The sequence below is a fragment of the Lutjanus erythropterus genome, chromosome 24 (genome assembly GCF_056507025.1).
Source record: "Lutjanus erythropterus isolate fLutEry1 chromosome 24, fLutEry1.hap2, whole genome shotgun sequence".
In the NCBI taxonomy this organism is placed as follows: domain Eukaryota; kingdom Metazoa; phylum Chordata; class Actinopteri; order Lutjaniformes; family Lutjanidae; genus Lutjanus; species Lutjanus erythropterus.
This window is the reverse complement of record NC_139340.1, coordinates 18118899-18179846: the sequence shown is the minus strand read 5'-3', so window position 1 is coordinate 18179846 and position 60948 is coordinate 18118899. Positions and strand designations below refer to the sequence as shown.

Below are 60948 nucleotides of genomic sequence, written 5' to 3'. Positions count from 1 at the left end.
CGTTAGTCAGAAACATTAGCCTTCCTCCCTCATCTTATAAAAGGTTTTCATTTTTTTCTTGGTTGCAGAATACGGGACGATTTGTCCGTTTTTATACACAAACATGAACTCAATTATCTCAGTAATTATTCTTGAAAAACAGTAAATGTGAAGCGTTTATGAAACGCAGTTGTAGTTACGGATTATGACCACAAGAGGGCACAATAGATACATCACGTGTGAGGAAATGACCGTGTCTAGAAGAGAACCCTTAATTGTGCTTCTCTCGCGAGATTTGTACGCCTTTTGTATTTATTGTGTATCTATATTTTAAAATGGTACGACACCATGTTTAGTATTAAGTAAGTATTAATATCTATAGTGATAGAAAACATCCGATTCTGATGAAGTTCACAGACAGAGATTAAACGACTATTCTCGCGAGATCTTATGCGGGTCTGGGGTTCCCTCTTTGACGCGACCTCTAGAAACGCTCTAAAAGGGTCGTGTCTCTTTTGTAAATCCAGGGTTTCCTTTCACAGAATCAATCGATCGACACAATGAAATGTAAAGTTTGACAAAATCTGCTACACTCACACATCCGGTGAAGACTTTAGAAAATAAAAGTTTTTCAGAATAGGGAAAAGAATACATTTTATTAATTAAATGAATGCTCTCGTTTTTCATCCAATTATTAAACTTGTGTAGTGGCGTTTAATTTATGGTTATTTATATTTACTGAAGTGAAACTTAGTGTTTAACATATTTTAAATAAAAACATGGACTCTATTCCGGTCTTTCTAAAAAAAAAAATTACCTGTATTTCTTGTAAACTCAGAAAAATTCAGTTATTAAATTATCATTACGTTTTTTTCATTGTTGATTAACCTGTTGAGCATTTTCCTATTTAATTCATTAGTTCTTTGATTGATAAAATGTGAGAAAATAGTTTAAAATAATGTCACATTACATTCCCAAAGCTCAAGGTGACGTCTTCAAGTTTATTGTTTTGTTCAAAACTCAGATATATTCAGTTCAGTTTTTCAGTCAGAGGAGTAAAGAAACTAGGAAATATTCACATTTGAGACACTAAAATAAAAAAAAGACTAAAGATGATACATTAACAATCAAAATAGTTGATCATTAATTTAATAGTTGACATTTAATCAATTAATCATTGCAGCTCTAATTTTGTATATTTAATTTTATCATAATCCAGATGTTGTGGATCAAACCTTAAAGAAATTCAAACATTAAAGTAGAATTATCAAGTTTTCTATGAAGAAAAAGGCTTTAAAACTCTTGATTCTTACATTTACAGTTTTAATTCATGTCTGAGCAGAAAAACTCACACGAAACAAAACAAATTAAAATTAACTTGTTTTCAGCATCATGATTGTTGTAATTATGAACACATGTGGGATGTAAGTGAACTGTTTATTATTCGTTTGCTTCAGTTCTCCTGATGAAAACAACCTGTGAAGATCAGCTGACCGATCAGAGACACGACAACGTCTGAATGTTTCAGTCTAACAGGAGCATCAGAGAAAATCTGTAACGGTGATGAAGGTTCACTGTAAGTCGACAATAAATCTCAAACTGATTAATGAGGTAAAGACAAAGAAATCAATAACTGCAGGGAACAACAACAACAACAACAACAACAACAACAACAAACACACTGCAGACAGTTTATGACTTCCTGTATTAGAGCATTTTATATTATTTAAAACATGACTGGAGGCAGACTTTAAAATCTTATTTACATTTTTATCATTCTGTTGATATTATTTCCTGTTATCTCACTGTATCAAACATGATTTCCTCCTGAATGTACTTTATTACATCATAACACAGAGAGATGATGATAATCATTCTTCTCTGATCTGAACTAAACATGAAGACCAGAATAAAGTTTTCACAAAATACAAAAATATGGTTCTAACAAAAGTACAGAAAGACAGAGACCGACTCATGATACTGATACAGTTACAGCCTCTGTTTGTTTTCACACAATAAACAATAAATCAATAAATCAATAATGTAGTCACGATCCCAGCAGAACAATCAAAGGTATAAAAACAGAATTATTACAGGTTGTTGATTATAAATATGAGCAACATAAAGAAAAACTCCTGATGTCCAGATGATTATTATCAGCCTCCATATAAACTGTGTGAACACCTTGTTCATCCTGACATCACTATGATGTCATCAGACTGTAAACCTCTGACCACAGACAGCATTAATACCTCATATTTCCATGTAACGATCATTAGACATAAACAGTTGATGAACTCACTGACGACTGTTTCACCATATTTCAAACTTGTTGTGTTTGTCGAAGGGTTTTCTGTCCTTGATGTTGTTCCTGAAGAGTCTGGACGGCAGAGAGAGCGAACATCACTCATCACACACAATCACACGTCTAACAGCATTAACTTCACTCATCATCAATGATTTCTCTGAGTACAAACCACTGATTACTGTCTGCTCACCTCACAGTGTCGATGGAGGAGTCGATGGAAACCAGCTGGAGTAACAAACCAGCTGAAGCATCAGAGATCTGATTGTGACTCAGACTGTAACACAAACACACAACAGAGACACAAAGGTACATTTATTACTGCATGTTATCATGTGTTCAGTGTATCAGTGTCTGTCTGTCTGTCTGTCTGTCTGTCTGTCTGTCTGTCTGACTGTGGGACACTCACTCCAGGACTTGGACTTTGTGCAGATGTTGGATGAGTGTGAGCAGCAGCTGGTCAGTGAGCTCACAGTGACTGAGGTCCAGTTCTGTCAGTCCTTCAGAGAAGTCCAGCATCAGGGCCAAACCTCCACAGGCCTTCTGATCCAGTGTTGTGTGACTCAGGTCCAGTTCTCCTCCCAGGGCTCTGCACAGGGACGTTGCCCGGATCATTGTGTCCTGCTCACTGTTCATACGGACCAGGGACAGCAGCTGGAGGAGGACAGCTTTACTGCTTCTAAACAGGAGAATCAGAGAAAAGATCAGACTGTCATGATTCATAAAGATGAATGTGAACAAGCTTCTTCTCTGGTTTAGGACATTTTGTGGTCTTTCCCACCTGAGCTGGACTCTGTGTAGGACAGGAAACAGCAGGTCCAGTCCGCTGTCCTTCACCTCACAGTCCCTCAGGTCGATCTGTGTGTCCTGTCTGCTGCGTCTCAGGATGATGGAGACGGCCCTGCAGTCATCAGCAGTCAGACTGAGCGTCTCACTCTGACCCTCCTGTGGCATCTCCACACAGGAGGAGCAGGACAGATCCAGTCTGTGCTGCAGAGTCCTGAGCAGGTGGACTGCTGCCCCCTGCAGGGGGTCAGACGCAGCACAGCAGTGGACGAACCTCAGCAGCAGATTCCTGTCAACACTGGGAGCAAAATTCATCCCAGAATAAAGAATTGAATGAATAACAACAGAAATATCCCAAACAAAATACAACATAAATTAATTAAAGGATAATTATGCTTCTATGTTTTTATTATCACCGATATTTTAAGGGTCATGTTCAGTTTGATCTCCACATGAAGTGGTTTAGATCATCTGATCATTTTGTTTCTGACAGATGCAACAGTGATACAGGAGCAGCAGTGATACAGGAGCAGCAGTGATACAGGAGCAGCAGTGATACAGGAGCAGTGATACAGGAGCAGTGATACAGGAGCAGTGATACAGGAGCAGTGATACAGGAGCAGCAGTGATACAGGAGCAGTGATACAGGAGCAGCAGTGATACAGGAGCAGTGATACAGGAGCAGTGATACAGGAGCAGCAGTGATACAGGAGCAGCAGTGATACAGGAGCAGTGATACAGGAGCAGTGATACAGGAGCAGTGATACAGGAGCAGTGATACAGGAGCAGCAGTGATACAGGAGCAGTGATACAGGAGCAGCAGTGATACAGGAGCAGTGATACAGGAGCAGTGATGTCTGACCTGAGTTGAGAAACTCTGTCCAGTGTAAAGAGGATGGACTTTATTGTCTCTGTTGTTATGGACGTCCACATGAGGTTCAGTTTAACTCTGTCACCGTGTTTGAGGATGAAGAGCAGAGCAGCACAGTCCACAGAGTCCAAGTCTCTGCAGGTGAGGCTGATCACATGACCCAGTGACCTCAGTAAACTGGGTATACTGGGACCAGCATGAGCTTTATAGATCTCTCTGATGGCCGTCAACACAAAACTGGAACAGGATCTGAAAAAATAAAATGTGTTTATCAGTGAAATAATTAAACTGCTGTGAAACAAAAGCCACAACACACACACACACACACACACACACACACACACACACACACACACACACACACACACACACACACACACACACACACACACATAATTAAACATGGATTTCTGTCACTGGTAAAATGTTAAAAAACACAAACTGATCACCTTTTAAATAAAATCCTGTCCAGAAAAGGAAGCAGACGTGTGAAGCTCTCATGTAAGAAGCGGTTCTTCTTCAGGTTCACAGTGAAGGTCTGAGCTGACGACTGCTGCAGCAGATAGTGAAGAAGCTCCCAGTTCAGACAGCAGGAGCTCAGGTCTCCACCAACCTTACTGAAGAAGGACCTGGTCAAGTCCTCGTCCTGGATTTCATGGAGGAGGAAGAAGAGCTGCTGGGAGGTGTCCTCACTCAGTCTGCAGATAAAGATTTATAATTATAATATATATATTTTCATTCTTGATTTTCCTTCATTAGTATGTGTTTCTGAGGAAAGACTTTTACTTGATAGTTAGACGACCATCATGAAGCAGCAGTGGAATGAGACTCTGAGCAGAGACACAGAACTCAGTCAGGTTTAACCGTCTGACTGTCCAGGATCTCAGCAGAGACGCCAAACTACTGACAACCCTCAACAATACTCTCTGTGATGGTTTGGATGTTGGAGGGCTGACAGAAAGCTCCTCAACAGCCAACAGAGAGGCTGCTCTCCCTCTTCTCACCCACTGAGACAGGAGCAGGGTCACGTCAGTGGAAAGCCTGAAGACCAAAGAGAGAAGAAAGAGGAGTCATGAGATGATTGATGTTCACTGCTAACTGGACATTTAAACTAAAGAACAAAGTAATAACAGAAATATGAACCTCAGACTGTGGAGCTGTGCTGTAGGTTTTAAGAGGACAGAGGCTCCTCTGACAGACATCTTTCTGGGTGTGAGGATGAGATCCACATCAGAGCCACACAGTCTGAGAACTGTCCCCACAGACCTGCAGGTTCTCCTGGGTAACTTTCCTGTTAACTGCAGGTTGAACCCCAGGAGCTGCAGCAGAGAAGCCAACTGCTGAGCCTCCTCTCTGGATCTGACAGACATGACTGAACACACAGTCTGGAAGAAGTCTGGATCGCAACTGAAACACAAAATGAAGGATGAAGAGTGAAAACAGCAAAGACAAAGTGCAAGAAATACTGCATGACAAACCATCTTCTGTACAATCTCATATCAAGGATTAAAATTAGAGAAAAATGAAGGAAGTCATAGAATATGAATCAAATATACAGTATTTGTCTGACTTACCTGAGCTGTGAGATATAAGGCAGACACTGTAGGAAACTCCTCACTTCACTCTCTTCATGTGAGCAGCCTGTCAGCTTCACTTGTTTCTTCTCTGATTGGAGTTTCAGCACTTCCAGGAGGATGGAGCTCTTTCTCTCTGAGAGGTTTATGAACCAGACTGAAGGAACTGACTGGAAAACTGACTGTAATGATGGAAGGACACTCAGACCTGTTTTAGTCTCATAGTCCTTCATGTGGGAGAACAGATCCAGCAGGAGGTCAGACTGATATTTGTGACCATTAGCATAGTGGTTAATATTACTTAAAGGGAATGTTTCATATGTGCACACAGATGTTAACAGCTGCAGTATCTTCTCTCCTGTCTGCTGTTCTCTCTCTGCTGCTGCACAGAACAGATTCAACAAGAACTTTGCTCCACCTTTAATCCACCGAGAGAAACTGTAACAAGAATGAAACATTTTGTTATGATTTGATGTCAGCAGCAGAAAAAGAGCCATGCATTACTGAGATGGAGTTTATCTGCTAAAAGCCTACAAAGATCCTGATAATGAGAATAATACAGTCAAATCCATCAACCTAAAATACAAGTAACAATACTTTGAACAGGGTCACACATGGATTTCAGAAGACTTTTACTAAATGAACTTGTTCACAAAATGTTGGAGGAAGCAGTGAAGTCAGGCTACAAAGGTGTATCCTCACCTCTGTATTAAAGACACTACGTTATATTGGAATATGACTCCTGAAGCAACAGGGATTTGGTGCAGTTATCAGCCACTTGGGGCAGAGCTGTTTTACAGGCTGTGACGTGGAGACGTAGAGGAAGCTCTGTGTAGGAGTGTGTGTTCAGCATGACATACTTCTTGTCTTACTTTCAGTGACACTGCTCTGTCCTTCACTCTCTCACACAGTGGGAAACATTTTGGCTGCTCTGGCTGCTCATTTTAACACCATTAAAAACACTAAGTTTAGATTTAGAAAGTCTGACTTTTAGATTTTAGAAAACACAACAGGGACAGTAGTCTGGAAACAAAGATTTTTCCATACTCTCTTTTCTTTATTTATTTTTACTGGAAATGATTAAAATCAAATTCCATAATTTTTCATGCTGCATAAGAACCCTGTCTATCTTTTAATACAGTAAACTACTAATTGTAATATAACAATAATTAAAATAACTAATATTTGTGGTGCACATTTCTGACTGTGTGTTCAAGGACCTCTGTGATGAACACTTCTTGAAAAACTTTTGTCTCAACATGATGGATCAGACTCAAGGTCAGATCTTAAATGACTGTTTGTTCATTCAGTCACTGTTCAGTCACATGAGTCCACAAACCTGTTGACCTGAATGTTAGATATTCACTGGCCTCACAAAAGCCTCCATGATAAATCCAACTTAGAATAATATGATTGGACTGTGAGGAATAAAACAGCATGTCATCTATAAAACTACACTGTGATCTAACGTTTATGTGACTCATCAATTCAACACATGACCTTCACCTTCAAACAACTAACTACTAACTTCATTTTTATCAACATTATGTTTGTAAATGACAGTCCATCAACTTTCTTCATGTTTCTGAGCTGGATGTTTTTGACAAACCTCTTCTGAATGAAGCCACACAGCATCATTAAATATACAGTATTTGTCTGACTTACCTGAGCTGTGAGATATAAGGCAGACACTGTAGGAAACTCCTCACTTCACTCTCTTCATGTGAGCAGCCTGTCAGCTTCACTTGTTTCTTCTCTGATAGGAGTTTCAGCACTTCCAGGAGGATGGAGCTCTTTCTCTTTGAGAGGTTTATGAACCAGACTGAAGGAACTGACTGGAAAACTGACTGTAATGATGGAGGGACACTCAGACCTGTTTTAGTCTCATAGTCCTTCATGTGGGAGAACAGATCCAGCAGGATGTTACACTGATATATGTGATCATCATCATCATCATCATCCATGTCATTCAAAGGGAATGTTTCATATGTGCACACAGATGTTAACAGCTGCAGTATCTTCTCTCCTGTCTGCTGTTCTCTCTCTGCTGCTGCACAGAACAGATTCAACAAGAACTTTGCTCCACCTTTAATCTGCTGAGAGAAACTGTAACAAGAATGAAACATTTTGTTATGATATGATGTCAGCAGCAGAAAAAGAGCCATGCATTACTGAGATGGAGTTTATCTGCTAAAAGCCTACAAAGATCCTGATAATGAGAATAATACAGTCAAATCCATCAACCTAAAATACAAGTAACAATACTTTGAACAGGGTCACACATGGATTTTAGAAGACTTTTACTAAATGAACTTGTTCACAAAATGTTGGAGGAAGCAGTGAAGTCAGGCTACAAAGGTGTATCCTCACCTCTGTATTAAAGACACTACGTTATATTGGAATATGACTCCTGAAGCAACAGGGATTTGGTGCAGTTATCAGCCACTTGGGGCAGAGCTGTTTTACAGGCTGTGACGTGGAGACGTAGAGGAAGCTCTGTGTAGGAGTGTGTGTTCAGCATGACATACTTCTTGTCTTACTTTCAGTGACACTGCTCTGTCCTTCACTCTCTCACACAGTGGGAAACATTTTGGCTGCTCTGGCTGCTCATTTTAACACCATTAAAAACACTAAGTTTAAATTTAGAAAGTCTGAGTTTTAGATTTTAGAAAACAGAACAAGGACAGTAGTCTGGAAACATAAAGATTTTTTCCATACTCTCTTTTCTTTATTTCCTTTTCCTGGAAATGACTTAAATCAAATTCCATAATTTTCCATGCTGCATAAGAACCCTGTTTATATTTAAATACAGTAAACTACTAATTGTAATATAATAATTAAAATAACTGATATTTTTTGTGCACATTTCTGACTGTGTGCTCAAGGACCTCTGTGATGAAGTCTTTTTGAAAAACCTAGTTGTTTTCCTGCTGTTTTATAAGATGATTGACAGCTGACTCCTCACTCCTCTTAACTGGCCTCTCGGGGCCACAAGTCATCAACAACTGCTTCACTTTCACATCTTGTTTCACTGAGTAACAACGTATGTGGGGCTCATGTTCATGTTGGCAGATTGTTTTCTTGGTCTTTTCACTTTGAAATCACCACTTTACATCAGCAGTTTTTCAGCTGTGGTTGGTTCAAAACATTCAATCATGTCATCAAGCTGCAGAAACGTCTTTGTCACTTAACTTAAGACTCATGGTGGTGATACACTGAGTAACTTTAGTCTCAACATGATGGATCAGACTCAAGGTCAGATCTTAAATGACTGTTTGTTCATTCAGTCACTGTTCAGTCACATGAGTCCACAAACCTGTTGACCTGAATGTTAGATATTCACTGGCCTCACAAAAGCCTCCATGATAAATCCAACTTAGAATAATATGATTGGACTGTGAGGAATAAAACAGCATGTCATCTATAAAACTACACTGTGATCTAACGTTTATGTGACTCATCAATTCAACACATGACCTTCACCTTCAAACAACTAACTACTAACTTCATTTTTATCAACATTATGTTTGTAAATGACAGTCCATCAACTTTCTTCATGTTTCTGAGCTGGATGTTTTTGACAAACCTCTTCTGAATGAAGCCACACAGCATCATTAAATATACAGTATTTGTCTGACTTACCTGAGCTGTGAGATATAAGGCAGACACTGTAGGAAACTCCTCACTTCACTCTTTTTATGTGAGCAGCCTGTCAGCTTCACTTGTTTCTTCTCTGATTGGAGTTTCAGCACTTCCAGGAGGATGGAGCTCTTTCTCTTTGAGAGGTTTATGAACCAGACTGAAGGAACTGACCGGAAAACTGACTGTAATGATGGAAGGACACTCAGACCTGTTTCAGTCTCATAGTCCTTGATTTGGGAGCACAGATCCAGCAGGAAATCACACTGATATGTTTGATAGTCTTCATCATCATCATCCATGTTATTAAAAGGCAATGTGTACACAGATGTTAACAGCTGCAGTATCTTCTCTCCTGTCTGCTGTTCTCTCTCTGCTGCTGCACAGAACAGATTCCCCAAGAACTTTTCTTCACCTTTAATCCACCAAGAGAAACTGTAACAAGAATGAAACATTTTGTTATGATATGATGTCAGCAGCAGAAAAAGAGCCATGCATTACTGAGATGGAGTTTATCTGCTAAAAGCCTACAAAGATCCTGATAATGAGAATAATACAGTCAAATCCATCAACCTAAAATACAAGTAACAATACTTTGAACAGGGTCACACATGGATTTTAGAAGACTTTTACTAAATGAACTTGTTCACAAAATGTTGGAGGAAGCAGTGAAGTCAGGCTACAAAGGTGTATCCTCACCTCTGTATTAAAGACACTACGTTATATTGGAATATGACTCCTGAAGCAACAGGGATTTGGTGCAGTTATCAGCCACTTGGGGCAGAGCTGTTTTACAGGCTGTGACGTGGAGACGTAGAGGAAGCTCTGTGTAGGAGTGTGTGTTCAGCATGACATACTTCTTGTCTTACTTTCAGTGACACTGCTCTGTCCTTCACTCTCTCACACAGTGGGAAACATTTTGGCTGCTCTGGCTGCTCATTTTAACACCATTAAAAACACTCAGTTTATATTTAGAAAGTCTGAATTTTGGATTTTAGAAAACACAACAGGGACAGTAGTCTGGAAACACAAAGATTTTAACATACTCTCTTTTCATTTCCTTTTACTGGAAATGACTAAAATCAAATTCTGTATTTTTCATGCTGCATAAGAACCCTGTCTATCTTTTAATACAGTAAACTACTAACTATAATAAAATAATAGTAATAATAACTAATATTTGTGGTGCACATTTCTGACTGTGTGTTCAAGGACCTCTGTGATGAACAGTTTTTGAAAAACTTTTGTCTCAACATGATGGATCAGACTCAAGGTCAGATCTTAAATGACTGTTTGTTCATTCAGTCACTGTTCAGTCACATGAGTCCACAAACCTGTTGACCTGAATGTTAGATATTCACTGGCCTCACAAAAGCCTCCATGATAAATCCAACTTAGAATAATATGATTGGACTGTGTGGAATAAAACAGCATGTCATCTATAAAACTACACTGTGATCTAACGTTTATGTGACTCATCAATTCAACACATGACCTTCACCTTCAAACAACTAACTACTAACTTCATTTTTATCAACATTATGTTTGTAAATGACAGTCCATCAACTTTCTTCATGTTTCTGAGCTGGATGTTTTTGACAAACCTCTTCTGAATGAAGCCACACAGCATCATTAAATATACAGTATTTGTCTGACTTACCTGAGCTGTGAGATATAAGGCAGACACTGTAGGAAACTCCTCACTTCACTCTTTTTATGTGACCAGCCTGTCAGCTCCACTTGTTTCTTCTCTGATTGGAGTTTCAGCACTTCCAGGAGGATGGAGCTCTTTCTCTCTGAGAGGTTTATGGACCAGACTGAAGGAACTGACTGGAAAACTGACTGTAATGATGGAAGGACACTCAGACCTGTTTTAGTCTCATAGTCCTTCATGTGGGAGAACAGATCCAGCAGGAAATCACACTGATATTTGTGATCATCATCATACTGGTTTATATGACTTAAAGGGAATATTTCATATGTGCACACAGATGTTAACAGCTGCAGTATCTTCTCTCCTGTCTGCTGTTCTCTCTCTGCTGCTGCAAAGAACAGATTCAACAAGAACTTTGCTCCACCTTCAATCCGCTGAGAGAAACTGTAACAAGAATGAAACATTTTGTTATGATATGATGTCAGCAGCAGAAAAAGAGCCATGCATTACTGAGATGGAGTTTATCTGCTAAAAGCCTACAAAGATCCTGATAATGAGAATAATACAGTCAAATCCATCAACCTAAAATACAAGTAACAATACTTTGAACAGGGTCACACATGGATTTTAGAAGACTTTTACTAAATGAACTTGTTCACAAAATGTTGGAGGAAGCAGTGAAGTCAGGCTACAAAGGTGTATCCTCACCTCTGTATTAAAGACACTACGTTATATTGGAATATGACTCCTGAAGCAACAGGGATTTGGTGCAGTTATCAGCCACTTGGGGCAGAGCTGTTTTACAGGCTGTGACGTGGAGACGTAGAGGAAGCTCTGTGTAGGAGTGTGTGTTCAGCATGACATACTTCTTGTCTTACTTTCAGTGACACTCCTCTGTCCTTCACTCTCTCACACAGTGGGAAACATTTTGGCTGCTCTGGCTGCTCATTTTAACACCATTAAAAACACTAAGTTTATATTTAGAAAGTCTGAGTTTTAGATTTTAGAAAACACAACAGGGACAGTAGTCTGGAAACACAAATATTTTAACATTCTCTCTTTTCATTTCCTTTTACTGGAAATGATTAAAATCAAATTCCATATTTTTTCATGCTGCATAAGAACCCTGTCTATCTTTTAATACAGTAAACTACTAATTGTAATATAACAATAATTAAAATAACTAATATTTGTGTCGACATTTCTGACTGTGTGCTCAAGGACCTCAGTGATGAACACTTCTTGAAAAACTTTAGTCTCAACATGATGGATCAGACTCAAGGTCAGATCTTAAATGACTGTTTGTTCATTCAGTCACTGCTCAGTCACATGAGTCCACAAACCTGTTGACCTGAATGTTAGATATTCACTGGCCTCACAAAAGCCTCCATGATAAATCCAACTTAGAATAATATGATTGGACTGTGTGGAATAAAACAGCATGTCATCTATAAAACTACACTGTGATCTAACGTTTATGTGACTCATCAATTCAACACATGACCTTCACCTTCAAACAACTAACTACTAACTTCATTTTTATCAACATTATGTTTGTAAATGACAGTCCATCAACTTTCTTCATGTTTCTGAGCTGGATGTTTTTGACAAACCTCTTCTGAATGAAGCCACACAGCATCATTAAATATACAGTATTTGTCTGACTTACCTGAGCTGTGAGATATAAGGCAGACACTGTAGGAAACTCCTCACTTCACTCTTTTTATGTGACCAGCCTGTCAGCTCCACTTGTTTCTTCTCTGATTGGAGTTTCAGCACTTCCAGGAGGATGGAGCTCTTTCTCTCTGAGAGGTTTATGAACCAGACTGAAGGAGCTGACTGGAAAACTGACTGTAATGATGGAGGGACACTCAGACCTGTTTTAGTCTCATAGTCCTTCATGTGGGAGAACAGATCCAGCAGGAAATCACACTGATATTTGTGATCATTATCATACTGGTTTATATGACTTAAAGGGAATATTTCATATGTGCACACAGATGTTAACAGCTGCAGTATCTTCTCTCCTGTCTGCTGTTCTCTCTCTGCTGCTGCACAGAACAGATTCAACAAGAACTTTGCTCCACCTTTAATCCGCCGAGAGAAACTGTAACAAGAATGAAACATTTTGTTATGATATGATGTCAGCAGCAGAAAAAGAGCCATGCATTACTGAGATGGAGTTTATCTGCTAAAAGCCTACAAAGATCCTGATAATGAGAATAATACAGTCAAATCCATCAACCTAAAATACAAGTAACAATACTTTGAACAGGGTCACACGTGGATTTTAGAAGACTTTTACTAAATGAACTTGTTCACAAAATGTTGGAGGAAGCAGTGAAGTCAGGCTACAAAGGTGTATCCTCACCTCTGTATTAAAGACACTACGTTATATTGGAATATGACTCCTGAAGCAACAGGGATTTGGTGCAGTTATCAGCCACTTGGGGCAGAGCTGTTTTACAGGCTGTGACGTGGAGACGTAGAGGAAGCTCTGTGTAGGAGTGTGTGTTCAGCATGACATACTTCTTGTCTTACTTTCAGTGACACTGCTCTGTCCTTCACTCTCTCACACAGTGAGAAACATTTTGGCTGCTCTGGCTGCTCATTTTAACACCATTAAAAACACTCAGTTTAGATTTAGAAAGTCTGAGTTTTAGATTTTAGAAAACACAACAGGGACAGTAGTCTGGAAACACAAATATTTTAACATTCTCTCTTTTCATTTCCTTTTAATGAATGAATGAATGAATGAATGAATGAATGAATGAATGAATGAATGAATGAAACCTTTATTGATCCCACAACGGGGAAATTCCATTCGGTTACAACCCGTCCCAGAGGACACAAAAGCACAAAAGACAATACAAATAACTGACATGGGAGGACAGGGACAGGAGGACCACGATGCAGCCAGCCCTGAGCGGCGCCTCGCTTACTTAGATGAAAAACAAATGAAAAACAGGAGGGGAGGAAGAGGGAAAAAAAGGCAGATCCCAGACTATGTACCTGATGAGGGGGGACACAGTGTGGGATTTGGAAAAAAACACCTCAGCACAAAGCAACAGTTAAGACATTATACAAAACTTGAACACCTGCACATGTGGGTGGGGGGAGGAAGTGTGTGTGTGTGTGTGGGGGGGGGGGGGGTCACAGCGCAGTCGCCCAGGGGAGGGCTGCAGCTCCTACACAGGGCGCTGCCCTCAACCTTCGACTACTACGCCGCACGGGGGAGGGAGGGGGTGAGGGGCCAAAGAGGGCGTTGAGTCCAGGGTAAGGGTGAATGTCCCAGAAGGAGGTGGGGGTCGGAGCATCTTGTCTGCAGTAACATCCAGGAGAGTAGAGAGATAAGCGTCCTTGAGAAGGCCGTTTATGTCTGGGAGCCAATGGAGATAACAGATTGTTTTGGGACGGGCAGACGCTGGAATTTTTCTGTCTGCCCTTGAGTCTCTCTGGGTCTCCCGGTGGCTTGCTTCAATATGTCCGAATTAGTGGCCACATTCAGCCGAGCCGAGCTGACACCTTCTCCAAGTTGGTACCCATCTGGCGAAGGAGCTCAGGAATCGCATCCAGTTTGCGATTGAGCTCACAAATCGCTTGAGTCTGAGTGCTGGTAGCCCTGCACATTCCCTCATTCAAGGCGAGCAGCTTGTCAATTGCCGCCAGCGTCTTCCTTTTTTTGTAATAGATCAGGGAGCCGCCAAGACCAATCAGCAGAAAGCCTGAAATCATAAATCCAATTATGTATGCGTCCTCAACATCCTCAACGGAAAGGACCGACAGACACACGATCCTCCACTTCCCCCAGGAGTCCAACGTGTAACCAGCTGCGAACGTTCCGTCGGGGCAGGCGGGTTCTCCTTTACCCATCTTCATTGTGGAGAAAATTTGGTCAATTGCATTGAGAGACCAGCTGACCAGATCCATCATTTTGGGTTTAGAGGAAAATGCAGAGAGAGGCTCCGAGATAGTTTAGACAAAGACAGCACAGGACAGAGGGCATAGCAGGGCAGATAAGGGCAGGGAGGGAGCAAGAGAAAAAGCGTCCGCCTTCTTCGAGTGCCAGAGTATTTACTGGAAATGATTAAAATCAAATTCCATAATTTTTCATGCTGCATTAGAACTCTGTCTATCTTTTAATACAGTAAACTACTAATTGTAATATAACAATAATTAAAATAACTAATATTTGTGGTGCACATTTCTGACTGTGTGTTCAAGGACCTCTGTGATGAACACTTCTTGAAAAACTTTAGTCTCAACATGATGGATCAGACTCAAGGTCAGATCTTAAATGACTGTTTGTTCATTCAGTCACTGTTCAGTCACATGAGTCCACAAACCTGTTGACCTGAATGTTAGATATTCACTGGCCTCACAAAAGCCTCCATGATAAATCCAACTTAGAATAATATGATTGGACTGTGTGGAATAAAACAGCATGTCATCTATAAAACTACACTGTGATCTAACGTTTCTGTGACTCATCAATTCAACACATGACCTTCACCTTCAAACAACTAACTACTAACTTCATTTTTATCAACATTATGTTTGTAAATGACAGTCCATCAACTTTCTTCATGTTTCTGAGCTGGATGTTTTTGACAAACCTCTTCTGAATGAAGCCACACAGCATCATTAAATATACAGTATTTGTCTGACTTACCTGAGCTGTGAGATATAAGGCAGACACTGTAGGAAACTCCTCACTTCACTCTCTTCATGTGAGCAGCCTGTCAGCTCCACTTGTTTCTTCTCTGATTGGAGTTTCAGCACTTCCAGGAGGATGGAGCTCTTTCTCTCTGAGAGGTTTATGAACCAGACTGAAGGAACTGACTGGAAAACTGACTGTAATGATGGAGGGACACTCAGACCTGTTTCAGGATCATGAGAGTACAGATCCATCAGGAAATCACACCATTTCTCTTTAAGAGGCTGTGTTTCATATGTGCACACTGATGTTAACAGCTGCAGTATCTTCTCTCCTGTCTGCTGTTCTCTCTCTGCTGCTGCACAGAACAGATTCCCCAAGAACTTGATTTCGTCTTTAGCCTCTGACCAATCTGCACAAAAACTGAAATACAAAGAAGGAAAAAATTTCATGCTGATTTGATCTCAACTGCAGCAATACAACCACACCTGACTGCAGTTTGTCCATGTCTGTCCAGTATAAAATAAAATTGAGTTTAAAATGCTTCTTTGTTCAGAGCAGCTGAACATCATTTTATATTTTTACTGACTCACAACACAAACACTAATACTGTGTCTAAAATCACTATATATTTGCTTTCAAGTGCTTATGTGCAGTATTTGTACGTTTCTGTACAAGTTTAAAGTTTAAAATATATTCACAATAAATATAATAGAAAATATAATAAATATAATAGTGGATCAACAAAATCTAGGGACCACATGATGTACAATAGTTGCTAAAAATTCCATCATCCAATGCTCAATCTTGTTTCTCAGGTGACAAATATTTAAATTTCAGTTATGCTACACTACATCTGTGTGTGTTAACACTAAATGATGATGATTCACAGGAGTCTGACAGTTGGTAGATTTTTCATCATGTTCAGTAAAGTTCAGCCCAGTCATCAGTAAAAATGGAAGCTTGTTTTTGTTTAGGTGTTGTTGTCTGATTTCATTCTTCTCATGCAGGCAGATAACTGTGACATATTTCCACACTGCTGAAGTTAAATATTTTAAATAAAAAAGCTGTGTACTTTCACACTCTTCTCTCTTCTTTACTGGTTCAAGCAGACAGTGACCATTAAGAAAAGTTTGTTTAAATGCCAGTTATGACAAGACTGTCTTAAAACACAACAGGTCACTCCTTAGCAAGCCCTGAAAGTCCTTGACAAGGAATCACAACATTATCATCATTGTGATACACTTGTTAAATATAAAATGCAAAGCTTTGACAACTTAATTTTGTATTCCAATGTCCATTTAGTGCATAAGATGATCCATAATGCTGCTCCTCAACAACTGAAGAGCTTTATTCATCTTTGCTCTGAGCACATGAGCAGAGCTCCAAGCAGAGATGTAGCGTCCCTAAACAAGGCTCCGACTTTGCACAATCTGCTTTTTCTGTTAAAGCCATTTAAGAATAAAATAATCTCCTAGCCCATCTGAAACTTTGCACAGACTTTGACATTCTCATCTGTGATAAAAAAAAATCTTGTCAGCTTAAGTTTGACATATTAACAAGTGTTTTAAACATATATGAATACATGAATACATATACGTAATATTTTAAAGTTTACATTCTGTTTTGTGTTTGTTCTATGAAATGTGTTATTGTATGTGTATGGAGATGATAGGTTTGTTCTGTGTTTTGTTTCCTTTCACCTGCCCGGACCTACAGATGGAAATGATCTAGAGAGCTAAATCTAGTACAAGCATCCTTTCTCTTCTTGAGACTAATGTACTTTGTACATGGTCCCTGATACAAATACACTGAATAAACTACACTAAAAAACTATACTGTAATTCATATTTGAATTCAGTGGACTAAAAACATGAATGACTGGTTTGTTGCATGGTGTACTGGAGTCAGTGAATGAAAATACTGCCCCTTTAGATTTACTGAATCAAGAATTCATTTTGAACCATGACACCAAAAATTTAACTGTATCATTTTAATACTGTAACTGGTCGTGATGAAACTACTTTAGTTAATATACTGTTGGCCTGTTTAATCTTGAAAGGGGCTAATATTTTATAAACTAATCGTATGTGTATAAAAACTACAAATATTGTCCAATGAAATGTGGAAGAATTGAAATATAAATATTACAAGACAGTATAAGATGTTACTTCAGTACTTGAGTAAATGCACTTACAGAAGTTACTTGCCACCACTGGCAATTAAGTCTAACTGAAGATTTGTTTTGCTGCAGTGAAAACCAACTGTTATTAAACAGACTGTTTATCAGACACTGCATCAGCAGTGGCCTCTTTTACTTTTGATGACCACTTCCTGTCCACACAGTCTGATCACAGTAAGTCCTACTGGGACTTCAACTAACTTCAGAAAAATGAGAGAAATGTGGATTAAGTCATGAGATGGAAAATACAATACTGACGACACAGAAATACCAAAGGACTATTTAAATTAGTACAGCTACGTTACAATTTATACATCATAAAACATTTGCATAACTTTTTGGACACAGCTGTTCATGTGAAGACTTGGATCATGTGAAGTACAATTCATTTACCTGAGCTGTGAGATATAAGGCAGACACTGTAGGAAACTCCTCACTTCACTCTCTTCATGTGAGCAGCCTGTCAGCTTCACTTGTTTCTTCTCTGATTGGAGTTTCAGCACTTCCAGGAGGATGGAGCTCTTTCTCTTTGAGAGGTCTATGGACCAGACTGAAGGAGCTGACTGGAAAACTGACTGTAATGATGGAAGGACACTCAGGCCTGTTTCAGGATCATAGTTCTTCATGTGGGAGAACAGATCCAGCAGAAAATGACACTGATAATTGTGGTAATGATCATCATAGATGTCATTCAAAGGGAATGTTTCATATGTGCACACTGATGTTAACAGCTGCAGTATCTTCTCTCCTGTCTGTTGTTCTCTCTCTGCTGCTGCACAGAACAGATTTCCAAAGAACTTGATTTCTTCTGTAAGATCTAACCAAAAACTGAAATAAAAAGGAGGAAATTAGGAATGATTTGATCTCAGTGCATAAATACAACACACCACTGACACACTCTGTCTTGTACATTCTTGTCTTTTAGAAAACCAAAATTTAAAATGCTTCTTTCAGAAGAGCAACTAAACATAATTTTTGATATCTTACTGATTCACAACATGAACAATAATCCTGTGTCTGAAATAACGGCATATTTCTTTCCTAGTACCTGTTTTAATTTTATGCAAAATTACTACAGATGTGTAAATTAATGTTATGCAACACTTCATCTGTTGACACTAAATGATGATTCTCAGGTATCTGAAATCTGAGTTTGTTGATCACTGTACAGTTTGTAGAGTTTCCATCACAGTCAGTAAAGTTCAGTCATCAGTTATAAAGGAAGCTTGTTTTGTTCATTTATGTGTTGTTGACTTGATTTCATTATTCTCATACAGACAGAAGACTGTGACACGTTTCTACTTATTTCGAAGTTTAATATTTCAGTTTTTAAAAGTTGTGAACTCCCACAGTTTTTTCTTCTTTATAAGTTTGGTCAGACAGTGACTAGGCTTGAGCAGTATCCATTTTTTCATATATCCATAACCTACTGATATTTTACCGGGATATACGATATTATGACAGTATTTGTGTAAAACTTGTGTAAAACTGCTCAACTACACTGTATTCCACTGTACTTAATACTCCACAGCGTAGGCAGGCATGGTATTCACCGTCACTCTCTGTCTCTATAGACAGTAATTAGTTTGCCATCGCCCTCTGTAATGCTTGCTAAAGTTACACACTAACGACAAAATGCTACTCTGACCAGTCAGTAGTCTGCAGTGTACTGCAGAAGTGAGCTTACCTTTATCATCTAGACTAAATCCTAGATAATCCAAAACAGGGGCAGATGCATTTTTCTTCTATTTAGCTAATTAGTCCTGTAACTGTATCCCCAAGACACCACGTATCCTCTTCTCACGAAAGCCAGGTTTGTCTGCTTACTGGCGCTGCTGTGCAGAGACTGACCCCTGGTGATGTAAGCTGCAAACTAACATACAGCAACTCCCCATCAGTTTAATAGTAAGAGGAACGTTTGTATTTTTAACAGTAAATCAGACCATTGGGATTTCTTAATACCCTGGTATACCTTAATACCATTAGGCCCAATCCTAACATTGACATTCATTAAGAAAAGTTAGTTTAACTGTCAGCTATGTTTTATATTGCAATACAGTGGACTGAAAACATGAGTGAGTGGTGCTGTACTAGAGTTAGAGCATGAAAATACTGCTCCTTTCTAGTTATTAAATTAAGAAGTCCTATGAGCTGAACTGATAAACTAGATAAAGCTAGTGACTGCTGTATAACTGCAGCTGACAACTTGGGAAAGACCATGTGACAGTGTGGAAAGACAGCTGGCAGGAGGGAAAGACCCCACTGGACTAGCTATTCATGCCAGCAGGCTCCTTCACTTCGATAGGTGTATAGGAATCACCCCTCATGGCTATGAAAACCCAAGAAAGAAAATACCCCACATCTGTCAAGACCAGCAGCAAAGATGAGTGGTCAACAGTCAATACTGAACTGAAGAGGGTTCTAGATGGGCTTTGGGGGTCAGCAGAGAAGAAGGTAGAAACATTGAGTGGCCTCATCTACAGTTGCAGGGTACGAAGTTTTGATACAACAGAACCAGGAAAGAAAACAGCAGCACCCTCTCACAAGTCTAGAAGGCAACATGAAAATGAGCAAGAAGGTCCTTGAAGAAACAGTGGAAAAAGGCATCACAGGAATAGAAAGTGGGCATCAACCTCCTACAACAGGACTTGAAAGATCGCCTTGCATCAATGCGAAGGGCAGAAAATCTGACATCTTTTCATGAGGATCCCTTTAGATTTGTGAAAGGACTATTCACAAAAGAAATGTCTGGATCACTTAAAATGTCAAGACAGGAGACAGGAAGTAGGACTAATGGTTGACTGCACCATCTCCCTTCTGGCCTTCAGCATGGCAATGAAACATCCAAGCATCCAAATGGTGGTTAGGAGGAGAATGCCTGAAATCTAGAAAACAACTGCCTCCCATTCATTCTTACATGACTTGACCACCCTGACGTCTAGTGTTATATGTACGAGGTGACTACTGGAAACGCTTCAATCAAACATTGAATCTAATGAGGATTAAACCCAGCAAATCCAGAAGCATATCCATTGTCAAAGGAAAATTCAAAGACCAGAGATTCCACATAGATAACAAATCCATTCCAACTGCCTGTCAAGAGTTGGGGCGGTGGTACAAAGGCAAGCCTCAAAGAATCAAATCAGAACGTCTAAATAAGGGAAGAAACCAGCAAAGGCCTGGTCACTATAAACAAGACCCCAGCCCTGGCAAGCTAAAACTGTGGTGCCTACAGTTTGGGCTGATTCCATCACTGATGTGGGCTCTGACAGTCTATGGGCTTCCTGCCACCAAAGTTGAGAGGATGAAGAGAACAATCAGCTCTTACGTCTCAGCAATATCTGCTTGTATGGGAATGGTGCATTAGCACTGCCTGTCTCTTGCCTCACGGAAAAATACAAGTGCACTAAGGTGAGGCTAGACATGATTCTGACAGAGTTATGAGATGATGTGATACGAGCAACAGCTGCCAGGCTAACAACTCAGAAGAAGTGGACCCCATCTGAGACTGTAGAGAAAGGAAAATCTGCTCTCAAGCAAAAGAGACATTGTAGGTCAGGCGCAACATACAAGAAGAGGCAATGCAAAGCACAAAAGCAAATTCACAGGCCAAACAGGGCCAAAGGACAACATGGGAAAACCTGGGTGTTTGAGGGCGTTCCCTACGGCAAGCTACAAGATCACTGCCAGAGACAGAAGAATATAGCAGCAACTGGCTTTGCCTGAAGAGGAAGGAACCAACCTGGGCCCCATTTCCCCAAGCCACTGTAGCGCTATGTGCATCGTAAGTTGTATGTTTAAGATACAACTTACGACGCACGTAGCGCTACGAAGGCTCTGGGAAACGGGGCCCTGGGCTGTAAGGTGACAAGCAAACTCAAGAAAGTGGAGGAGGGTGCACCTGGGATACCAGGTAGTGCAACTGAGCCCTCTGGAGGTGTGTACTTGATGGGCTTACACCCCTTATGAAGCTCAGCGTAAGTTCAATCAGGAAGACCTTCTATTACACTGCCTTCATTCACAACTTTCCTTTACTCCAGCTCTCTCCTCCTATTCCCTCTAATCAGCTGCTTGTGGGCGTTCACCTCCATCTTTACTATCCAATCAGATTTTGCCACGGTCGCGATAGCCAGTCAATTTGCTGCCGCCAAAACTTTAAATCGCCTCTGTCTTTGCTCCATCAGTTGTCATTCAGTCAATCGTGCGACCCTCCTCCACCCCTCTCTTCTCCAGTCATTGGACCCAGGTAGCCACAAGATGTTCACCTCGATCCTCCCTGACGCCCTCTCCTCCAGCCTTCAGGTCCAGGCAGCAGGAGTCCAGAGCCACTTCACCTCACCAGTCTCTGCTTTGCACCTCATCACCACCACCACCAGTGTCTAGACCCCAGGGGGGTTCTCTTCTCTACAGCTTCATCACCCCCATTTATATATATATATATACATATTGTTTCACCTCAATGGGGTCTAACCGCCAAAGACTGTTCATGTTTCATATATCATGCATGTGCCAATAAACCATTTCTCTTTTACTCTTAGTCTCTCCTGATTGAACTCATCCCTCTTGCTATTCTCTTTTCTCCATCTATCCCACCCTTTCTGTACATGTTTATCAGGTCTAGGGGCATACAGCTGGGAGGCCCTTCAGTAACATGTGTTGGCCTGTACACTGCTCTTGGTCTCTATCAAACTGCAGAGTTGGCAGACCCATGGGGAGATCATCGGGATATGAAATTCCGAACCCTAAACATAACCCTAACCCCATGAGGCTGGAGAGCACAAGTATTACCAGTGGAGGCAGGTTGCAGATTTTATGGCCAAATCAACCACTGGGCTTCTGACAGCTGGTTCACACTACACGCTGGAGCAGTGTGTGTTGCCAACATCGCCGAACTGCACCATTGCACATGTTTTGGAGTCCACACAGGTTGTGTTTCTGCTACGAGGCAGATGATGATAGTTCTATCTTTCTAAGTAGACTTTGCAGAAGAGTTTGAAGAGAAGAAAATAGTTGTTTTCGGAAGCCAAGAGAAAAGAAAAAAAAAACACTGCTTTGCACCCAATTTTTTCATGTCTGTGACATACTGCACAAATGTAGACAATGAAACTGAGTAGCAAGAGGTGTCCTGTTGTTGATATAATGTCGATATAACTGTCAACAGATTATTTTTAATTTGTATTTTTGCTAAGAACCATGTGCATCATGTGGGAAAAAAAAATAGGTGAACCTGTGAACCTCGGAAACTCTAGATGCAGTGTGGTCAGTGCGGTGCCTGGTGCGTGCAAGTCACACTGCTCTAGCGGGTTGTGTGGATACTCTAACCAGTTAATATGGTGTACCTGGGATGCCAGGTAGTGCAGCTGAGACCTCAGGAGTTGTCATGGGCCTATTAACAAAAACCTTTGAAGGAGGTTCCCACCTGATGACCCCAATGAAGAGATTACACCTTCCACCACTACATTAAGGAGGTGAACAATCTACCCCAAGTTTCAGTCCCTTTAGCAAGGTCAATGTCTGATCATCAAGTTAGTACAGAATTTCGGAAACCTCTCATAGTATTGTGTTTGGTAAGTATTCCTCCTTCTTGAATATTCTTGAATCAACAATCAATTCCTAATTAGTTTATATACTGTAGGGTTGTCTATGAGTTATAAATACAATACTGATGACACAGAAACAACATAGGAATATATAGATGTGTACAGAAATGTTCAGATTTATGTAGATTACAACATTCAGATAACTTAGTTTTTAGACTTGAATCATGTGAAGTACAATTCATTTACCTGAGCCGTGAGATATAAGGCAGACACTGTAGGAAACTCCTCACTTCACTCTCTTCATGTGAGCAGCCTGTCAGCTCCACTTGTTTCTTCTCTGATTGGAGTTTCAGCACTTCCAGGAGGATGGAGCTCTTTCTCTCTGAGAGGTCTATGGACCAGACTGAAGGAACTGACTGGAAAACTGACTGTAATGATGGAAGGACACTCAGGCCTGTTTCAGGATCATGAGAGTACAGATCCAACAGGAAATCACACCATTTATATTCAAGATGGACTCTTTCATATGTGCACACTGATGATAACAGCTGCAGTATCTTCTCTCCTGTCTGCTGTTCTCTCTCTGCTGCTGCACAGAACAGTTTCCCCAAGAACCTGGTTTCTTCTGAAGGTTCTGATAACTGGGGCACAAAACTGAAATCACCAGGATTAAAAGAAAAAAGAAATCATGTACATTTTTATCAAAAAGAACAAACACCTTTCAGTATGAACTGTAACATAAAATCTGTTATGATAATTAAATCTGCATGTATAAACACTGAAAAATGAAGAGAAACATTCTAATGAAACAAGAGGTATTGACATATAAGCAGTTACCTGAGCTGTGAGATATAAGGCAGACAGTGTAGGAAACTCCTCACTTCACTCTCTTCATGTGAGCAGCCTGTCAGCTTCACTTGTTTCTTCTCTGATTGGAGTTTCAGCACTTCCAGGAGGATGGAGCTCTTTCTCTCTGAGAGGTTTATGAACCAGACTGAAGGAACTGACTGGAAAACTGACTGTAATGATGGAAGGACACTCAGGCCTGTTTCAGGATCATGAGAGTACAGATCCAGCAGGAAATCACACCATTTATATTTAAGAGGCTGTGTTTCATATGTGCACACAGATGTTAACAGCTGCAGTATCTTCTCTCCTGTCTGCTGTTCTCTCTCTACTGCTGCACAGAACAGTTTCCCCAAGAACCTGGTTTCTTCTGAAGGTTCTGATTGATGACAAAGAAATCTGAAATCAAGAGAAGGAAACATTTTGTGATGATTTGATTTGAGCTGCAGAAACATTCCTGATGCACTGTTTTGTACATGTTCATCTCTGTATAAAATCAAATTTTAAACATATCTTGAATCCGAGTGTCATTTTTTGACTTTTATTGACTCACAAGACAAACATTAATCGTGTCTGAAATCACTGCACATTTTCTTCCTAAATTCTATGTTCACTCTCTAATTTTACTTTGTGTATGAGTTGTGTAGAATCAGTGTAAATTACATTCACAATACATTGATATGGGAAAATGTACAGTCATTATCATGTACAATAGTTGCAAAAATCCCATCATGCAATGCTTCACCTTTTCCCTTAGATTACAGAAGTGTATATTACAGTTATTCTACAGTACATCTGTATGTTGACACTAACTGATGATGATTCTCAGGTGTCTGTAATCTGAGTTTGTTGATCACTGTACAGTTTGTAGAGTTTCCATCACAGTCAGTAAAGTTCAGTCATCGGTTATAAAGGAATCTTGTTTTGTTCATTTATGTGTTGTTGACTTGATTTCATTATTCTCATACAGACAGAAGACTGTGACACGTTTCCACTTTGTTGAAGGTAAATATTTTACATGAAAAAACTGTATTCTCTCTCACATTCATCTCTCTGTTTAACTGGTTCAGTCAGACAGTGACCTTCATTAAGAAAAGTTACTTTAACTGTCAGTTTTGTTTCATATTTCAATTCAGTGGACAAAAACCTGAGTGTGTGGTTTGTTAGATGTGTCCTGGAGTCAGAGCTTGATAATACTGCATCTTTCTATTTATTGAATTGAGAATTCATTTTGAATCAAGAACTGATTCTGAATCATTACATCAAAAATCAAATTCAAGCATTTTAATGTTATAGCTGGTCATGATGAAACTAATATTTACTACTTTACTTCATACACTGTTGGGTTGTTTCATGTATATTTCATAAACTGATCACTCAAAGATGTATATTAAAAATACAGAATCAAAATATAAAAACTAAAAGACAGATTTTACTTCAGTACTTGAGTAAATGCACTCACAGAAGTTACTTTCCATCACTGGTAATTAAGTCTAATTGTAGATTTATTTTGCTGCAGTGGATCCTCTGTCTATAGTTTCTGCCACCAACTGTTATTTAACAGTTTATCTAATTATTTATTTATTTAGTTTAAGGCAGGCATGTCCAAACTGTTCCATAAAGGGCCGAGTGGCTGCAGGTTTTTGATCCAACCAGTCTACAGCACACCTGATTCGACTAATCAGCTGTTTGAAGACTGAAATCAGGTGATTAAATGAGTCGAGCCTGGTGTGCTCCGGCTTGGTAGGAATGAAAACCTGCAGCCACTTGGCCCTTTATGGAACAGTTTGGACATGCCTGGTTTAAGGCAAGGCAAGGCAATTTTATTTATATAGCACCATTCATACACAAGGCAATTCAAGGAGCTTTACAGAACTTGAAAATGCATTAAAATAGAAACAATAAAAGAACATTAAAATTGCGTTTGAGATAATTAAAAACAAAAGCTAAAAGCAGGACAATAAATAGTTTAAAACATTACAGAAATGCATATAAAGAGAGAAGCAAACATAAAACAAAAGCAACAGCAGACAAATATAAAAACAATAGCTACAGATTATCCTAAAAATATGTAACGTATCCACTTCACTGGTAGGCTGCAGTAAACAGTAATGTTTTAAGACCTGATTTAAATAAACCGACAGTTTCAGCTGACCTCAGGTGTTCTGGAAGTTTGTTCCACAGGTGGGGAGCACAGAAACTAAAGGCTGCTTCACCTTGTTTGGTTCTGATCCTGGGAACACTGAGTAAACCTGTTCCAGATGATCTGAGGGGTCTTGGTGCTTCATAATGTATAAGCAAATCAGAGATATATTTAGGCCCGAGACCATTTAGTGCTTTGTAAACTAGTAACAAGATTTTAAAGTCTATCCTTTGACACACGGGAAGCCAGTGCAGTGATTTAAGCACTGGTGTAATGTGCTCCACTCTCTTGGTGTTTGTGAGGATTCTGGCAGCAGCGTTCTGGACGAGCTGCAGTTGTCTGATTGATTTTTTACTCAGACCTGTGAAGACACCGTTACAATAGTCCAGCCTGCTGAAAATGAAAGCATGGACAAGTTTTTCTGTATCTTCCCCAGACAGAAATCCTTTAATTCTTGCTATGTTTTTAAGGTGGTAGTAGGCTGATTTAGTAATTGTCTTTATGTGACTGTTGAAATTTAGGTCTGAGTCCAGAAAGACACCGAGATTTCTGGCTTGATCTTTAGGTTTTACTGTCATGGATTCAAGGTGAGCACTGACTTTTAATCTTTCTTCTTTAGGGCCAAAAATAACTATCTCAGTTTTGTCTGTGTTTAGTTGTAGAAAATTCTGGCACATCCACATATTGATTTCATCAATGCACTTATTTAACAGATGTAGGGGACTGTAGTCATCTGGTAACACTGTAATATAAAGTAGTGTGTCATCTGCATAAGTATGGTAGGAGATGTTGTGATATTCCAGTTTAGACTTTTTGTGAGACACTGTATCAGCAGTGTCTTCTTTTATTTTTGATGACCACTTCCTGTCCACAAAGTCTGATCTGTAAGTCCTACTGGGACCTCAACTAACTTCAGAAAACTGGATAAAGTCACATGGTGTAAATATAATATTGATGTCAAAGGAATGTAGGAATATTTAAAATAGTACAGTGATGTTAAAAACTCAGAAAGCATCAAAGTTTTACATTAAACAAAGTTTATGAAGTTAAAACAAAGTTTTAGATTATTGAGAGCTCAACACTTGAAACAAAGAGTTAAATCATGTGAAGTACAATTAATTTACCTGAGCCGTGAGATATAAGGCAGACACTGTAGGAAACTCCTCACTTCACTCTCTTCATGTGAGCAGCCTGTCAGCTTCACTTGTTTCTTCTCTGATTGGAGTTTCAGCACTTCCAGGAGGATGGAGCTCTTTCTCTCTGAGAGGTTTATGAACCAGACTGAAGGAACTGACTGGAAAACTGACTGTAATGATGGAAGGACACTCAGACCTGTTTTAGTCTCATAGTCCTTCATGTGGGAGAACAGATCCAGCAGGAAATCACACTGATATGTTTGATAGTCTTCATCATCATCATCATCATCCGTGTTATTAAAAGGCAATGTGCACACTGATGATAACAGCTGCAGTATCTTCTCTCCTGTCTGCTGTTCTCTCTCTGCTGCTGCACAGAACAGATTCAACAAGAACTTTGCTCCACCTTTAATCCGCTGAGAGAAACTGTAACAAGAATGAAACATTTTGTTATGATATGATGTCAGCAGCAGAAAAAGAGCCATGCATTACTGAGATGGAGTTTATCTGCTAAAAGCCTACAAAGATCCTGATAATGAGAATAATACAGTCAAATCCATCAACCTAAAATACAAGTAACAATACTTTGAACAGGGTCACACATGGATTTTAGAAGACTTTTACTAAATGAACTTGTTCACAAAATGTTGGAGGAAGCAGTGAAGTCAGGCTACAAAGGTGTATCCTCACCTCTGTATTAAAGACACTACGTTATATTGGAATATGACTCCTGAAGCAACAGGGATTTGGTGCAGTTATCAGCCACTTGGGGCAGAGCTGTTTTACAGGCTGTGACGTGGAGACGTAGAGGAAGCTCTGTGTAGGAGTGTGTGTTCAGCATGACATACTTCTTGTCTTACTTTCAGTGACACTGCTCTGTCCTTCACTCTCTCACACAGTGGGAAACATTTTGGCTGCTCTGGCTGCTCATTTTAACACCATTAAAAACACTAAGTTTAGATTTAGAAAGTCTGACTTTTAGATTTTAGAAAACAGAACAAGGACAGTAGTCTGGAAACACAAATATTTTTCCATACTCTCTTTTCTTTATTTCCTTTTCCTGGAAATGACTAAAATCAAATTTGGTATTTTTCCACGCTGCATAAGAACCCTGTCCATTTTTTTAATACAGTAAACTACTAATTGTAATATAACAATAATTAAAATAACTAATATTTGTTGTGCACATTTCTGACTGTGTGTTCAAGGACCTCTGTGATGAACACTTTTTGAAAAACTTTAGTCTCAACATGATGGATCAGACTCAAGGTCAGATCTTAAATGACTGTTTGTTCATTCAGTCACTGTTCAGTCACATGAGTCCACAAACCTGTTGACCTGAATGTTAGATATTCACTGGCCTCACAAAAGCCTCCATGATAAATCCAACTTAGAATAATATGATTGGACTGTGTGGAATAAAACAGCATGTCATCTATAAAACTACACTGTGATCTAACGTTTATGTGACTCATCAATTCAACACATGACCTTCACCTTCAAACAACTAACTACTAACTTCATTTTTATCAACATTATGTTTGTAAATGACAGTCCATCAACTTTCTTCATGTTTCTGAGCTGGATGTTTTTGACAAACCTCTTCTGAATGAAGCCACACAGCATCATTAAATATACAGTATTTGTCTGACTTACCTGAGCTGTGAGATATAAGGCAGACACTGTAGGAAACTCCTCACTTCACTCTCTTCATGTGAGCAGCCTGTCAGCTTCACTTGTTTCTTCTCTGATTGGAGTTTCAGCACTTCCAGGAGGATGGAGCTCTTTCTCTCTGAGAGGTTTATGGACCAGACTGAAGGAACTGACTGGAAAACTGACTGTAATGATAGAAGGACACTCAGACCTGTTTCAGGATCATGAGAGTACAGATCCAGCAGGAAATCACACCATTTCTCTTTAAGAGGCCGTGTTTCATATGTGCACACTGATGATAACAGCTGCAGCATCTTCTCTCCTGTCTGCTGTTCTCTCTCTGCTGCTGCACAGAACAGTTTCCCCAAGAACCTGGTTTCTTCTGATGGTTCTGATTGATGACGAACAAAACTGAAATCAAGAGAATGAAACATTTTGTGATGATCTGATCTGAGCTGCAGAAACATTACTGATGCAGTGTTTTGTACATGTTCATTTCTGTATAAAATCAAATGTTAAACACATCTTGCATCCGAGTGTCTGAACTAGGAGTGTCCCGATCCGATATTGATATCTGATATCGGTCTGATATCAGCCAAAAAACGAGTATCGGATTTTATTGGACTGCATCTAAAATCTCTGATATAAGCGCTCCAATAAGCAGTCCATTTTCTGCTCCAGCACTTCTATCTATAGGTGACTCTGGTTGCTGACTATTGTTCTCTGTTTGAGTAACATCACTTGATCAAGCCTCTTCTAACATTTCACACTACAAAATAAGTAATAAAAGTATGTATGATTCGTGCTGATATTGTATCAGATTGATATCGGCCAATACTCAAGGCTGCAATATTGGTATCGTATCGGAAGTGGAAAAGTTGTATCGGGACATCCCTAGTCTGAACATCATTTTTTGACTTTTATTGACTCACAAGACAAACATTAATCTTGTGTCTGAAATCACTGCACATTTTCTTCCTAAATTCTATGTTACTCTCTAATTTTACTTTGTGTATGAGTTGTGTAGAATCAGTGTAAATTACATTCATAATACATTGATATGGGAAAATGTACAGTCATTATCATGTACAATAGTTGCAAAAATCCCATCATGCAATGCTTCAACTGTTCCCTTAGATTACAGAAGTGTAAATTACAGTTATTCTACAGTACATCTGTATGTTGACACTAACTGATGATGATTCTCAGGTGTCTGTAATCTGACTTTGTTGATCACTGTACAGTTTGTAGAGTTTCCATCACAGTCAGTAAAGTTCAGTCATCAGTTATAAAGGAAGCTTGTTTTGTTCATTTATGTGTTGTTGACTTGATTTCATTATTCTCATACAGACAGAAGACTGTGACACGTTTCCACTTTGTTGAAGGTAAATATTTTACATGAAAAAACTGTATTCTCTCTCACACTCATCTCTCTGTTTAACTGGTTCAGTCAGACAGTGACCTTCATTAAGAAAAGTTACTTTAACTGTCAGTTTTACTTCATATTTCAATTCAGTGGACTAAAACATGAGTGTGTGGTTTGTTAGATGTTTCCTGGAGTCAGAGCTTGATAATACTGCATCTTTCTATTTATTGAATTGAGAATTCATTTTGAATCAAGAACTGATTCTGAATCATTACATCAAAAATCAAATTCAAGCATTTTAATGTTGTAGCTGGTCATGATGAAACTAATATTAACTACTTTACTTCATACACTGTTGGGTTGTTAAATCTGTATTTCATAAACTGATCATACACACATAAATAAAAGACTACAAATATTTCCTTATGAAATGTGGCAGAATCGAAATAAAAAACTAAAAGACAGATGTTACTTCAGTACTTGAGTAAATGTACTCACAGTAGTTACTTTCCATCACTGGTAATTAAGTCTAATTGTAGATTTCCTGATATCAGCTGTTATTTAACAGACTGTTTGTGAGACACTGTATCAGCAGTGGCTTCTTTTATTTTTGATGACCACTTCCTGTCCACACAGTCTGATCTTTAAGTCTGACTAGGACCTCAGCTGACTTCAGAAAACTAAATAAAAGACAAACACGGAAAAAGTCTTGAAATGTAAATACAACACTGATGTGAAAGAAATATCATGGGACTTTTTAAACAAGTACAGTGACGTTCACATTTATGCTACATGAAAATATGCAACATTTTATTTAAAACAAAACTCTTAATACAAAGACTTGAATCATGTGAAGAACACTTCATTTACCTGAGCTGTGAGATATAAGGCAGACACTGTAGGAAACTCCTCACTTCACTCTCTTCATGTGAGCAGCCTGTCAGCTTCACTTGTTTCTTCTCTGATTGGAGTTTCAGCACTTCCAGGAGGATGGAGCTCTTTCTCTCTGAGAGGTTTATGGACCAGACTGAAGGAACTGACTGGAAAACTGACTGTAATGATGGAAGGACACTCAGACCTGTTTTAGTCTCATAGTCCTTCATGTGGGAGAACAGATCCAGCAGGATGTTACACTGATATGTTTGATAGTCTTCATCATCATCATCATCATCATCATCATCATCATCATCATCATCATCATCATCATCCATGTCATTCAAAGGGAATGTTTCATATGTGCACACTGATGATAACAGCTGCAGTATCTTCTCTCCTGTCTGCTGTTCTCTCTCTGCTGCTGCACAGAACAGTTTCCCCAAGAACCTGGTTTCTTCTGATGGTTCTGATTGATGACGAACAAAACTGAAATCAAGAGAAGGAAACATTTTGTGATGATCTGATCTGAGCTACAGAAACATTCCTGATGCACTGTTTTGTACATGTTCATCTCTGTATAAAATCAAATTTTAAACGTATCTTGAATCCGAGTGTCTGAACATCATTTTTTGACTTTTATTGACTCACAAGACAAACATTAATCTTGTGTCTGAAATCACTGCACATTTTCTTCCTAAATTCTATGTTACTCTCTAATTTTACTTTGTGTATGAGTTGTGTAGAATCAGTGTAAATTACATTCACAATACATTGATATGGGAAAATGTACAGTCATTATCATGTACAATAGTTGCAAAAATCCCATCATGCAATGCTTCACCTTTTCCCTTAGATTACAGAAGTGTATATTACAGTTATTCTACAGTACATCTGTATGTTGACACTAACTGATGATGATTCTCAGGTGTCTGTAATCTGACTTTGTTGATCACTGTACAGTTTGTAGAGTTTCCATCACAGTCAGTAAAGTTCAGTCATCAGTTATAAAGGAAGCTTGTTTTGTTCATTTATGTGTTGTTGACTTGATTTCATTATTCTCATACAGACAGAAGACTGTGACACGTTTCCACTTTGTTGAAGGTAAATATTTTACATGAAAAAACTGTATTCTCTCTCACTTTCATCTCTCTGTTTAACTGGTTCAGTCAGACAGTGACCTTCATTAAGAAAAGTTACTTTAACTGTCAGTTTTGTTTCATATTTCAATTCAGTGGACAAAAACCTGAGTGTGTGGTTTGTTAGATGTTTCCTGGAGTCAGAGCTTGATAATACTGCATCTTTCTATTTATTGAATTGAGAATTCATTTTGAATCAAGAACTGATTCTGAATCATTACATCAAAAATCAAATTCAAGCATTTTAATGTTGTAGCTGGTCATGATGAAACTAATATTAACTACTTTACTTCATACACTGTTGGGTTGTTAAATCTGTATTTCATAAACTGATCATACATACATAAATAAAAGACTACAAATATTTCCTTATGAAATCTGGCAGAATCGAAATAAAAAACTAAAAGACAGATGTTACTTCAGTACTTGAGTAAATGTACTCACAGTAGTTACTTTCCATCACTGGTAATTAAGTCTAATTGTAGATTTCCTGATATCAGCTGTTATTTAACAGACTGTTTGTGAGACACTGTATCAGCAGTGTCTTCTTTTATTTTTGATGACCACTTCCTGTCCACACAGTCTGATCTTTAAGTCTGACTAGGACCTCAGCTGACTTTAGAAAACTAAATAAAAGACAAACACGGAAAAAGTCTTGAAATGTAAATACAATGCTGATGTGAAAGAAATATCACGGGACTTTTTAAACAAGTACAGTGACGTTCAAATTTATGCTACATGAATATATGCAACATTTTATTTAAAACAAAACTCTTCATACAAAGACTTGAATCATGTGAAGAACACTTCATTTACCTGAGCTGTGAGATATAAGGCAGACACTGTAGGAAACTCCTCACTTCACTCTCTTCATGTGAGCAGCCTGTCAGCTTCACTTGTTTCTTCTCTGATTGGAGTTTCAGCACTTCCAGGAGGATGGAGCTCTTTCTCTCTGAGAGGTTTATGGACCAGACTGAAGGAACTGACTGGAAAACTGACTGTAATGATGGAAGGACACTCAGACCTGTTTCAGGATCATGAGAGTACAGATCCAGCAGGAAATCACACCATTTCTCTTTAAGAGGCTGTGTTTCATATGTGCACACTGATGATAACAGCTGCAGTATCTTCTCTCCTGTCTGCTGTTCTCTCTCTGCTGCTGCACAGAACAGTTTCCCCAAGAACCTGGTTTCTTCTGACGGTTCTGATTGATGACAAAGAAATCTGAAATCAAGAGAAGGAAACATTTTGTGATGATCTGATCTGAGCTGCAGAAACATTCCTGATGCACTGTTTTGTACATGTTCATCTCTGTATAAAATCAAATTTTAAACGTATCTTGAATCCGAGTGTCTGAACATCATTTTTTGACTTTTATTGACTCACAAGACAAACATTAATCTTGTGTCTGAAATCACTGCACATTTTCTTCCTAAATTCTATGTTCACTCTCTAATTTTACTTTGTGTATGAGTTGTGTAGAATCAGTGTAAATTACATTCACAATACATTGATATGAGAAAATGTACAGTCATTATCATGTACAATAGTTGCAAAAATCCCATCATGCAATGCTTCACCTTTTCCCTTAGATTACAGAAGTGTAAATTACAGTTATTCTACAGTACATCTGTATGTTGACACTAACTGATGATGATTCTCAGGTGTCTGTAATCTGAGTTTGTTGATCCCTGTACAGTTTGTAGAGTTTCCATCACAGTCAGTAAAGTTCAGTCATCAGTTATAAAGGAAGCTTGTTTTGTTCATTTATGTGTTGTTGACTTGATTTCATTATTCTCATACAGACAGAAGACTGTGACACGTTTCCACTTTGTTGAAGGTAAATATTTTACATGAAAAAACTGTATTCTCTCTCACACTCATCTCTCTGTTTAACTGGTTCAGTCAGACAGTGACCTTCATTAAGAAAAGTTACTTTAACTGTCAGTTTTGCTTCATATTTCAATTCAGTGGACTAAAAACCTGAGTGTGTGGTTTGTTAGATGTGTCCTGGAGTCAGAGCTTGATAATACTGCATCTTTCTATTTATTGAATTGAGAATTCATTTTGAATCAAGAACTGATTCTGAATCATTACATCAAAAATCAAATTCAAGCATTTTAATGTTGTAGCTGGTCATGATGAAACTAATATTAACTACTTTACTTCATACACTGTTGGGTTGTTAAATCTGTATTTCATAAACTGATCATACATACATAAATAAAAGACTACAAATATTTCCTTATGAAATGTGGCAGAATCGAAATAAAAAACTAAAAGACAGATGTTACTTCAGTACTTGAGTAAATGTACTCAGAGTAGTTACTTTCCATCACTGGTAATTAAGTCTAATTGTAGATTTCCTGATATCAGCTGTTATTTAACAGACTGTTTGTGAGACACTGTATCAGCAGTGGCTTCTTTTATTTTTGATGACCACTTCCTGTCCACACAGTCTGATCTTTAAGTCTGACTAGGACCTCAGCTGACTTCAGAAAACTAAATAAAAGACAAACACGGAAAAAGTCTTGAGATGTAAATACAATACTGATGTGAAAGAAATATCACAGGACTTTTTAAACAAGTACAGTGACGTTCAAATTTATGCTGCATGAATATATGCAACATTTTATTTAAAACAAAACTCTTAATACAAAGACTTGAATCATGTGAAGAACACTTCATTTACCTGAGCTGTGAGATATAAGGCAGACACTGTAGGAAACTCCTCACTTCACTCTCTTCATGTGAGCAGCCTGTCAGCTTCACTTGTTTCTTCTCTGATTGGAGTTTCAGCACTTCCAGGAGGATGGAGCTCTTTCTCTCTGAGAGGTTTATGGACCAGACTGAAGGAACTGACTGGAAAACTGGCCTCAGGTTTGGAAGGAGACTTGAACCCCCTTCACTCTTGACATGCTGACAAACATCAAGTAGGATGTTATGTACGTCAGTGTTAACTGGAAACAATGACAGAAGTATATTTACTACAGAGTGAAAGTTTTCTCCTTGGTGAAGTGCTGCTCTCAGACATAAATCCAGTAACAGCTGCTTCTCTTCTCTCTGCAGTTTCCTCTGGTGTTGATCTTTGTCCTGTAATCCTGCATCTCTGTAAGTCATCCTGAAGCTGCATGATAACAAACACATGTATCAAACAGATTAGTGTTACAGTAAATATACTAAGAACAATCAAGTGTAAACAAATAAACACTATAATATCTTTACCTACATCTTCAGAAGAATTTCTGAGAATCCACAATAGGAAAGTTTAGATTCATCATGCATAATGAGGCCTGTCTGATTCTGCAAAGTTTAACATTTATGATCCCCAACTCATTTTACTACATCTGATCACTGCAGCCACAGTCCAACTTTAAACAAGTTTTGTAGTTTTAACTGCTAAAATCTAAAACTGAGATGTTTACAGTAGGGGTGTCACAATTTTAATACTAAATCAAAATCAAAATCAAAATCAAAGGCAGAGTCACTATTCTCCCAGTACTTATATATATATATTTTTGTCTCCACACCTGTCTACTTGTGGTGTCTGGTGTGTCTGAAGGAAAAACAATTGAAAGACGACACAGAGGAGCCACCAACTGTTACATCACACCTGATGTCATGTCGACATCTTTTTAAAGAAGAACTTGAAAATGTAAATGACATATTTCAGGACATAAAACCAATAATCTGTTGACGGTTTCAAAACGAAACTCAATAGTTTAACAGTGACATAACCATAAATCTTTAAATTGACAAATCAAATTGAATCTTGATCTTAAAATCACAAGTCAAATCAAACGGTGGATTTGAAGAATCATGACACCCCTAGTTTACAGAAAGGTAAGAAATTAAATTTAACTCTGGGTCTGATATTTTTATTTGTGCAGTTTTCTACAGAATACATGTCTGGCATGAGGGAAATGTAATTTATCAGACCATCTCCTTTTAAAGTACAGACGCCAATTTGTGAAGAAACTGTGGTGTGAATGAATGATGTTGAAAAGCTGATGCTACACTCCACTGCTGGAATTAAAAAGTTGAATAATACCAATAATGTATGAGGATGTGGAACATTATAAGGTTTGAATGGAGTTTATGGCTTAAAGGTAAATGAAGAGCTAAATATAGAAATGGCTCAGATACAAACAGCTGAAAAGGCGGGAAAAGGAGAGGATGAGGAGCTAAACTGCATAGCTGGAGTAGAAATATTTGGAAAATGTTGGAACTAGTCAAAAAGTATTTAAAGGTGCAACAGATGCTAAGTATTGATTGGATTGTTAAGAAGAAAACAAGCTTTAGTGAATTAAACAGTGTTCAAATTACAGGGGAGCTTAAAGAGACCTGAACTCTGCTGGAAGCAATAATGCAAAATACATAATAACAAACTAAAATGATGTTGTGTAATAACTCTGTGAGGGGAGTTTTTATGTTTCATGGCTCATGACACATCTTTTTAACATTGCTTTCTCCTGAAGTGTTTTTAACTGATAGATATTTTATCTGATTTTACCTTGTCTTACACTACAGTTGTAACTTTCATTTTATTTATTTATTAGCTTGTTTATTATCTCTCTGCCTTATTGTTTAAATGTTTCAATTTTCTTTTCTCTTTCCCTCTTATGTTCAGCACTTTGTGTTGCATTTTATGCATGAATTGTGCTATATAAATAAAGTTATTATTATTATTATTATTATTATTATTATTATTATGAGCTGCTTCCACGTCTTATTTTACAGGTTTAACGTCAGTCACAAATTAGAATTACCGCCTCGTGATTGTATACCTGTTTTTGGTTATAAATGGCATCACTTCATCATTTTGTCTTGTCATTTGTGTTAAATTATGTTGGACGGACAGGCATAAAAACAGTTAATTATCTGGAAACAGACTCACATTTCTACAGAACGTGGTTAACTATGTTATTAATTATGCCTCTATACTGACCACCAGCCATGCATTATGTTTTTGGGTTGTCTGTCCATCCGTCTCATTCTTGTGAAAGTGATATCTCAAGAATGCCTTGAGGGAATTTCTTCAAACCCCCCAAAAGCCCAAAGTTAAAGTCAAAGTTATAATCATCATCACACAAAACCAAAAGCTTCATACCTGAGTGAGCTGATGAACGGCAAAGCCTCTAAGAGAGACTCAGACAGACTTTGGTAGACAGGAGTTGCCCTCTCCCAGTGGAGGCAGACATTAACCTTCTGAGTGAACTTCTGCATGACTTTTACTGCTCTTTCAAACAGACGTCTTTTACCCTCAACTGGAAGGTGCAGCTGATTTCCATCAAAGCTCAGTAAGCTGATATGATCCATCTGCCCTTCAGTAAGAAGGAAAATCTCCCACAGCTGCCGTGGCAGAGGGTCACACCTATAATATAAAGAATAATGAGAGACCATTTCAACATTAAAAAATATCAGAGGAGAGTAACAGTTAAGCATCATCAGAAAAGTCTGTCTAGTTAAAAGAAACTACAGCAGAAGAACCATCCATCCATTCTTTAATCCAACAAGTTCTTCTCAGAGTCATTCTGTTTCATCAGTCTCGTTATCTCTTGGACTAAAACCAGTGATTACACATGAAGAGTTAGTTCTACTCAATTAGACACATTTAACTGGCAGTAATTTGACACACGCTGACACTTACCATTGGACGTTTTGAAGGCATCCAAATAGTCGTCTTATTCCTTGCTCTGACACCATGACGTCCTTCAGGTTGAGTGATATTTTTCTTTCCTCTGACTGAGTGACTATGTAAGCCACAGCACAGCAGTGGTTAGGACTGAGACTCTCTTCACTGAGATCAAGATGGTAGTCCAGTTTATGCAGGAAGTAGACACATGCTTCAGGACACTGGGACTCATACAAGCACTGACATAAGAACAGCATGTCCACATTCGGCCCACTGTCCTCAAGATCAGCGTCATCTTTCTCACACAGACAAGGGAAAAATGTTCTCATCATTTCCTCAAAGAACCAGCTGGATGTATTCTTGAGCTCCTGAGCTGGAATCAGACGGTTCATCAAACTGGGGCTCTTCTCATTCAACAATCGACACATGAAAGGAATCAGATGTTTCATGTGTTTCTTCTCCTCAGTCAGGCACTGCTGAAAAACATCCTTGATTTTTTCTGGATTCTTCAAAAGCCACAGAGCTGCAAAGAACTCCTGCATCGTGTAGTGGAGAAATGCACAAGTGGTTTTTGTCTCAGTGATGGCATCTTTGATAAAAAGTGGTTTCAGGAAGGAGAGGACACAGCTGTCTTCACAGGGCACTTCTGTCAGGTTCACAGTTTTTTTTTCAGTTGCATAAAAAGCAACCTCAGCCAGAGACAGTATTTCTTCACTCTTCTTGTTGATGAAGGAATTCAGATGTTTGTTTTTTATTTTGTTGCTGTTCATTTGAATACATGAACGAACAATATTGATGTAGATTTCAGTTATGGTGCACAGATGTGCAGAGTCTTCTGGTGTCTCAGATGAGAAGCATGCAGCCACCATCAGCGCGTACATCGGGACATGGCAGAGAGTGAACAACTCCACGTTGCTCAAAACCTTCTCCTGTTCTTCACCTAGCAGTGCAGATAAGTATGTTTTTATGGTCTTCTCACTAAAGCCTTTCACTTCCACTCTGAGAAAATCATCAGAAAAGAAGTCTTCTTCATCATCTGGTCTGCAAGTCACGATGACCTTAGCATCAGGGAGTAGGTCCTTCTCTACAAGTCCTCTCACCACTGAAGAAGAGAGATCTGTGAGTCCATCAAAAATGATTGTTACATTGTCAGAGTTCTTCTTTATATCCTCTAAGACCTCTTCTTTGTCTTTATCGGGTTCACTGAACACACTGAAAAGAAGATCCTCCAAACTCATGTCCTTCGTGATCCACGATGTTTCTCTCATGTGAAAGTAAAACATGTAATCCAGATCCTTGTTGTCTCTTTCTGCCCAGAGTCTCAACATTTCATGACTCAGTGCCGTCTTTCCAATCCCAGGCTTACCAACACAGAGGATGTTTGTATCTGTTTTCAGCAGGTCACTGGGTGAAATCTCTGGTCCGTCCTGGGGGATATACTTCTTCATCTTTTTAGGGCGACTCATCTTGCTTTTCTTGCTCTTTGACTTCTTTATTTTAGATGATGAAACACTTCCTTGTTTGTCTAATACAAGTGCAGAGTACGACAGATGTGGTTTGTTTCCTTCAAACAGATTTCTGTTTGCCTTCCAAAACTCATTTGATATTCTTTGTGCTTTTTTCTTCAACTTTTCCTGATACTGCTGGCACGGCCTTGGACCTAAAATAAAAACAACAGTGAGTAAATAAATATACCAGGAATTAATTGCTGTAAAAATACACTGAATAATAGATAAATATTTGCACATCTTAAAAGTGCAATACATAAAATAAGCACATCAATGATAAACAATTAAAAATATTTTCTGTTTCTGTTTTCTTCTTGCTGTTTGCCTCTTTTATTCCCCATTGCCATCAACCTGACGGTTTCCATATTTTCTCTCTTCATCCAGATGATATATTGACGTATCTCTCATGTCCAGACAACTCTATCCCAGCTTTGATGGACAGGATATGGTACATTTTCAGACTACAAAATTAATGTAAACAAAAGTGTGATCACATCTCTTAACACCCGAGCTACTGCTGAACCTCCTGCTATGATGTTTCAGTGGAGCCTCAATCATCAAATTCTCCTTCAACTACAAACTTCTACATTCTGAAGTGAACTGAAAGAGCAGCAACTGTCAGGTTTTATCTCTGAACAGGTACAAGTTCTGAAGAAATCAGCGGTCAAAGAGGCTGTAAGATTTTACTGATCATTTTTACAGTCCGTCTGTGTCTGGCACCGAGCTACATAGCTGAAACGTTGGCCACATATAAGCTGGTTCACAGCCTTGTGTCCTCAGTCGAGGATCTCCTGCTGGTTTCAAAGGCAGGATGTCAACATTATGTAATAACATCTTTGTTATCTTTTTTTTTTTTTTTTTACTTTTTCTATTTGTTTATTTCCACTCACTTACACACTATTTTATTGCCACTTTATTACACTCAGTTGCCAATAAAATAATGTTGACAGAATCAATAAAGATGTGACACATTATCAATCAGAATTCTCCTTCAGAATACCTTGTATGTAGTTTGAATCCATCTCTGGGTCTTCTTCGAAAGAATAGCAGCTGATCCAGTGGTGTAGGTCAAACGTCTTGTTCTCAGAGGGAAGGGATGTCCTCCCTAAGGTCCTCTTCCTCGTCATGTCAATAATCCTGAGGAACTCATAGCAGGCTTTAGACCCACTTTTTATGACTTTGTCCACTATCTTTCTGGCTTTGTCATAGTCATTTCTCTCTGTCTGTATTTGACTGTACTCTTCATCACCTAAAATTCCTTGCTGTTTTAAGTTCTCTGCAATCACTGAGTGACTCTTTAATTCTCTCACAAGCTGGAGTCTGGCACTGCTGACATACTCTAAAGCAGACTGTGTTGTACAAGCCATGTGTCCTTAGTTCTGTCTGTTCTGCACACAGACCCAACTTCAGTGATCTGGAGAACAAAATAGCAGGTTAATTAAAATTTCTGACATTTATGAATCGATTCAGAATCTTCCACATCCACATCACAATGCATCTATGAATCTAGTCTTTCGTCCACCCCTATTATAGTTTTATTTCTTTAATTCATTCAAAAATTTAAATGGAAGATAAAATTACATTTACACTGCATTAACAAAAAAGACAACCAAAACCAGTAAAAATGATTTGCCCAGGTTACAACGTACACAGACACATGCAGACTGTATATCAGAGGGAGACACTTACACAAAGGCCTCAAAGTCTCCAGTGAAGACAGACTCCATCAGCTGTTCAGTTTCTGTGTATGTGATTTTCCTGATCACTAGAAAAAACAAAACAATCACAACTGTCATCAAATCAATAGTGTTAGAGAGTTCCATGAGTCTCAGACCACGGTACCATAATCTGTCAGTTGGTGGGACCATCAGGCTGCAGATGGCCACAGCAACCGACACATAAAAGTAAAGACGCACTAGAATTTAACATCAGCTGAACATAAGACAGCACAGGAAAGTGCTGTTTCTTCTTAAATATGCAAATATACACTGTTCAACATACAGCTCTCTGTCAGTGTAACTATACATGATTTTAGATGCAACATTTCGTTTTATATCTCGTTGATTGTGTCAGAGGTTTGTTAGTTTAGCTCAGTGAACTACATCTCTCATCTTGCACAATATACATCACCAACATCAAGCAACATCTTGCATCATTATCTTAACTAAAGTGTTTTATCAGCGACTCCTGGCTCCTGTAAAACATGAACAAATCCATTCAGAAAATGAATGCCATAGAACATTACTTCTCCATCCTGGGGAAAAAAAAAACGCTGCTGGGAAGTAGCTGGGTGCCATTTCAAGGACAATAAATTTTGTGGTATAGAATCTCTGCATCGACTAAAGCACAGACATATCGGAGCCATTTTCCTAAATTTTGGTATTGATATCAGAACAACCATATTCACTGTATCTTAGCCTGAAAAAAAGATCGGAAAATTCTGACCGATACCGATATCCGATATTAGTATTGCTGTTATAGCCGATAACCGATGTTTACCGATATCGATATATATATATATATATATATATATATACATATATATATATATATTTTTTTTTTTTAAGTGTCTGAGATGATAAAATTTTGTACAGACAGAAAATCGTGCAAACTGAATTTTTGAATGTCTTCCTTTATTTTCAAAACGGAATCAATCCTGTGCTGCCTTTGCGTCACTGACACTGTCACATGCCCAAACAAATATGGCATGGCCAAATATCCCTCCCCCTCAATGACACACATACACAAATAGCAACTTGACAGATATAAACATCGGTTGATAATATCGGCCCAGTTTTACTCATCGGACTGATGCCGATATGTTAAAAAATGACAAATATCGGCCGATAGCGATATTAATGCCGATATATCGTGCATCCCTACTAAACTACACATCAACAAGAAAGTTAGCTTAACCGTTAGAGTTAGATTACTGTTGATCTGCCATCTCTATAAGGCCTATGTCTCAGTGGAATATTAGACATGTGGATCTAATTTTATAGTTTTGTTCCATAAAACGTCTTTAAATTATATAGTTATAACCAGATAAAAAGTACAAACTACAAAGGAGAAAGATTTTTAAAAAATCAACTGACTCAGACATTCAGTTTTGGCGCTAACGTTTCAAAACATTATTTTGCTAAAAGCAGCAGTTAACGTTAGCTGCCTCAGGTATTAACGTATAACTTACGGCATTAAAAATGTTTAAAATTACTTTGTTTTCTCTTTCTGACGAAATAAAAACGACACAAATCTCCTCTCTCACGCTGTCTTAATTTCACACTAACACCATGAGCTCCGTCAGTTTTACACTTAACATAAATTACAATTACCCGTGCTAATATGAAGGTGATTGTTATTTTTCAGTTCTAGTGTGAATGATATTTGTGATATGTGCTAACATCTCAGTTTTACATACTGTATAAAGTCGTGAAAAGACTTAGAGTCGATTAACTATTAAATTATGCAGTATGGAGCGGCGAATGGCTAATAATATACATAGAAGAAGACCAACTTCTGATTGTGACTTCCGGTAGGGAGTAGAGCTATGGCGGCGCCCTTGTCCACCATCTTCCCTGCAGACGGGTCTGTCAGTTTCTGTTACTGTCAATGGAAATAGTCACATCCGACGGTGTTCCTTTCAAAATAAAACCGGAAGCCCGTGCAGGAAGCAACAAAATAAAAAGCCTTAAAACTGATACACTAAAAACGTCAACTTTCTACCTAGCGTTGATAAAACAAACGTATGTGAATCGTTTTTCAGTTTTGGTCGTGGACTCTTTCTCTGCCACAATGTCTGCACAGATATAATGACTTTTTCACTCACAGAAATCATAAGTTAACGGTCATAATCTTATAGTGGATCAGGTGAACTTCATGTCCAGTACAAGCCATGCAATCATAGAGGAAATATTATAAATAATAATCATCCAGCGTTTTTTTTCTTACAAATCTTCGGACAATAAGAGAAAACAAAAGGGTAGGCCTCTTCCTCTTCTTCTTCTCTTCCTCTTAATTCACCTTTTAAAACAGTTCTGATCTTCTTTACTCTTACCTGTATGGTACAGTGTTCACTGCATTCAGACGTATCGAAGACAACTTCTGATGAACTTTTTCTTAACTTTTTAAACTTAAGTTTTTATACATCCAACCGTACCGTCTCAAGCACGATGTCTGACAACTTCCTGGTCTGTTACTTTCACTTTGCTGCCCACACATCCTGTATGAAGAGGGGCTGCTTGTAAAGTCCCCTGACATCCACAACATGTCACTGTTGGACCAGAAAACACAAACTGAGACATGAACTCCAGGCTGACAACTACAGTCTACATCAGAGGTGATCCTGTGTTTATGTTTTAGCTCTTATGATCAGCTGCTTTCTGACATCGAGCAGAATGATAAAGTCAGATTCTCATATTTTGACCACAAGCTACTAAATATTAGTAACACCTCCAGGAACAAACAAACCTGCAGCTTCTTAAATGTCCATGATACTGAATCAACACTACGATTATTAAAATTCACTAAAACTGAACTAAAACCAGGTGTGAAAAAAGATCATAGTCAACTGAAATAAATATAAAAACTAGACTTCAGGGAAAAAAACACAAACTAACTGAAACAATATTTTGTACTTAAAAAACTAATTACATTAAAATCATACAGGAAATGTGTTTAGTTTTAGTCTTTGTTGATTTGGTCAAATTTATCAACACAACAAGTAAACTGTCCTCACAAAGTGTTGTGTTTGTTTTGTAATAAATGTTATGAACTTCATTGATCTTGACCCTGACAAACACCTGCATAATAATAATAATAATAATAATAATAATAATAATAATAATAATAATAATAAACTAAATAAGACTAAACTAAAAAACTAAAAACTAAAATGAATTTAGTAAACACACTGGAAACTAAGTGAAACTAAACTGAAGTGAGAACAAAAATTAAAAATTAAATAAATAATAATAACCAATGAAAAACATGTGAATAAAAACAGAATGCAATGATTTGCAATTCAGTGGAACAGAAAAAAAAAAAAGATATTTGATGTTCAAACTGATGAATTTGATAGTTTTTTTATAAATACAGGTGTCATTTACTCTGGGGACACGTCACTCATACTGAAACGGGTGATTTTGTCCTCGTCACTTTTTAAAAGCATGATTTGTTAGAAATGTTCTGAAAAATAATTTTCACCAAGAAATGTTAACTAACAAATGAGAATGATTGGATAATTGTTTATTTACACAATAAGAAAACAATGAGTCATGATTGGTTGAATTACTTCCCTGTCAGATAATCTAAAATCACATATTTTGATCTATTATATTTACTTTATTAATGATGCTTTTGATTGGTCTGAAATGTTGGCAAATGTTTATTTAAGTTAAAGCAGAGCAGTTTGGGAGGACTTCAGCTGTTATTTGTCAGAACAATAAAACACAACAAAACAAATAATGAAATAATAATAATGATGATGAAAAATGTGAGATAATAAAATAATAATTAAAAAATAAATGATAAATGAAAACTGAAACAAATGAAACAAAAACATCTTCAGCCTGAAAGATGAACTGTTGCACTCAGGACGTCACACGTCTCTACTTTCTGTCTGTTTAGCAGGTAACATTTATTTCTGGTGAAAAACATTTAGACACACAAAAACAACATAAAATTAAATCTTAAGAGGGCGGAGATACAGATATTTTCTCCATGAAATAATTTGTGAAATCTTTTACTTATGATGGAATGTTTCAATTTCATTAATAAAGTCTAAATATTTTGAAAAAGAAAATAATAATTTGATGATAATGAAGTACAGAGATCATCTTGTGAAGTTCTAACTTTGCTGTTGAATTTTGTAATATTATAGTTTCTTTCTCAGATTTTCATAACTTTCCAACCTTTTTCTCAAAATACTGTAACTGTATTATTGACAGTAACATGAATATCTTCTTGTATCAAAGAGTAACTTTAGTATTTTTCAACCCGGATTATATTTTAGCACATTTCTGTGTCATAGGAACAAATAAGGACAACAATTTTTGAAATATGTTCAGTATTGAATGACACCACTGCAGCTGTCAGTCATGAAACACACTGTGATCTAACTTTAAAAAAATGTCATCCATATCAGTCACTTAGACACAAAAACATGAGGTTGAAAAATACAGAAATTACCCTTTAATTAAGCTGTAATGTTTTTTTTTCCTGTAAATAAAAATTCAAAACTTTTACTCAAATATAAAATCAATGTGCACATGTAGGCTAATCTGATCTATTTCCTTTCCTTGACATATGAAAACTTTTTCTTGTCATATTACAACTTTATTCTTAAAACATTTCAATCTTTTTATCTTAAGAATTGTGAGTCGTGGAACCACAGTGGCGTTGGTACCCTGCTGTCATGAAGACTGTGGATCAGGAGAAAATGAAGTCGCCCTCTGGTGGTGGGGATGAGAACTGAACACAACAGCAGTTTTTCACAGTTTTTTCTCCTCAAACAGCTTCTCCCAGGCTGGCATGATGTGTTTATAAATCTTCTCTATCTGCAACACACACACACACACACACACACACACACATCAGCTTTATACAGCTACATGTGGTCACAACACCTTTAATCACACAGACAGCGTCCCCTCCCCACTAACCTGTTCAGACTTCTTGACTCCGTATCTGAAGAGCGTCGCCTGGTGCTCGCTGTTATGAAACAGGATATCGAACGTCACCTCTCGTCCCATCATGTCGTCGATGGCCGGTTTCACCACGCTGTGGAAATCTCTGGCTGAATGAGAGTCATCCAACATGTTGTTGACCTGCGAGGTCAAAGGGAAGTTCATCACGTCCACAGAGACTCGGTCATGATTATTTTTCACTGCAGTAATTCATGATATTTTATGAGATTATCGTCTGTTTTCTACACATCTTACCTTGTACTTTTTCCCCAGCAACTCCAGTGGATCCAGTTTGACCTCTGACCTCAGAGCTCGGCCAAAGAGCGGCAGCTTGGCGTCTGAATCTGACAAACACATTACAGGTGTTTTACAGCTGTTTCAACCATAGAAATAAAAAAAATCTAAAGAAAAGGATCTGGATTGTAAAATAAGAAAGAGTAAGGCAGGTTGCTCCAGTAAAATAAAGAAAATTTAACATGATTTCAGAACATTAGCAGACTTTAGACCATTTTATTATTTATTCTGAACATTTTGTTATTTATTTTGAATATTTTGTTTGTTATTTTTCAACATTATAAGCAACCAGGCAGCTTTACAACAAATATAACATACAGAAATCTACATTTTTGGCCAAACTCACAAAAGCTGATCAAACATACATATATAAATACAAAATACATGCTTTAATTCTAGAGAATGAGTTGATTTCTCACTCTGAAAATTCTCACTGCTCTTGTTGATTTTTGTTTTTTAAAAAAGAAGTTTCTAATACAAAGTAAGTAAAGCAGGAAAACACCAACCCCGACATGTCAGGTGTGCGACGTAGGGGACGCCGTCCCTCTCTCCGTAGTAAACCGCGAAGTGAGAGAAGTATCTGTTCCTGCGATACTCCACGATGTCCCCCGGGAACAACTTGGGGTGGGAATGTTTCTGCAGAGACAGAAGGAGATGATCTCAACCAGGAAAAATGTCTTGATACTGTACCACGTCTGTGATAATATCTACCATGATCTTACATGGTTATTTTATTATTTTTATTTCATTTTATAAAGGGGCGCTGCTGACTGCGGTGTCGTTTTTGTTTTGCAGTTGTGCAAAATTCAAACAGTTATTACCAGAAAAGTCACACACAGTAGAAACAAACCACGTCCTGCTATATATAACTATGTATAATTAAAACTGACTGAACAACCCTGCTGCTCATAACTTTATATTTTTCAGTCAGTCATAGAAGAAAATTTTAATTTAACCACAACAAAAACAGAAGTCATCTGAACAGGAAGCCACAAAATAAGAAACATTTCCATAAATACTTCTCTTTTCTGTTATGCATCATATAATTTTTATATTTCCTTGCATTTCTATTATTTTTTTCTTTGATTAAATCTGCCGTAACTTCTTTTACACTGCTGGTGACAGTTTCTAATAAAGCAGCCTTTATAAAGTGATTGTAACTAATAAATAATTACTACTTTCTTTCTACTCGACAAACTCAGAGTTTATTCACAGCGGTTCACAATAAGATTCAGTCTGTGGGTCGTTTGAGGAGGACGATAAATTAGCTTCGCTCCTATCCTGTCACTCTTTCTGGGGCGATGGCGGTCTGCCTGGGTCACCGTCTCAACGTCTCATGGAGTTGAAGCATTAGCATTAGCTAGCTACACTGCTAGCAACGAGAAAATCACAGTCATCAGCTACAGATAAGAAGCAGCTTTTGTTTACTTCTCAGTGGAATCAAAGACCTCATGTTTCAACAATATTTCCAGTGTCCTTGTCATCACAGTAAACTGTACGAACAGTATGATACTGGAAAGCTTGACAGGCGTAGCAACAGTAACTAAGGAGGGTGGGGCTTAGCGAAGGGTCATTTGTCTGTCGATGTAAAATTCAGCCCGTTATCCTGAAAACAAAAAGCCCACTGCTCTGAAAACACACGCTGTGGACTTTGTCACTGCCTGCCAGATTCCATTAACATTTTGCTCATTTTAACCGTTATAAACATCTACACCTTCTACAAGATCATTAATGATTTATTTCGCCTCATAAAACTGATATTTACTCTTTCTGCAAAGATTCAGCATTAATTTTAGCTCTAAGAAACATGAAACCGGCAAAACAGCAAAGGAAATTTCAAAGGAGAACATGCTTGCTGTAGTTGTAGTCTTGTTTTTAGAGAAGCCGGTATTTCATCTTAGCATGTTTCCTTAATCTCTGATGATTTCAACAATATATGTTACATATTAGTCCTTTAAATGCCTTTTTCTACCACTCTCTGGTGAATTCAGCAACTAATTCTACTTTCCAAGTGATAAAATCAAACAGTTAATCAACAGACTTTGGTAGTAATACCTCCCATCTCTTTCTAATATATTTAAAACCTAAAAAGGCAAAGGAAGTGTGGAGTTTTCACATTTTAGCAACCTCAAAACTGTCCTTGCCATTGGCCTGATTAAAAGGTGGTAATAGAACACTTGTACAGAAATGTAAGTGACAAAATTACAGATTAAAATTTAAACAAAAGATGAAATAATGATAAAACGCCAGGTTGTACTCACCAGGCCCATGGGTTTAAGTATTTACTGTGGTTTTCTTCAGTCAAAAATAAATCCACATCACACACACACACACTGGAACTCCATCTGCTTTACATACACGCTGCGCTGATGATATTTTGAAGATCATCAGTCTGTCACAGTCACAGTAGACTGACTTCACCTCCCCCCATCACTCTTTATCACAGCTACATCATCAAAACTCATTTGTTTTTTGTTAGATTTTGTGTTGTGGTGCGTCTTAGCTTCACTTCAGGTGTGTTTTTGCGGGTCAGGGGGATTTTTTGGGGGGACATTTCTGCAGTCTGGATGCAAGATGTTCCATCAGCAGGAGCCATGAGTCCCTCAGCGTCCTCGTCCCTCAGCATCCTCGTCCCTCCACCTCTGGGTGGGTGAAGCAGGTGTTTCCTAAACAGAGAGCGTGAAAGAGGAAGTCGCTTCGATTCAGCTTCAGTCAGTCTTGTTTTATTAGAGACATGAAGGCACTGTGAACAACAAACCTACTGCAACATCACTGTCAACACACATTTACACAATCTGTTCAGCACCGGGTCCAATAACACACGCTTTTAATTATTCCAGATGTGTGATGGTCGATCTCAGGCCACTTTATTTTTTTTATCTTTCACACTGTTTCTAAAGGAGGACTGTGTATTTTTTGTATCAGGACTGAATGAGATTGAGATTCTCAGTTACACTTGAAATATAAACAAAAATACACAATATAGGGTTTGAGAATTTACTTTAGGTCTTTGAAATGTTGCTACTTCTTCAGTTCAGCTGAAAAAATATATTTTAAGAGATCAAACTCTTGGCTATTAAACTTCCTAGTGATTTATTTTTTTTATTAAATGTAGAACTATCCCTTTAAGAACTGACAATCTGGAGATGTGTGGTTTTCACTGACTTTGCTGTGGGGGTTTTATCATTCAGACTTTTTGCTGAAACGAATCACAAAAATGCTAAAATTCATCTATTTTCTGAGGCTTGTTGAACACAACAACAAAAAACAAAGAGCCAGTGTGTGGAGTCACTGTGACTTTTAAACATTTACATTCACCACGAGTCCATCGTCTTTCTACTCCAGATGTTTGCTCAGTCTGATAAATTCACAGTTTGGACATCTAGATTTTATTTTAAATTCAATCAAACACACGAGTAATAATTCCTGAAGAAAACGTGTTTTGGGATCAGTGGCCTGGTAGAAAGGAGACAGAGCTTCATGTTCAATATGACACAACATTTAGAACAATCTCTTTTTAATTCACTACAGATAAACTGAAATAAAGACCAGGTTTGTCAATGTTTGATGCAAAATGTCATGATTTAATAAAACCAGAGTTCTTTTTAATGACTAAATTCTTTCTATTCTTCCCTGAATTGTTGATGTCTGAGAGGTAAAATGTCTGTTTTCACAAAGTCAGGCCTGTAAAGTCACCTTGTCTGGAATAAATGTCATGAAATATCAGGATCTAGATGTTAAAAAAGTCTGGTGCAACAAAAAAGGTTTGAAACTCCTCCCGACTGACCGCACAGCATCTGTTCGTCTCGATCGGAACAGCAGGGCTCCTGAGCATTTCCATTTTTAAAATCTCCTCTCTTCCAACAGGAATGTCTCCAAAGATTAAAGTCATGATTTTACATTTTGAAATGTTCAACAAAGTATGAGAGCAAATGTTAAAGAAAAACTGAGTTTTTGTGATTTAAGTCATGATAATTAATAGAAAAAAGGTCATGTTATGAGGTTTTCTATGGGCGTGGCTAAATGGTTTGGTCCTCATCAACCAATCAATTGGTTGAAGAGTATTCAGAATTTCACTCATTCAAAAGTTATATCAATATGATGTGAGTTTTTTTAAATGTATTTTTCCACACCTCTGCACCCGACAGAAGCCGCACAGGAACCCTGCTGAGTCCGTGACGAACGCCCCACCCAGACTTAAAGCTTGAGAGATGATGCTCCACCCTGCTGTTATGAAAAAACTCCACCCACATGTACAAAATATAGATTATCTTCTCTAGAGAAACAAAAATAAACATTTCAGTTCATGAGATCAGCTTCATGACACACACATACAGTTAGAAAGGTCACATTCTGACTGGGATCTGAGTCTGTGGACTGCATCGTAAATTGTGAATATTTTCTGCTCCCTTTACTCCCCTCTGACAGTAAACTGAATATCGTTGGGTGGTGGACATTTTTCACCGTTTTCTGACATTTTATCAACCAAAAAAACTAGTCGATTAATCGAGAAAATGATCAACTGATAGGGCTGCGACGATAACTGCATTACCGCGGTCGTGTGATGCCTTGAGCTCATAACCGTCATCACTGCAACTTTTATTCAGGGTCATTCTCATTTTGAGATCAGCAGATTGATTTACTAATACACCTAAGGATGAGCAGCGCCAGACACAGGTCAGGAACACAGCGTCTGATTGGTCGACAAGGACTGCCAGATGCCTGACAACATGCTAACGGCAGAAGTCAGAAAAAAAAAATAACTACAGAAGATGTTCAGTGTTGGATTTATCATAATGCATTTATTTTACCACCAAAGAAGACGCTGCCACGCTGACATCTGAGTGCTAAGTTTAAGTTTCTGCTCCACTATGAGCAGCGCTGTACTGCCTGCTTACTTTCTGTCTCTTATTTAAAAGGGCAGGTTGATCATTTGAGGTGGTTTTAATCACTCTGTAACTTTATGTTTTGGCATCAAAATTATATTTTCCTGAGCTCTATGAAAAACATGATGTGAAGTGGGTTTCTGCATGATGATGTTGCTATAGAAACCATATAAAGCATGTCCACCTGTCAAAGTAAACTCCAGACAAACTAGAGGCAGCGTATCACCAGAGTAACCACTAACTGCTGCTCACTATTCTCTGCTCAAACACTCTTTGGCTGTAGCTAGCCTCCTAGCTGCCGTTAGCTCAGTTAGCTGTGTAGCTAAAGGACCTGGGAAGGCATCAACAAACAGCGCTGCTTTGTCACCATGATAAGAACAAATCCATACCGTCACAGCCCTATTGAGCCAACAATCACAATAATTGCAGCCTTAAAACACACACACACACACACACACACACACACACACACACACACACACACACATTAATGCCCCTTAATAAAGTCAGTGCAGCGTTACAGTCGTTCAGTCTGTCAAAGGCACCTGAGTTTAACTCCAACAACCTGAGCTGGAGATTCACCAGTGTATCAACACACACACACACACACACACACACACACACACACACACACACACACACACACACACACACACACACACACACACACACACACACAGTGTATCTAACTGTGCTCTGGCCTCTGGCTGTCCTGAGTGTCTTTGCCCCAGCTGAGGCCGTTGATGGGGGCGTGTTTATCCCAGCTGTCTGTGTTGTGTCCATGTTTCCTCTGGTGGCGTTTGTAGTTGTCCCAGTGGCCCGTGGTGTAGTCACACTCGGCGCAGGCATACGGCTTCTCACCTGTGTGCCGCAGCATGTGCCTCTTCAGGTTCATGCTCTGATTACACGAGTAGCCGCAGACGCCGCAGTGGAACGGCTTGGCGCCCGAGTGGATGCGCTCATGCCGCCGCAGGTTGGCGAGGTTTCCACAGGCGTAGCTGCAGGATGGGCACTGGTAAGGCTTCTCGCCCGTGTGCACGCGCAGGTGGCGTTTGAGGTTGTCGAGGTGCGAGGAGGTGTAGGGGCAGTGCGGGCAGCGGTGGGGTTTCTCCTCAGAGTGGGTGTGAGCGTGGCGGGCCAGGTGGTTGGGATAATGGGACAGGAAGGGGCAGTGAGGGCAGCGGTACAGCTTGGTGCCGCGTTGACCCCGCCGGGATCCACGAGATGCGGTCGGGCTGCAGGGAGGCCCAGTTTCATCTTTGGACAGCAGGTCCAACGAGCAACGACGACACACCTGAGAATTCACACAGAGAACGCAGTCAGAGGTGAGACGACGACTTCTTCAGTTTGATTCAAGGTTGTCAAAAGTATTCAACTACTGATACTTTAAGATACAATATCCAAAAATTACTGCATGAAGAAACTATAAAGAATGTTCAGTTCAGTTCAGTTCAGTTCAGTCTTTAATGTCCTGTCTAAAACTTGACTTGCAGCAAAACCAGACAGAGTTCAGTGACTTTATCTGAACCAGAGATGTGTGCAGGTATAAAAAAAAGAAAAAGAAAATATGATTCTATTTAATGTGCCAAGAACTTTATTTCTTTTTGCTGTGGTATCAAAAGAGGCATTGAATATTATTTTTATACTAATATTGTATCAAAGTTTAAAATTCAGGTGTTGTGACAGCTGTAGTTTAGAGTCCTCTGAGCTTAGGTAGAAAAAGGTTTTTGCAAATCCTTCTGTTTTTACTTTTATACAGTGTCACACATTTTTTGAAATTGGGGTTGTACAACCATTCTGTTTCACAACAAATACAGGCCTGCAGTTTAATTTAGAAAAATAAAAGAAATCTGAATCCCAATAAAAATACTGATCTGACAAATCAAAATTATGAATTTTTATTAGTATTATACATCACTGAGTCTTAGTTTAACCACAGTTTATACTCAGATCAGTTTATGGGCACTGTTTTACAGTGATAACAGGAGGAGGCAGGACAGCTGAAGGCAGCCGACACGGTCAACTGACAGCTAACTACGTCGAACGGAAGTAGAAAGGAGTTTCTGTGTTTGCTCATAGAGACAACTTGTCGCCATGGAAATGAACTACACTTTGCACAATCATGTTTTTCAACATCAAATTCACATTAAGAAATATTTTTTTTGCATGTAATGAAACCTCAGTGACTCATGATGGAGGAAAAAGGAAGAGAAACAGAAACAGCAAATCAGAGTTTTAGGAAGCGTACCTGTCCTCCATCGCCCTCCCCCTCGCCCTCGCCTTCCCCCTCGGCCTTGTCCGCCTCCAGGTCAGCCTCCTCCAGGGTGAGGCCGCACAGCCGGCAGCACAGGGGGAAGAGGAGGACGGGGAGCGGGGCGGAGGGAGAGCCGAGGCCCCCCAACGTCTGGAGGTAACCTGAGTCCTGGGACACCCGCAGGGTCAGGTCTGATACTACTGCATGGAGAGAGAGAGAGGGAGGGAGGGGGAGAGAGAGGGAGGGAGGGAGGGAGGGAGGGAGGGGGGGGGGGGGGAGAGAGGGAGAGGGAGAGAGAGAGAGAGAGAGAGAGAGAAAACATATTTAATTTCTTCACATATTTTCATTTAAGTAAATAAAAGAACTACTTTTATTTAGTTCAAGAAAACTTTTATTTGCTAAAGCCACATTTATTTCCCAGCTCTTTTTGTTTCCATATGTTTCATTCAAATCCACAGAAAAGGCCTGGCACACATCCAACTGCCGCCGCCAGTCGCTGTACCCGAAACCCTTTGCCCACATTGAAGGGTGACTGTTGGGCTGCACACCAGACCAAAGCAGAAACTTAAGTGAGCTGTCCGCTGAAATAAAGTGGTCCTTTAAAGTCAATTAGCTTATGACATAAAGAAATAAGGAAAATAAATATATGAGGTAATCAATATATAAATAAATGTAAATATAAATATATAAGCATACTACCTTTATTTATTTAAGGGGACAGCTAACTGAGCTAACTGAGTCTGATCTCCACAAAGTCTCAAATTTTAACCCTGAAAAGCATGAGAAAACCCCACCTAAAAGTCCTAAAAATGACACGCTGCAGTTTTTTACTGATAAGAAACTTATCTTACAATCTCAAACTTCCTCCTTTTACTTCTTCTTCTTCTTATATACTCATCTTTAAAAAAGAAAAAAATCCCTCCTAGTTCTCATTTCCTCTGATGGGCCTTATTGACATCTCATTTATAAATCACACTTCATGTCACCATATCACTCTATTATTCTGGATAATAATGATCTAAACTGTGAGGATTTCATTGTCAGATGTTGCTCGTGATGCAGGTGAATACACTAGAGGTTAGCTGCAGGTCTGTGACCACTCAGCCAAACAGAACTTCTCTTTCTCATTTTTCAGACTCTTTCAGTTTCAGCTTGTTGGTTCCTCTTTTCTGCTCAGCTCACTGCTTCCAAAACTAAAAATTTCCCCTGTAAGCTTAGAAAACCCCCAGTGTTTATTATTTTATACAAAGAATAAACCAAAAATCAACTATATTCACATCATCTCCAATTAGGATATTTTATTTATACTTGGATAGGTAGATGGAGGTCGACACGCCCCCAGTTTGGGGAAGCAGCAGGAGCGCCGGTGCAGAAAGCTAAGCTAATGTCCTGCTGTGGACAGGGTCCACTGGAACATGTATTTTAGCTGCATTAACAAAGTCTGTATCAGCTATAGTTAGAATATTTTCACCACTTTAACTTGCTGTCAGACAGACTTTTCTGATGGCAAACTGTCGTTATATGAGCCACATATCTCTCTGCAAACCAACTAAACTCCACAGAACGTGGGAGTTGCTGGTCTACCGCTGCCTCAGTCTGTTTGTTTGTTTGTGCTGTGCCTTTAACTCCACACCAACAAACACCACAACAGTGTGTGAGTTTTATTAGCATGTTTGAAGCCTCAATAAGAAACCAATATTTGTGATTTGCAGACTATTGATTGTGAAATATTACAGCATGAAGCACTGCGGTGCTAACAACAACAACATAACAGGAAGGATATCCTGTGTTTCCTGCACGACATTAACAACAGCGTTGCTATGGTGACTGACTGACGGTGTGAGACGAGAGAGGGAGAGATTTGATTTTTTAATGAAAGAAATTAATTTTTTATTACCGAGAGAGTAAAGTACCAAAAAATGGTAACATTAGGTACTGGTTCCAAATTCCGGGTAACGGTGTTTGTACCACATCAGATCAACTGTGAACAGTTTCCAACCCCAGTTATTATGTATGAACGATAGGCTGTATATATATCTTTTATTTTGGCTGATAAAAAATTTGGCAGGTAGAAGTTTCATCTATCAGACATTTACCTGCTGTGCTAAAAAGATAATTTCAGATCCTGCAACAGAATAATTAACAGTGAGAAAAATCCATAGTTGCAGCCTTAATTCCTGACAAAATGGTTCCAAACAAGGCATCCAGCAGTCACCTGTGCACATGAAAACACAGGAGAACCTCTGATTGAGATTTGGTTTTTAACATTTTGGGAATCAATTAAAGGCGGGAATCTCTTGGTGTCTCAAGATTTGATTAGATTCCCATTCGGAGGGCTATGATACGATTTTAAAAGAATTACCGATGCTCACACTGAGCCATCCTCACCAAAACCCAGAAGCAGCCTAGTTTAGAACATGAACATGACGCACATCTTTACATCTGTTACATTTCACTATCCAGCTGCTTCAGCTGTGAGGAAAGTGCAGCCTGTTTTACAAAATTGTTAGAGGCGATGATAATGTTGAGGATTGGGTTTTAAATTGCTGAACACTGACTTTTCTGTATTGATTCATGATCTTTCAACAGAGAATCACGATTCATCTAAGAATCAATTATTTTTTCACTCCCAGCATCAGCGCTCTCACTCTCAGATTCAGTGTGCTTTTATCATGAAATTGAACTTAAAACCTCCTTCATGTTTCATAAACGTTGAAATGATCCTGCAGATGAGTGTTTGTTACCTTCTTCAGTTTCAGCGCTTGTATTTTTCCGCCTCGCTCGTCTTTTCTCCTTCTCCCTCCTCTGTGGTCTCTCCTGCGTGTGCATGCGCTGGTGTCTACGCAGGTTGCCAAGGGAGCTGCAGGCGTAGCTGCACTGGTGACAGCCGTATGGCTTCTCCCCGGTGTGGGTGCGGGCATGGCGCTGCAAGTTGACGAGCTGGGCCGAGGCGTAAGGGCAGACGGGGCAGCGGTACGGCTTCTGACCGTCGTGGGTCCTCATGTGGCGCTTCAGGTGGTTGGAGTAGCGCGAGGTGAAGGCGCACAGCGAACAGGAGTACAGCTTAGGAGGGAGGTCACCGGCTGTGCCCATCTTACCTACGCTTCTCCTTTTTCCGTCGGAGCCGCCGCTGATGGGTCTGTTGGCCATGTTTGATCCCTCCACCTGAGAGGAGTTGACCGAAGTGTCGTGCTGGAGGCCTTCCTCACAGGACAGACAGTATAGCTCCGCCCCCAGGTCCAGGCCCACACCTGCAACAAAATAGATCACATTTTAACAAGAGAACAGAAGAGATCACTGAGCAGGATCAACAACAACAACAAAAGATGATAAAACATCATAACTGCAGTTATGATGTGACAGGCCTGTTGGTATACTGTGAGGAGGAGGTAAACCCGGCCTGCTGAAGAGACAGACATTTTCCTGTTGGACATTTTTTAAAGAAACCAGAAGTCAAATAGTCCGACAGTTACCGAGATCTAAACCGGCCCCCAGAGGCGTGTCTCCCAGAAGTTGACCACATCCTTTACAGGAGAGGAAAGCTGGGAAGGTGGAGTCTGTTGGTGCTGTCGGGTCGTCCTCAACACTCAGGGAGAAGACTGTCATACCTGCAGAAGTAAAGAAAACACTCGTATATGGAAACCATTTGATTAATTGAGAAAATAATTGACCCATTAATAAATGATGAAAATTGTTGTTAGTTGAAGCCCTAAAAACACAATATTAGGCAAAACAATTTCACCATATTTTATACTGAGGTAATCCAAAGGTAATGGTAAGTAATCAAATTACATTACTTTAATATTGTGACACTTAAATTACTGTGTGTGTGTGTGTGTGTGTGTGTGTGTGTGTGTGTGTGTGTGTGTGTGTGTGTGTGTGTGTGTGTGTGTGACTGACCAGCCTCTCTGTCCAGCCCCATGATCTCTGAGTCTCCAAACTCCAGCTCTCCACTCAGCAGGAAGTCGCTCTCCAGGACCAGGCAGCCCGGCTCACACACCACTGCCCCGTCCTCCGACTCCACTGAACACAAACACACATTTTTCATCATTACTGGTAGAAAACGGGTCAAAATGCAATAAATAAAACAGCGAACAGGCTGGAGAAGATGGTGAAGCTGGAGAACTGAGCGGGTGCTGCTTCCTGTTTCTCAAATTGACTAAAAATTATATTTGAGCGCATTAAGAGGTTTGTGTGTCTCACTCTATATTGTCATCTTTAAGTTACACCTTTATTTTAAAATTCATATCGTGGTAGACTTTGTGAATTGATATCATGATGGAACTTGTGATTTATGCTCTCATTTATTTTTGTTTGTAGAAATAGTTTTAGACGTAAGTAAAGTAAAAGAAAAAGGACAGAGGGCAGAGTGACAGTCAAGATTTGTGCTCTGAAACAGCAAAAGGAGATGAACAAGAGTGAAGGAGGCGGAGACAAAGCAACAGAGAGAGAAAAGTGAGGAGAAGACTGAGGCAGACAAGCAAAGGAAATCAGTGAGGATGAGATAAGTGCAGAGGAGGAAGAGTTGGAGGCCGAGTCAGGAAAAGGAAGAGGAGTAAAAGAAAGGATGAGAAACAGAAAGACAACACAGCACTGATGAAGCATGACATTTTCATGCACTTCAATGTCTGGTTTGACACTTTCTTACAGTAATACAACACAGCAGTGATTCGACTTATATCTACATGTGCATCGATTAATCGCTTCATCAATTACTGAAATTAATTGCCAACTATTTTTTATAACTGATTAATCATTTTGGGTCACTTTTTAAAGAAAAATGTCCAAATCTTCTAATTACAGCTTCTTGTGAAGATTTTCTGGTTTCTTTGCTCCTCTCTGACTGTAAACAGAATATCTTTGAGTTGTAGACAAAACAAGACACCAGCTTGGACTTGAGGAAACACTGATCAACGTTTTATGACATTTAATAGACTAAACAACTAATCGAGAACATTAGTGGCAGATGAATTCATTATTAAAATAATGATTAGTTGCAGCCCAACTTGTGTCCATTCTAGATTTTTGACACCATGTGAGGAACCCCAAGCACAAACAATGGAGATACAATTAAGAAATAACAAGAAATTCCCAGAGCAACAATTTCAAGGTATAACACAAGGAAAGTTGAGGAGAGAGCGCACATGTAAAAAAGAAGGGAATGAAAGAGAAAAATCAAACAGGAAGCAATGAAAGAAAGAGAGGAAGAAGAGGAGGGAGCGCAGAGAGGTCAGGTATGAGCCTGTGAAGAGGAAGTGGAGACAGGAAGCAGAGAGGAGGAAGAGGGGAAGTTGGAGAGTCCAACTGAGCCAGAATATTCAGGATGAGATAACACACACAAACACATCTACTTAAAGGACAACACGTCTCCAACAGTCTTCCTCTCTGATAGACAATGAGGAAGGGACCAAGCCTGCAGTGTCAATATGCTAGACCAGTTTGACATGACTGTTTTCCAGGGGCTAAACTTTAAGTATAAACTGTGAAAAAGCAAATTAAAGGAATAATTCAGATTATCTGTAGTTGTATGAGGTACTTATCCATAATCAGCATATTTCCTACAGTAGATGGCGGCCGACACGCCCCCAGTTTGGAGAAGCAGCATGAGAACTGGTGTAGGAAGCTAAGCAATGTACTGCTGTGGAGTGTACTACACTCAGAATATTTTCACCACTTTATCTTGTTGTATGACAGATTTTTCTGACGGAAAACGGATGTTTTATGAGCCAAATATCACTCTCTGCAAACCAACTAAACTCCATAAATGAAAATAGTCTTTTTCCCTCACAGAACACAGGGGTTGCTGGTCTACTGTTGCCCTGATCTGTCTGTTTGTTTGTGTTATTTTGCAGCTTCTGTGTTTTAAAATGTTAGTTCAGATTTACCAATGTATTAGATCGAATCAGTGGTAGCCCAACAACTCCTGAGATAAAATGACTGATTTTGCTAAAGGAGCCTGGTTGAGCGAAAGACAGTGACATTCAGCTTTTATAACGTTGGTTTCCCATCATAAAAGTCTGCCTGACAGCAAAGTGAATCAGTGAAAATATTCTCAATATAGTGTACATTTAAGCTGACAGTTACTTTTTTTTTTAACTGCATCCCAGTTTGTACTCCTCTTTGCTTCCCCAAGCTGGGGACACCTTGACCTCCACCTACTGTAGGTAAGAGACCAACTATGGGTAACAATATCATACAACCTGGCTTCAAATAATCCAAACTATTCCTTTCAAGAACAACACGTCCTTGAGAGTCTTCCTCTCTGATAAACAATGAGGAAGGGACCAAGCCTGCAGTGTCAATATGTTCGACCAGTTAGGCAACGTTTGATATGGCTGTTTCCTGAGCTAAAGCAAGGAAACTAAACTTTTGGCCTGAACTTTAACTCTACACTTTAAAAAAGTTGGATTAAAGTGTCTTTTCCATGGACAAAAAGTCAACAAAGAGCCACTTCCTTAAAATCTGATAGTGCTTTAAGGCTTGTAAAGAGAAAAAACAGCTAATCAGAAAGCAGTCTCAGGCTCAAACAGCTGGAGGAAAGCAGTTAAACTCACATTTCACCGGCTGGGGGTTGGATTGTTTTCTCCGCGGCATCTTCGCCTCTGTTCGTCCCAGATCCGGCTCTGGTTGTGGGGCGACACCACACACACAGTGGGCTCAAGTCCCTCCGTCCGTCCGTCCGTCAGCCAGCAGGGCAGCCAGCTAACTGCATGTCATCATCATCATCACCTTCTTCCTCTTCCTCTTCCTCCAACGGACAGTAACAGCGGCGGTGTCATCACCAACAACTGCTGCCTGAACCGGAGGCTGGACACGGACACCAACACCGATTAAAAACACACGAACCCTCTAAAGATCAACACATTTTAAACTACATTTATCACCAACTGTAATGTGATGCTCAATAATATTAAAAACACATCTGCCACTTTAAAGTTAACGCTGTGACTCAGTCTTTGTTATTGTTCCGCAGTAAATAGACGAAGCCATCTTGTTAGCCACCTAGCTAGCTAGACAACTTCAACATCATAAATTAAACCGTTTCAACGAGAAACTCTGAATTAAAACAAGTGTCGGAGTCTCTTCGCTGATAAACTCACCTGTCATAAAGTCCACAAATATACTGTCGTCGACAAAATGTCGCTAACTGCTCCAAAAACAGTCTTTTGTTGCCAAACGCACACCGCTGCTCACAGGAGTAACGTTACGCCGGGTCCGGGCTCCAAGTGACGTCAGCGAGTGGCAGAGGATTGTGGGACTTGGAGTTCATCTTTTGTGTCTTTTATCAACCTTACCAGTAACAATACATGCCTGTTTTGGGTAAAAAAAAAATCCCAGTGGTAAA

The 60948-nt window shown here is 39.0% G+C and overlaps 3 protein-coding genes across 4 annotated transcripts; all 3 read right to left on the bottom strand.

The window, feature by feature from the left end:
- Positions 1–1665: 1665 nt before the first annotated feature.
- LOC146304969 (uncharacterized) lies at positions 1666–41319 on the bottom strand. The gene is made up of 24 exons (XM_084713248.1): positions 41176–41319; positions 40487–40900; positions 37994–39638; positions 37454–37717; positions 35036–35470; positions 31202–31693; positions 28969–29376; positions 27301–27738; positions 23434–23841; positions 18041–18475; positions 15481–15888; positions 12478–12915; positions 10815–11252; positions 9158–9589; positions 7181–7621; positions 5516–5953; positions 5085–5348; positions 4728–4982; positions 4391–4639; positions 3933–4190; positions 3066–3368; positions 2694–2963; positions 2478–2561; positions 1666–2359 (listed from the first exon to the last, which is right to left on the bottom strand). Exons 2-24 carry the CDS (start codon positions 40851–40853, stop codon positions 2293–2295), a joined length of 9237 nt encoding a protein of 3078 aa, XP_084569374.1. The 5' UTR covers positions 40854–40900; positions 41176–41319; the 3' UTR covers positions 1666–2292.
- A 3395-nt stretch (positions 41320–44714) lies between these two features.
- Positions 44715–50735, bottom strand: plaat1l (phospholipase A and acyltransferase 1-like). Its single transcript, XM_084713689.1, has 6 exons — positions 50597–50735; positions 48725–49129; positions 46970–47099; positions 46425–46513; positions 46146–46310; positions 44715–46040 (listed from the first exon to the last, which is right to left on the bottom strand). Exons 2-6 carry the CDS (start codon positions 48731–48733, stop codon positions 45975–45977), a joined length of 459 nt encoding a protein of 152 aa, XP_084569815.1. The 5' UTR covers positions 48734–49129; positions 50597–50735; the 3' UTR covers positions 44715–45974.
- LOC146304967 (zinc finger protein 513-like) lies at positions 49171–60863 on the bottom strand. Of its 2 annotated transcripts, none has more exons than XM_084713685.1 (7): positions 60704–60863; positions 60158–60410; positions 57504–57626; positions 57077–57211; positions 56348–56854; positions 53598–53803; positions 49171–52643 (listed from the first exon to the last, which is right to left on the bottom strand). In XM_084713685.1, the coding sequence occupies exons 2-7, from the start codon at positions 60195–60197 to the stop codon at positions 52035–52037; spliced, it is 1620 nt and encodes a 539-aa protein (XP_084569811.1). In that variant the 5' UTR covers positions 60198–60410; positions 60704–60863; the 3' UTR covers positions 49171–52034. The 2 variants fall into 2 exon arrangements, with proteins under 2 accessions (XP_084569811.1, XP_084569812.1); XM_084713686.1 differs by having other exon boundaries at positions 53598–53800.
- Between the last annotated feature and the right edge of the window lie 85 nt (positions 60864–60948).

Coding starts and splice junctions, on each gene's coding strand:
- LOC146304969 (XM_084713248.1), bottom strand. CDS start 40,853: ATGGCTTGTACAACACAGTCTGCTTTAGAGTATGTCAGCAGTGCCAGA. Junction 37,718..37,993: donor TGCCTTCAAAACGTCCAATG/GTAAGTGTCAGC, acceptor TTTATATTATAG/GTGTGACCCTCTGCCACGGC. Junction 7,622..9,157: donor CCTTATATCTCACAGCTCAG/GTAAGTCAGACA, acceptor TTCTTGTTACAG/TTTCTCTCAGCAGATTAAAG.
- plaat1l (XM_084713689.1), bottom strand. Junction 46,514..46,969: donor CGCACACCTGACATGTCGGG/GTTGGTGTTTTC, acceptor TGTGTTTGTCAG/ATTCAGACGCCAAGCTGCCG. Junction 46,041..46,145: donor GAGTCAAGAAGTCTGAACAG/GTTAGTGGGGAG, acceptor TGTGTGTTGCAG/ATAGAGAAGATTTATAAACA.
- LOC146304967 (XM_084713685.1), bottom strand. CDS start 60,197: ATGCCGCGGAGAAAACAATCCAACCCCCAGCCGGTGAAAT. Junction 56,855..57,076: donor GGGGGCCGGTTTAGATCTCG/GTAACTGTCGGA, acceptor ATTTTGTTGCAG/GTGTGGGCCTGGACCTGGGG. Junction 52,644..53,597: donor GGGAGGGCGATGGAGGACAG/GTACGCTTCCTA, acceptor GTGAATTCTCAG/GTGTGTCGTCGTTGCTCGTT.